Genomic DNA, 72089 nt, shown 5'->3' on the forward strand with positions numbered 1-72089 from the left:
ACAGGAACAAAAGGGAGGCAGCAAGGAATGTCTGAAAACAAAAGAAAGGGCAATTTAGTATGACCTGGAAAACTTCAGTTGGGCAGTCTGAAGATTAGAGCATCATCCTGCTCTCTGAATGTTATGATGTGTTATGATGCCATGCTTTCATTTGTGGGCAGATATCATGGGATGATGATGGCACTGCCTTAAAACAGGATGGTGATTCACTTTCACACCTTATGTATTACCATCTTTCCTTTCCTTGCGTGCATTCGTCTGCCCAGTCCAACCTAGCCTTTCCTTTAGCTCACATCCCTGCTCTCACAGGGAGCTGCAGCTGTTCTCTAATGCACCCATGCTTTTTTCACTCTCTCAATGCTAACATATTTACTTGGTTGGAAGTCTAATTGACTTCATTGGAACAAGGTTCCAAGCAAATGCGCATTAATCAAGGTGTTATTCTGTAAATGACTACAGCAGGTTGCTGAGGACCAAGAGTTAGTAATTGAGATGCAGGCACTCCATAGGGAAAGCATTAATGAAGCTACACAAGCAAGAAGATACTGGTTAGATTCTCTCTTTGTTCTGGGGCTAGTTGTTTTTCCCATATACAAGAGAGAAAAACAGGGGAAATCCTGCTTTATTTCCTAAAATCTGGATGTAATACAAAAGCAATTTTGTTCCTGGGGAACAGAGACATAACAAAAACGATGAAGAACTTCTTTGATTCAGTGGCTACAATCATTGTAGCTTCTGTCTTTGTCATCTTCACCACTACAGGGGAGGAAATTGACAACTCCTTTACAGGTGAGTAGCAATACACTTCACTGAAAGTGGCTTCACATAGAATTTTAACTTGGATGGGATACTGAACTTTGAAAAGAAAAGAAAAAACTATTGCCACACCATCTCATGCCACTGGCAATTATAGATTAAAAATACTCAGTGGTTTTGGTGGTCTTTTTGAAGTAGGATTTTAGGTGACAACTGAAGGAGCTTTGTAATATAGCCCCGTGAAGCTCTCTGAGCTGTGAAGCTCTGCTATAGAGAAGGTTATTGCATTAGGGCAGCCTCTGTGCCATAATTATCTGAGAAAGTGTTGGTGTGGAAATGGCGCCTTTTAGCTCTGTAGTTATATAAAACATCTTGTAAAGAGACAGAGAGACAGTGTTTGTATCCTCAGTTGGCGGAATTAGCTAACACAACAAGCAAAATTGGTTCTAGAGAGGATTTCAGAGTGTGGAGATGGTAGAAGGGAGTAAAGGAAACTGTGTGTCCCTTCCTTTGTGTGTTAAAACAGGTGGTTCATATGTCAAGATCATGCAAGCCCCCAAAATATGGTCTCTCCCGGGGTCACCATGCCATGTAGCCTAGTCCTAGACAGGAACAATGAGACTATATGTTCTCCATTATTGCTGCTCTCAAATCTTCCTTGATTTCATTTCTAACTGCCCTTTACCTACATTTTAGGTTGGACTGTTATTTTTAAATATATAGAAAAATCATTGTATGCACACTATGTAGAGCATTTTAAAATGTCAAAGTTCATTGGATGAAATTGCTTGTTGTAATTCTCAACATTACTATAAGGGTAAAGTTGGTAACATTCCCATATTACAGCTGGGGAGTTGAAGCTGAGAGGGACCAGTTTGCCTAAGGCCACTTAGTGAGTTAGTGACAGAGAAGAGTTTTGAACCAGGGAATTTCTGATTTGTGACTGGCAGCCCAATTCTAACCCATGCTGGAACCGGCGGACCAGCTGGCCTGCCCCGAAAACAGCGTGGAGTTGGGGCTGGCTGCAGCTCAACCCAGGGAAAGGGGAATCGATTTCCCCTGATTTTGAGAAACAAAAGCAGCACCTTTTCAGTGTCCTGAGATTTCATGGTTACTGGCTTGTCCCAAGTATAAAGCTAAAGTTTGCTTTGGCATGTTAGCTAATATGCAGAAGTCATTTCCAATTTTTTTTTTGCAAGCATCTTCTAAATATTGAATTTTGTAACAGAAGAAAAGTAAAAGAAGAAACATTCACAATAAAGAAGAGAAGAAACAACTTTCATTCAAAGTGCTCAAAGAGCCCTGCTGTCTATAGTGTTAATAGACAGGAAATAGACAGGAAATGAATAGAAAAAAAGAAGAAAGGGTGAATGTGTCATCAGAAGACTGATGAGCTGGTCCATTGTGGGATGATGAGACTGGAAAAAGAAATGACTCTTTTTTGCAAAAGCTAACTTAAAATAGTCGCAGGCTGGGGGGAGGGGTTCACCCACATACATTGATCTATGATTCCTTTAATTATTACTATTTTGAAGTTCTTCACAAAAATAGTTTTGCTTTTCATGAGCACTGCATGGAAGAAATTATAGCTAGCTGGGTGTGTGTGTGTGTGTGGGGGGGGGGAGAAATGTAGGGGAGAAAGTGTAGATACATTCCAATTTAGAGGAGGAGATGATACAACTTATACCAGAGGTCTGAGCTGAGGGGATCTCACCATTCATGACACTGTTGGCAGGCTTCCAAGCTTTGCACAAAATTTACTTTAAAAAAAATATTGTCAGCATTTGTCTATCCTGACAGATCCATCAGTGATTGCTTGCCTGTCTCAGATTTTTCTTAGTTGTACCTTGGGTGTGTGGGTGGTGGAGGGGATTGATCCTTACTATGTACTGTGAAACAGAAAGGATTTTTTAAAAAAATGCTAATAACAAAAGAACCCTCCAATAGTATTCCTCTCAGGACTGGTTCACACATTACACTTTCATTTGTGGCTCATTGCCAGGGTGTCTCACATATATTAATTAACAGCTTGTGTTTGCACATTTTTTGTGTGTGTTCTGCTGAATGGAATCATGAACAATCTTGCAGGACTGCAAGACAAGAACCATGAACAATACCGCAATCTATGAGCAATGTAATTGAACTCTTTCTTAGAAATCTTCCTGTTTGCTAAAAATAATCATGGTTAACTCTGTTACAAATATACTGGTAATAGTAACTGACACTGGTAGGATGGCATAAGCCCAGTGCCATAGCTAGTGGCATTCAAAATGCCAAGTCTTTCACAGCACCTGACCATCCTGTGTAGTCGACAGAGTAGTAGTTTTTATTTTTCTGAAATATATTTGATTGCATAGGTGAAGAGTGGTGATCCAGAAAGGCAACAATTAACCCATCATTTAAAAAATATAACCGCAATCACCACTGTTTGGTCTTACTGAATGTTTCGGTTAGTAGTGGATAAAAAGACATCCAATGAAACACATTTTAATTAGTTTAATGGCAGTCTGAGCCTTGTGACTGGGAGCAAGACGTAGAGGATGCCAATTTGTAAACATCATCTGAACAGTGCTTAGCAACTCTGCACAGGGGGATAACAGTTCTCTGAGAAAAGGGCTCAGAGCTCCAAGCTTCAGGCTACAGCTTAGCTCTCATGGAAATCCTAAAACTGGGTTTTAGGATTGGGCTTTATTGTGGTGTCCTCTCAGCTGATATTCAGAGAGATGCCAACAAGGTTACTTAAGCTACAGTACAAAAGTACAGATTAAGATCATGCTAAATGACACCAATGACACCTAAAACCCCAAATACTGTATACAGAACAGCCCCAGCCAACAGCAGTTCCCATCAAAGGTTTGGGAGAACAGGTTAGGATATGTCAGTATGCCTCTGTGAGTCCCATTTGCTGGGAAATGTACTATGGGAACCAACTATTAGATAGCAGGATTGCTTTCCAAGCTGGCAAAATTTCAAATGGGCACAGTCAGGGCTGTGCCACCTATGAGGCCAACAGCCATGTAGCTGACCGGTGTGCCACCCTGGGGCATACCAGTCAGCCTGCTGCCCCCTCTAACCTGGAAGTAATTGTGGCGACATGATGAGGTCTGAAAAGCAGCTGGCTTCATTCCAACTGACCACACGGAGAGAGGCTGTGGGGCAGGTAGGTTTTCCTGCCCACCCTCATGGCCTTAGTTGGTCAGTTGGAGAGAAACTGGTGAATTTTTTGGAAGTGGCCGGTTTTGCTTCAAACGACCATGACTCAGCTGCAAGCAAAGGGAAGGGCAGGACTGTGGTGACTGATAGCCATAGTGAGGCGGCCCCCAGAATAGTGCTGCCTGGCCTCCTGTGACTCTGTGATACCCCCCTCAGCTACGCAACTGGAGGCCAACTGAAGTGGTTGCATCAGGCAGAAGATTGGTGGGGGGCATCCACCTCTGTCTTCCCACTAAGCTGCACTGCTTCTCCTCCTCTCCCTGCTCTTGTAAGTGGAAGAGAAAGTATGAAGAAGAAGAGAATGGTGGGCTAGAGCATCTCCTCTCTCCCATTCTGTCCCTCCCTTCCTTTTATAATCTGGGGATTGGGAGGAGCTGAGGCTGGCACAGGTAAGGGGGCAGGATTTGGAATGGTGTGTCAGATGCCAGGAGGTCTTGGGCTGGTGGTGGGACAGAGAGTGGAGGCTATTCGTTCCAATTCATGCAGGGCATTGATTGAGGAAGAAGGCATCAAATGAAAATTTCATTCAGATACTGTATTGCAGACATTTTGCATATTGTCTGAATCATACTTGCAAACTTTATTATGAACAGTAGTGTCATGGTTAATGTGGAAGTGCAAGAGCTGTTCATGACACCTCCCATTGCCAAACCACACCCCTGATTGCAAGAATCCAAGTAAGATTAATATTTGTTTATAGACACTTTTTATCCCACCTTCCCCCCAAAAGGGGCCCCCTAGGCAACTTATAAATAAAGAAAAAAACCCCCAATAATAATACAATAAAATAAACAATACAATGCAAATACAATGAAACATAAAAACATCTAATCAGTTGTGCAAAACAGTGGAGAAGTATTTTGTGCAGTAAAAGCACAACAAAAAAGAGTGATCAGACCAGTAAAATAGCAGTCAAGCAGCAATAAAAAATAGCACAGAACAATTTTTTTAAGGATTGTGCAGGATTCCGGGGAAGGGGGGTGGCGGCTTTTATTTGTAAATATATTGGGTCATAACAAAATGAAAACTAAATATTTTTGCACAATATAGTGGCAGGTTAGCAACATCAACTATAGAATAGAAAAATTGCCTTTGTGACCAGTGATTCCCATAATGAGCAAACTGTTGCAATGAAGTGGCAATAATTCTATCAAACTAAAGACCAGTTCGCAGAGTATTTTTCCCCAAACGTGTTCATTTTCAGACGCACCTTTGTATGAAAAATACAATGTGCAGTCTGGTGCATCCAAAAAATAGCTGGTAGCAATTAAATGATTGAGACGGTCTTTTTTCAAACTGCTGTGACTGCAGAAATTACTCCCGGCTCTGTTTGTAATCTGTTAGTGTACGAGATTACATCTCGTAGATTACATCTCTCCATGTGAGAACATGCCCAGGGATGGTCAGGAATGTTCGGGGAGGGGAAAAGTATATATGATTCTGACCATGAAGTCAACGGATATGTGCAAAAGCATACCTCCACTTTTTAAAAAAAGTTAAAGTTAAAAATGAACATTTATTTACTTGTATTCTGTACTGGCTCCCAAGTGTTCAGAGAGACATACATGTAAATCCAAGGAGGTCCTGTCCAGATACAGTACAGGTCAAGCAAAGTCCTGTATAGAAAGCACTTGGAGATCATTCTGAAAGAGAAAGATGGTAAGCATAAAATCTAGTGTTGCTTGAAAAAGTTGTAATAAAAAAAAAGCAACTGAAAAAACAAAAATAGAAAAAAAAACTTAAAATGTGTTAGGTCACTTTTAATGATGATGATAACAATAATAGTAATAATAAAATCTTTGAAGCAACTTTGAAGGTAAGCTTATGCATGCCTACTTGGAAGTAGGTCCCATGGTGTTCAATGGGGCTTCTCCCAGGAAACTGTGCATAGGATTGCAGCCTCTGAATATTTTCCTCTTGCTTTTGTTGTTGATTGGTGGAGCCTCTTGCTTCTGGATTTTTAGACCATATTCCCAAACCATTTACAATGTCATTAGTTAGAAACACACATAAACACTTTTTGGTCACCTGTTGCTATTCCCAGGTATGTAGGTAGATATTTAAAACAATCTATTTCTGTATTACCGGTTCATATGTAATGGATATCCTTCCTTCATTTTTAGAGAATGGTCTTTCGTTGCTGGGCTATCATTTATGCAATTACAGTGTGGTCAAGCATGTGAATAGACTGGTGGCCTACCAAAAGTCCTTTGAGAAGCAAGTACCATGCGGAGGATGGATTCCAGGAAGGCTTTGTCCCAAAACCTATTACAAAGAGGACTACCATGAAATCATGATCCCAGAGACTGTGAATCTGACAGATTGCTGCGATGGATATGAGCAAGTTGGCCTCTATTGTTCTCTACGTAAGTATCAATATTGAAAATGGCACACGCCATGAATTGTCAACTATAGTACTAGAATACCTGCACTTACAACTAGAGATGGAAGAAGAAGGTGATAATGAAATAAAAACATGCAACACCGCTTTCTATACTTCTCAGTAAAAAAACAAGTAAAAAATCAAAATCTGCAAAAATCAAAACTATTTTATTTAGTTTTTATTTATTATTTAATGTGGGAGGGGTGCATGAGTAATGATTGTGGCTGCAGCTGCTGTCACTATACCACCTATTTTACCTACCTAGTACACTTTTAAAACTATTATAATTTATAATTATAATGTCAATTTTGAATAAAAATGCATAACATCACTTTTTGCATTTCTACCTTTGGAAAACACCAAAATCCATGAAAAAAATAAAACTGTTTTCTTCCACCTCTGCGTATAGCTTAGTTTACACATAGGCTGAGTGTGCAGGTTATCAGTGTGGTGAAACAGAAAGGAGCTTCAGCCTTGTACATCAACCCCTTTAATGAGAACTGCAGCCTTGCACATAGGCTCCCTTTCATGTTATTTGGGGTTGGCACCACAATGCCTTTCAGCCCCATATGTGTACCCACAGTATCTCTTTTCCCTCTCCACTGTGCATCTTCTGGTTTCCCTCCCCTTTCCCTACCCCCAATCTGATCCCTCTCTCTCCCTTCCTGCCCATTCGCATTCTGGGGTCAGTGACTGTGATCACAATCATAGATGGGTGGACTTGTCCTTTACCATCATTTGAGTGGAAGAGGAGCCCTTGCTGTTGGCAACTGGGTTGCTCCCAGATTTCCACTGTGTGCTGAAGGAACAACCCTATTCACTGAGAGAGGGGAATGAAGATGTGCCTGCATGGGAGTTGAAGTCACTTTCTCTTCTCCCATCTCCCCAGCCAATCACGCTTGCTTCCAGGTACCATTTGCATGCTAACGGCCTCTGGGAACAAGCTCAGTGTTGCACAACTTTGCACATAGGGTGACTGTAGGTCATCTATAGGTTGCTGTAATTTACATGGCAGCTCCATCCATGGGACAAGCTACATGGGTCCTTGTGAGGTTATGTGTGCTCAGCATAAGGACCCCTATTTTGCCCCAATTCTCATTACAGTTTATAAGTGTGGTGGGAGAGGGTGTGTGGGTCCAGGCATACTTTGACATGGATGACATTCAAATCGATAACCTCCTTGTTCAGACCATTGTGAACCAGTCTCAGTGAAATATGTGAGTTTAAACCCACTTAAGAGGTGTTAAAAGGTCAAAAGAATTGCTAAATTGTTGCAATTATTAAAAACACCTTGTATCTTTCTCATGCATCTCGAAGCTATTCCACAAGACATGCACAAGAAAGTGCACTTCTATCTCTTGAAATTCGTTTGGGGATAGGCTTAGTAAAGATGACTTGCGTCCAGATCAGGTTGTGACCACTGTGTTAACATCTACCAGTCATCATTTAATACGCTTTTCATCAAATCTCAAAGATGTATTGCGCTCTTTTGGGAGAAACCGCACACCACTCACTTGCCTTATAATTTATTCCATAGTAACGGGCAGTTCTGTAGAACGAGATTTCCAGTAGCCTGAATGTGAAAGTTCTGTCTTTAACCCTTTGGTCAACATAATTCATTTAGGGGGGAAGAAGGTGTAGCTGGTGGCAGACATAAATTTTGTTGCATTACATTTTGCACAATTTCATTAGTTTTTCTAAGCCTGAACTTTGCCATTGACTTGCAGTTGCCAAAAGCTCTTGTTTTATTGTATACAACTTTTAGTCAGGGGTTTCTAGTTTGTTTAGTAAGCTACTCTAAGGGGATCATCCTCCACATACTGTATTGCGGTTGTGCATTCCATGTTTTTTCACACCATCATTGAGGATGGTGTGAGATATCTGGCAGGCAAAGAAACTTGTCTGGCTTGTTTAAACTGAACCATTCCTATGTCCCTCACACACCATCCGTGCTAGCTTCTGCTTCCATCTGGCCAACCATTTCTCCCTTCTCCTCCCCTTTCTGACCTTCTTGCCTTGGTGAGAGCAGACACTTTGCCTCTTAGCTTTGTCATTTGATATTCCATCACTTTGGTCTCTTCTGTAATTTCTTCAATAATTCTTCATTTCTTCCTCTCCATCTCTCTCAGCCAGGGTGGTGGTGGTGGTGGTGGTTTAGGCCCAGGACGGCGGTGGGGACAGCAGCCTTAGTTGCTGCTATATCCTATCCTTCCTCGCAGGCTTCAGAGCCCAACATAGGTTAGCTAAATAGTTGGCACAGATCCGAGTAGACCCATAGGGACTGCTGGGACTTGATACAGGGTAAGAGAACTAAAGTAATAGAACTAAAGAGCTGTAGGGTGGCCAGCAGGACTTCTGGGTTCTCACTTGACTTGTAGAAGGGGTAGAATGAGTGCAGTAGAAGAGGGAATGGGGCATACACCCACTCTTGGAAAAGGAATCCTGTATTGGTTTGATGAAAGGGGTTTGATAAAATTAGTTTGACTAAAGTTCCCTTACCCCTGAGGAGACTCTGGCTGCTTCCCTGACCCCGAAGGATACAGTAGTGGCTGATCTGGTGCTGCTGCACTGCAGGGCAGTGGCCTCCATAGGACCGGGCTCTCTGTTAATTACAAATTTCAGGGACGTCTCTATTCTAAAGTTGGGCTGGACAGAGTAGTGGCATAGAAGAAACTCTCTCTGTGATAAGCTCAGAGCACCTTTTCAAACTGTCCACCCTGTCCAGGCAGAGTTCAGGGCAATCCAACTCACAGTCAAATTACATGTTATTTTAAAAATGTGACTGGCATCTTTGTGCGTGCACACTAAATAGAAGCCATGGGAGGCCCCAATTCGCAAATCTGGATGAAAACCACAATTCATGAGTGGGCTTTAACCTTTACCCTCATCACAGTCCCAGTCCAGATTATGCTGCCTGTAGCTGCTACTTGCTCTGGCCAGGAAGCTCCCATTGGTGCTAATGGGAGCTTCCCTTCCAGGGGAAATAGCAGCTATAGAGGGGGCAAACCAAACTGGGACCATTGTAGTGGCAAAGAGTTAAAGCCCCCCTGCCTCCCACACTATGGTCTTTTTTCAGATTGGTTCCCATGAGATTGCTATTCATCAGAAAGAAAACAAAACACAACAACAACACCAAACACAGAGAGAGGGGAGACAACTGCATACTTAAAGTAACATCTAGTTTTTTGTTGGCTTCAGCAGCAGAAGTACTTCATTTGCCTTCAGACGACGCTGTGGCCCTCAGAGCTTTAGTCATAGCATCTGAGAATGGTAACGGACTGTCTAGACATTGTCTTAAATAAATGATGAAAAGAGGTAGTTAGGCAATTAGTGGAATGAAATCACAGTACATTGCTGGGCTGTTGTGAATTTGTCCCTAAGCCCCCTGTTATTTAAACAAGCCTTTTCTTGGGTCTAAGTGAGCAGAATGGATTGATCTACAAGATTATTCAGAACAACCTTTCCTTTAATATTTTTCTCCAGCCCTTATGCTTTGGAAGTCATGATTGTTTTCTGCCTTGGTAGCAGACTTAGGGCCACCTTTGTATGTGTCCTGCTTTTCCACTATGTGCCTTCTTACACTACATAATGTCTGAAGAGGAAACATGTGACAGTCTGCAGGCAGGGCTTAGTTGTGCTTGGTAACTGCTTTGATCCCCATTGTTACCACTATATTTGCTAACAGATAGGGATGTGGAATAGGCACTCCTTGGTTGTGGCTTTCCAATGCAGGATGTCATCTGCTTCGATTATAGTCTTCTCTTCAAACAGTATATAGGTAATCATCCAGAGAGTAGCAGCAGACAAGCACCAAAGTCGTCAGACATGTAAATGGACACCAGTCCTTATTGGTTCGTTCACTGAATGGCCAGTATAATCATCCAAGAAAATTAAAATTAGGCACTGTACAAAGATAAAAGGATAATGAGTTTTAATTCTCTCTCCCCACCTGTGAGTTATTTATATATTTACCCTGCCTCCAATAGACTAGAATGGAAACACAGTGAATTGTTAAATTCCCCCTAACTCTTTGTCCATTCTTATTATATTCATTTTGACAGGGCTGCCACGCACATAAACTGGGTGCAGGTTTGCCATCTATGTGAGCATCTTGGGAGGAATCCTGTTAATTGAAATGACTTCAAAGCCTGGTTTGCATTGTTTAAGGGGGAGGGGTGCTAGACAGATGGTTTCGTTCTGGGAGTTGCTTCTATCATAATTACAGCTTGATAGGCTTTGACAGGGACGTGTTGTAGATCTGTCTCTGTGTTTTGGCTTTTGCAAAAATGATGACCCTGACATTTCAGACTGATGGTTACAATGGCTTTGAGCCAGCATTGTTAGTCTTCCCAGTCACTTGCACTGGTTTTCCAGCACACATCTGTGACTCGTTTGACTGTGTCATCGTTTGGGGAAGAAATAACTGTTTTGAACATGAATAGCTCTTAAGCAGCAGCTTGGATTCCTGATGTGACAGGTTCCTCAGCAAGAGACCAGAATTCTAAGGTTCAAAGAACATAACCAACTCCAACTAACTCTGGTCCTTGGGGATGGGATCACCCAGCTTGAAAAGGTGCTAGAGGGTTCCTCAGCTTGGTTTCTGTTCTGGTGGTGGCTGCAGTAGGGCAGCATGGGTCTCAGTATAAATGACAATGGTTCAAACTACGTGTTTCTTGGAAGATAAATGTTTAACCCCATGTATTTTTTTTTCTTCAAACTAAATAGCAGCTGTTGGGACCTAATCATGCTCAGGACCACAATGCACAAGACAGCTGCATTTAAGCCTTTGCCCACTGCCACAGTCCTGATTAAAATCGTGCTTCAGGTTTTGTGTGGGAAGCTTTCCTTGGCACCAGCAAAAGCTTCCCACTTAGGGATGATTTATGTTGGAACCATGGCATGGCAGGAAAGGATTGCATTCCCTGTTGTGTTCGTGATTCATCTAAGCCAGTATTTACTAGATCCTGGTTTAGTCACAGACCAGGAGTCTATTCCGGGATTTATATTTGGGCCATAAGGCAGGGATGATTCTAACAAGGATTGGTCAGCAGTCTGCAAAGGAAGAATCTCAGCAATAAACTCTGCATTTGTTTAGGACCATTCTGCATATTTGGTTTCCATTTCAAGGGTTTACTGCCACTTTACTAATCCTCCCTGCATGCTGTAGTCTAGGGGTGTCAAACATAAGGCCCGGGAAGCTTTTTATCCAGCCCTCAGGCTCTCAGCTGCTGAGCAGTACTGAGGTGTTACTACTAAAAAGGCAGCCCCCACGAAAATTGGGCTCTTCCATATCTTGAAATACGATCAAGATTTGCGTGTTTTCTCTTCTCTCATTTGAAGTTAATGAATTCCTAAGAAAGGAAAAAGTGCTAATTTTTGGTTATGAGTTGTTTAATGATATCACTTCCTGCCTAACGACATCACTTCTGGCCCTTAGCAAGCATCATGAATGCCATTCGGCCCTCAGTATGAAATGAGTTTGACACCCCTGCTGTAGTCTATTCTTCACATGCATAAGGCTGGCCCAGCCATGAAGTGATGCGGCTTGCATTGGGAAAGTGGCAGATCCAGGGTGCCCTTTCCTCAAGTCTGCCACTGCTTCCCACCCTTTGTCCACAGACAGAGCAGTGTTGACAGATTCACTTGAAGCAAACAGGAAGTGGCTCATCCCCATTTGTACCTTCCCCTTGCTGAGGTTAAAGTTTAAAGGAACTGTGTCCTCTTAAACTGCAACAGAGGAAAGATCCCTTTCCTTGGAGTGAACTTCCTAGCAAAGTGCACCTTCCTCATGTAGTGATTAAAGTTTAAACAGAGCACAACTCCCTCACCTCTATACTTCCTTGCATGTGACTTTTAAATAAAGAAGAAAGTTCCATACTTCCTGTTTTTGAGAGAGACCCACAGAAGGAGGGTTGAGGAGGTAAGGGGCTGTTTTTAGATGGTGTTCCTTCCTCATGTAGTGATTGAAGTTTAGATGGAGCTCTTTGTGACTTCCCTCACCTTGATCCTTCCTTGCGTGGTCTCTTTAAATAAAGCAGAAAGTCCCACACTTCCTGTTTTAGAGGAAAATCCACACAGGGAGGAGTGAGAGAGTGAGAATTAAGGGGCTGTTTTTAGATGGGGATGCACATGTGTAAGTGTGCATACTCTGGTGAAAGCAGCAGTGGTGAGTCAGGGGTGGCTATGGACAGCAGACTGGTTAGGCTGTCCTTTCATGCACCCACACAGCCACAGACACACACACACCCCATGGTTGCTATTAAACTTAAAAATGGCACATCAGCAGAGCCAAACTTGCCATTTAACATTTAATTGTTTCTTCCTGCTTCTTGTTTTTTCATGCCGCCACTGCTGTTCACTAATGTTCTCAAAAGAATCATAGCGTGACTGGGCCACAGTTTGCATATTCTTGTTCAGTGCCTCTTCTTTTCCCCTGTTCTTTGGCTTCTTATTTATTTCTACATTGTAAATCATTTTTGTTCATTGTCGCTTTAGCAAGCAAAACCTTTTGTTAACTTATAACTATACAAGTTCAGCAATAAATAGTCATCCTAAAATGAAAATTAATGTTACCACTTGATTTTACTATGGCATGACAAGCCGGAACAATCACTTGCTGAAATGGAGGCAAATCCTTGGCTGCTTAGTCACTGACCTCCTTGAGTAAGCTGAATGGGTGAGGCTGGCATTCACACCTCCCGGAACAGTACATGGTCTTGTCTTGTTCAGAGGTGAGCAAGCTGGTTTTGTCTCCATCTACTTACCTGGCTTCTGAAGATTGTTTGCTTTTGTCAAAGAGGATGTAGCTTCTTGTGTTGCCAGAAGCCTTACTGACTTATTTTTTGTGGTGTTGCTTTTGCATGGAACACTATTGATCAGGGAGGTTTCTGATAAAGCTCTGCATTTCAGTTAGTTGCTTGAACTCTATATTTTACCTTGTTGCTGATGGCAACTCCTAAGTACCAATGTCGGTGTTTCTACCTTGAATACCTGAGAATTGTCATAAATTGAGCAGGGGCCAGCAGTGAAATAGCATGTGGGAGGAATGGTGCAAATCATTCTCTGCTGCGCAGTTAGCCTTTGATGTGAACAGGGCCTCCACGTATGCATCCAATTGTACTATCTTTCCATGGTTCTTTCAAGGGGGGGGGGAATTTATGCAAACCAGACTTGTATGCAATGGGATGGTTGCATGTAGAGCACATTTCATAGTCAAGACTGTCTGCAGTTCTGCATGGTGAAGGGCTCACCCTGTTCGTTCAGTACCTGATTTCTGTATTGCTTACCAAAGCCATGTGTGAACCAGATGTGAAATCAAGTTAAAGGTACATCTCCTTGGTTCACTGAGGAGCTGCGAATGATGAAGCGGCAGGGCAGGCGTCTAGAGCGATGGTGGCAGAAAACTCATGATGAATCCGATCGGACACGGAGTAGAGCTCATTATAGAGCCTACTCCGTGGCGGTGGTAGCAGTGAAGAAATCATTCTTCTCTACTACCATTGCGTCTGCTGATAGCCGTCCGGCAGAGCTGTTCCGTGTGGTGCGGGGCCTCCTCCATCAGGCCCTGCCATTGGACCAGGAGGAATACACGGTCAGCCGCTGTGATGTGTTTGCGCAACATTTTGCAGATAAAATCGATCGTATTCGTTGCGACTTGGATGCCACATTGACAATGTCTGATGATGTCCCCTTGGCAACTGCTTGTCCAGTGTTGTGGGATTCTTTTCAGCTTGTGCAGCCTGAGGATGTGGACAGACTCCTTTGGAGTGTGAGGCCGTCTGCCTGCCTGTTTGACCCTTGCCCAGCTTGGCTGATAAGAGCTGCCCGGGGTGGACTGGCTGAGTGGACGGGGAGGGTGGTCAACTCCTCCTTGATGGAGGGGACGTTGCCACTTGCTTTGAAACGGGCAGTGGTTCGCCCCCTCCTGAAGAAGCCCTCCCTGGTTTCCACTGTGTTGAACAACTACCGGCCAGTCTCCAACATCCCGTTTCTGGGCAAGGTAATTGAGCAGGTGGTGGCGACCCAACTCCAGAGGGTCTTGGATGAAGCGGATTATCTGGATCCTTTTCAATCTGGTTTCAGGCCGGGCTTTGGGATGGAAACTGCCTTGGTCGCCTTGGTGGATGACCGGGGACTGGACAGGGGGAGTGCGTCCCTGTTGGTCCTGCTGGACCTCTCGGCGGCTTTCGATACCATCGACCATGGTATCCTTCTGGGCCGATTGGCCGAGTTGGGAGCTGGAGGCACTGTTTTGCGGTGGTTCCGCTCCTACTTGGAAGGTCGGTCCCAGATGGTGGTACTGGGGGATGCCTGTTTGACACCCTGGCCCTTGAGGTGCGGGGTGCCGCAGAGTTCAATTCTGTCCCCCATGCTATTTAATATCTACATGAAACTGCTGGGAGAGGTCATCCGGGGTTTGGAGTGGGGTGTCATCAATATGCTGATGACACTCAGCTTTATCTCTCCTTTCCTCCAGACTCCAGGGTGGTGGTTGAGGGCCTGGAGCGCTGTCTGGAGGCAGTGAGGATCTGGATGGGGGCTAACAAGCTGAAATTAAATCCAGATAAGACAGAGACTCTCCTGGTTCGGAAATCCTCGATGCAGGTGCTGGATTATCGACTTGCTCTGAATGGGGTTGCACTCCCTCTGAAGGAGCAGGTCCGCAGCTTGGGGGTCCACCTGGACTCGCAGCTGCTCCTGGATTCCCAGGTGGCGGCTGTGGCTAGGGGGCCTTCGCTCAGCTTCGGCTGGTGCGCCAGCTGCGGCCGTACTTGGATCGTGCAGACCTGGCCATGGTGATCCATGCTACGGTGACATTGAGGTTAGATTATTGTAACGCACTTTATGTGGGGCTGCCCCTGAAGATGGTTCGGAAATTGCAATTAGTGCAGAATGCGGTGGCCCGTGTGGTCACTGGAGCTAGGCGGTTTGACTCTGTCAGCCCGCTTCTCCAGGGGCTACATTGGCTGCCCATTCGTTTCCGGGCCCAATTCAAGGTGCTGGTTTTGACCTTTAAAGCCCTATACTGCTCTGGGCCAGGGTATCTTAGAGATCGCCTATTCCCGTACAATCCGGCTCGTCCTCTCAGGTCATCAGAGAAGGCCTTTTTACAAGTGCCGCCGCCTAAGGAGGTATGTGCGGCGGCGGCAAGAAACAGGGCCTTCTCAGTAGTGGCACCAACGTTATGGAACTCCCTTCCCCTTGACTTGAGAATGGCTCCCTCTCTTGAGACTTTTCGGCGAGGCCTGAAAACCTTGCTGTTTAAACAAGCCTTCTGACCTTATGGCCTTTTTAACATCTTTTATACATCTTTTAGTTGCTTTTTTATAGTCCTGATTCCTCTAAGAACTGCTGTTTTATGCTCTTTTTTATTCTGACTTTTATCTGACTACTTTTTTTTATGGTTTCCATTAATGTGTTTTTAATATGTTTCTATCTGTTGTGAAATTATGTTTTAATCTGTTTTTATATGTTGTAAGCCACCCTGGGTCCCTTTGGGGAGAAGGGCGGGATAGAAATAAAGTTGTTTACTATCATCATCATCATCATCATCATCATCATCATCATCATCATCATCATCATCATCTTGGTTGATCCTGCTGCAGATTTCACAAATGAATGGAACGGTTGTATATGCAAATATTAAGTATCCATGAGAAAGGATATGCAATTCTTTGCAGTAGTGGGCAGTGGGCAGAAAGCTGGATCTGCAGCCACTGTGAATCACATTCATGCACACCCTAACATATGTACATCTACTCCCACTTACATATGCATGTGCCACACACATACACAGTACATGCATCTACACCATGTATTACACACAACACATGCACATGGTGTGTTGGGGAAGGGCAGAGGGAGACTGACACTATTCCCCCCTGTTTCCCCCACACATAGAGACATGCATATGTATACATAGATATTCACCCCCAAAGATGATGAATAGAATAGAACAGAGGTAAGGAAATCTACTCTTGCCCTTCACCCACGTATAGGAACACACATAAAGGAACATCAGTTCTCCCTGCCTGCCTGTTCTTTCACCTCCACCTCTCCTGTTCCTCCTTTTCTTATTCTGCTATCCAGTTTCCCCTCTGTCTTACCTTTCCAGTCACTGACAGTGTGGAAAAAAATGGAGAGGGAAGGCTAGCAGGTATCCAAGACTTGCTCAAGCCCCTCCAACTTTTAGACCTTGATTGTCAACATGCAAACCAGCCAAATTCGAAAACAGAACGTAGGTTATGCTAAATTTCAATGTGATCGCTGTACAGTATCATTCAGAACAGAGATGACTGAATGGGTAGATAAGTGGGCAAGACTCATAATGAAATTTTTCCAAATTTTTCTATGTAGCTTCCATGCTTCCATGTAGCTTGAAATTTATGGTTTCACCCAGGAAACATGGTAAAGGACTTTAGCACATGGAGCACATGCTTTATATATAGAAGGTCCCAGGTTCAATCCCTGGCCTCTCAAAATTTGTCTGGAAAAGATCTTTGTCTGAAACCCTGAAGAGCTGCCGATCAAAATGGCTGCCAAAATATTGACCTAGGTGGACCAACTTGATATAAGGTAGCTTCCAATGTATATACACACATGCACACATATATATAGTCAACCCACATCCAGCCTTGGTAGGAGGCTTGTGCTGTATATATAAAAACACCGTGGCTGGGATCCAAAGAGCCCCACTGCTAGTTAAATGCCCCAGAGCAGTGGTTCTCGCACATTTAGCACTGGGACCCACTTTTTAGAATGAGAATCTGTAAGGACCCACCAGAAGTGATGTCATAACAGGAAGTGACACCATCAAGCAGGAAAATTTTTAACAGTCCTAGGCTGCAATTCTACCCACACTTACCCAGGAGTAAGTCGCATGTACTATCATTGTTAAAAGAATATACATAGTAGCTTGTTAAAAGTACAGGTCTGTAACATATCCCCAAATGCAGTCACATACCATGACAGCGTCAAGTCTAATATATTAAAAATAAAATATTGAAATGAATGGGGACTCACCTGAAATTGACTCGCAACCCACCTAGTGGGTTCCGACCCACAGCTTGAGAAACACTGCCCCAGAAGGCAGAGGGTTTGTGTTTCTTGAATTTTGAGTCTTCATGCTACTTGGAAATGCAGTTTTGAGTTTGAGAAGAATTTCAAAGGCATTTTGAGGAATGGCATCAGGTTTGTTCAAATGAAAAAAAATCAAAAATCACACTGGGCACACTCGAGGCCTTGGATGTGAGTAAAGCAGTTCTTGGGATCTTGGCTAACAGATGCAATTCTGTTGCTAACTATTTTGTTCTGCAGCCCTAAACAGATCCAGTGAATTTGCTTCAAGACCTGGTATTTGTCCAACAATGGAAGTGGAAGCATTAAACAGTGTTCCATGCACATTGGATGTGGATTGTCCAGACCATAAAAAATGCTGTGAAACATCTAAACGAACTGTGTGTTCAGATCCTGTACCAGAAGGTATTACCTTGGCCAATTTTGTATTTTCTGCCAGCAGGCCTGTAGCCAGAACTGCTACAGTGAGGGAGCTGTAAGGTGTCCTATCCTGACCACTAATGGGAGCCCATGGAATAAAAGAGGTTCGGGGGAGGACAGGCCCAAGAAATCATGATAATAGGTGAAATTGTAATGGAGCAACAAGATCTTGGACAGCTTTAAGCTCACAACTTGTTCTGACAAGGTCTGGAGCCCAATTGAATCCTTCTGTCTCCTCTGGACCTGACCATCCTTCCCAGACTTCTGAGGAAGAGAGAGCCTCTGTCTTGACCCTTACACCCTGCTGCATTTCTGTCAGTATCCACTTTGTGCATTACCTTTATTTGTGAGCAGACACAAGGGAGCCTGAGGCCCCTAGTGCAGAGGGGACTGAACCCTCAGGAGTGCTGTCTCTGAGGGTCTCCAGCACTAATTTTTAAAGGAAGCTAAAAATTCAGGGAGGGGAACCAAAATACTCTGTGACTATGGCCCTGTTCTCCTGGGGGGCATTCTTTTTTTACCTATGAAAAATAGAGGAAAATAGCTGTTATTGTTAACAACAGAAACATAAATCTCCACTTATGAAGATTTGACATGCACAGACAGACTAAAATATGTTTCTTGGATGGTCTGTCTTCTATCTTTTGCCTTTGTTGAAACTATCCAATTATTGAAAGGTTAAATAACTTTGAAAGGCTGACTTTGGAAAGCCAGTTGCAGAAAGGGGAACAGTTTTAAGGAACATAAAACAAATATAGGGCATTCCTCAAAGTGAGTAATACACAAGAGAGGAAGCCGCTGTATTGCTGAGATTGCTAATGCTTGGGGAGATATCTTGACCAGTACTTTAGAGAGGAAGAACTCTGAAAGTCTAGAAAAATGAGTAAGGATGATAAATTTCAGTGCAGAATTTCTAAGCTCTATGATTCATTCTGTTGAACAGATTAAACATGAGCAGTGGAAACGGGAAGCTCACTGTGATCAGTGGGCTTTTCCCCATTAATTTAATGTTCAGGTTCCAAATGAATCATTTACTTTGTTCAATTCTAGATCAAACGGAGAAGAAATACTGGTATGAAGTGTCAGTGCTAGTGAAAATGGATTTGAGTGAGTTGAACAGAGTGGATCCAAGACTTCTGAATCATTCACGCCTGTTGCACTCTATGGTATGAAAAAAATACAGCGACTCTCAATCCACCACATATTTCTGCTGCTGTTGCTGTTTGCTGATGAAAACAGAGTATAAGTAGCTCTATGGCTGCCACCTACTGGGCAAGGAACTAAATACAGGACACACATATACAGTATATTCAACAATCCTAAAATAGTCGCAAGACTCCTGTAACTTTGTCCTATTTCTCCTGCTTTCACAAAATTCCCTTGAAGCGGTGGCATAGCCAAGGGGGTTCAGGGGGTAGCAGTTGAACTGGGCAACAAGTCGGGGCAACAAGCTGAGCTTGACACTAGTGGCCAAAATTGTGAAAATCTTTGTATGTATGAATAATACCATCATGTTATACATCATTGGAAAGGTAATTTAATGCAGAATGTAATGAAACAAACCACATTAGAATATCTATATTCTATCAAACAGTGTGGTCAGTTAACCAGAAAATGAAAACACAACTGCCTTAAGGAACAAAAAGTCGATTTCTTTAACTCAAAACTGACCTATGAGACTGATTGTTCTGAGTGTCAATGAGATGTTGTTATGATACAGCATGGAACCAATAAGATGTTAATATGAGTCAACACTTATTTCCATGTATCGTAATACAGCTACTCCTGCTAACTGGTAAAGAGACACTTTTTCAAGTGGTGCTCTGTTTACATTTAGCAGGAAGAGAATAACAGTCCCTCTTCACCCTAGCACAGTGTCTCTAACCAGTAAGGGGCATACTTTTTTTTATTTACTTAATTAAATTTGACTTTATTGTGGAAGGGGGGCTACAAAATCTTCTTTGATCCCAAGTAGCAGATAGATGCCTTAGCTATGCCACTGGCTGGGGGGAGGTGGCAGACTGAGTGGGAGGTGAACTGCTGAGGGGAGGAGGCAGGTTTCCCCCCAATTTGCACTTCTTAAAAAGCTTGGGCATGATGTCACTTCTGGTTGTGACATCACTACCAGGGCATCATTTTGAGCTCCGCACTGAGCTATATGTTCATTAACTACACCACTGCCTTAAAGGAAGAATATTGCACAATATCTCACCAAACTCATCAAAAGTATTGCACAATATCTCACCATGAAACTGTATACTAACTTCCCCCCTCTCTATGCTATACTTAGGACAACCCCACAGTGCATAATCATATTCATATCCATGGAGCATGCACTACTAAACCTGCACTTACGACTTCCTATACAATAAGGATTGTGGCACAAAGTATAGTGCCCTGTCAGCACCATCAAGACTTCACTGGTTTTCTCCAGATAGTGGGGACTCTGAACAGTTGTCCCATTTGGCAACACTTCTGTAATCCTTCCCTAATCTTGCTTTCAATAGCATCCTTTATTTCAGAAAACAAATTCAGGTCTAAAAAATGGTACTCTAAAGGCCCAATCTTAAGGGCCTCTGCACCACTGGAACTCATGTTCTGATGGCATAGCATGCCTTACAGCAGTTGCAAGCATGGCTCACAATTCTGTGCAACCAGTCCACCACCTCAAGTGGTCGTTGCCGCATGCCAGAAGCCTCCTGTGAATAGTCTGGGTGCCAGTAAATTATTGTAGGGGTAGGTGAGGGTTAGAGGCAGGGGGTGGGCAGAATGGGGAGGGGTGAGGGAGGAACGAGCAGGAGAATTGGATGGGGAGGAGTGCGTGTTGAGGCCAGGAATGGGGCGGTAGCAGCAGCAGCAGAGCCCTCCCATATCTATCTCCCTTTCTGGCTTCGATCCACTTTGATTTGTGCTAGCAAAATCATTGGTGCTGGTCTGAGTAGACCCATAATGGCAGCAGAAACTTAACTTTAGGCAAGGGAACAAATGTTCCCTTACCTGGAGGAGATCTCTGGGACTACCCCTACCCCTCAGGATGCTGCACTTGCTCCAGTGGCATGGCTGCATCAGCAGGAGGAGGTTTAGATAGGACTGGGCTGTGACAGTGGGATGTATACCACTAATGGAAAAGTTTTGTGGTGTTGCAGGGACCTTCTTTTCATATTTGAACAAGTGTTGAATATCAAAAGATGGGTTGTATAGCTTTTCTGATACACTATAGTGTTGGAGGTCATTAAAAAGAATGTCCCCTCTCTCTTACAGATTACTGGAGCTCTATGGCCCTTGAAGGCCTCTGTGTACCATATCCAGACTACTCAGGGAGAACGCCATACAGAGACATTGGCTTCTCAGATCTTGATTGGACTGCAGCAGCTGGTCCCACTGGGAAATTTCTCTTCTTTATTGAATGATATTGTGAAGCGAGTGTCTGAAGTTATCGACATTGTTGTGCAAGGTTGTATCAAAACAACTAAGAAAAAATAATGGTGGTGCAAAGCAATTAAAGAGAAGAGCTAAAAAAATATAAACAGCAGGTTAAACATTAAAAAATCATCAAAGCTGTGTAAGCAAGATGCTGAATAAAAGAGATTTGGTGCAAAATTGCTGTAATATAATTGGACTGCTTCAAAACAAGATGATTAAAAATTACCATTCTGAAGTGTAGCTTTATTAAAGAGTTCTTTTAAAATTTTAGGAATATGAGGTACTTTATAAACATGAGGAACTGTGTTCTGGAGAGGCATTTCCAAAGCCACCGGGGGCTGCTTCGCACAAGAATAACTTTATGTATGTAGGAAATGGTGTTATCCCCACATATAATTTGTCACATGCATGGAATGTACATGTGTTGCTCACGACATGAGGCACTGAAGAAGCTACCATCTGTTGCTGCTTCCTGCCGTATGAATTATCAGTCAATCATATTTTTATACTGCTCTTCCTCCAAGGAGCTCAAGACGGTGTACATAGTTTCTTCCTTTCTTCTTCACAGCAAAACTGTGAAGTAGGTGAGATAGTGATTGGCCCAAGATCACCCCAGAAGCTTTGCGGCTGAATTGGGATCTTCCATATCTCAATCTCCAGAACCACTGCACCAAATAAATGAGATTCATATCATGACTTTGGGTTGGATACTGAGAACCTTTGGTAGAAAATAGTCTGTGCTAGCAAATTTGCTTGTTTTTTTCTTCTCTACAGTAGCCAGCCCCCTCCGTCAAGTTGCTCAGGGACAGGGTGGGATGGAACATGGAGAGGCAAGAGGAGAGTTCTTGGTATGTGTAACAAGTCTGTCTCCTTTCCTTCATGAAAGACTCTGATCCAGGTTCACTAGATGTTCTGCTTCAAACCAGAAATTCTTCTGCTTCAATGGCAAACTCAACGGTCACACCACAAAAAACTGGCAGAACAGATTCCGAATGCTGTAAGTTATCTTTTCTTCTTTAAACTTCATTGAGTTTTAAAGCTACTTTGTCTAGGGCAGTGGTTCCCAACCTGTAGAAGTCCGTGGACCACTGAGGCAAAAATTGGAATCTCCTACATACCCTACATACAAAAAATATGATTAAATTTGGTAGTCTGTTGAGAAATGCTCAGCGAGTCACTGGAAGTGCCAGCTGTGGGCAGTCCATTTTCCACCCTTCCTGATGGTGCTTGGGGAAGCATCTTGTAGAACGAGCACTTCCCCACAGACTACCAGAGAGGGCAGAAAATGGAGTGCCCACAGTTGTAGCTGACACTTCAGTGCTGACTGCTGGCAGTCCATTCTCTGCCCTTTTTGGTTGTCCATGGGGGAGCACTCACTTGGTAAAAAGCTGGAAGTGCCAACTGTGGCTGCAGGTGTCTGTTCTCCATGCTCTCTGGTGGTCCGTGGGGGAGCACTCCCTCAGCAAGATGTTGGAAGTGACAGACGACAATCATCTTTTTTTCTGAGACCTCACAGACCACTTCTCAGGGTCTTATGGACCACCTGGTTCATTGGAGACTGGGGGGCTTTCTGAGGGCCGCATTGAGAGGCCTTGAGGGCCGCATGTGGCCCCAGGGCCGGGGTTTGGGCACCCCTGCAGTACACAATAGTTTCTCTTGGGGATGTCCTTTGCCCTGCAAATGTCGTCTTACAACAAAACATCTGAGAAATATTAGGTCTCTAGTAATGAAGTACTGAAGCAGAAGCCTTTTATATGTTGTTTGGTTGCTGCACAGTGAATTTTAATGGCTTGTATAATTGCTCATTCTGCCGTAGGTGTAGCCGTTCTCTTTCTCTAATTGAATCAAGAGATTTACATGTGCATGGATGAATAAACACAAAGCTGCTGAATATTTAATTCTTGCCATCGAGAATGGCAGCATTATTATTATTATTATTATCATCATCGTCATGTCAGTATTTATATACCGCTTTTCAACAAAGAGTTCACAAAGCGGTTTACAGAGAAAATCAAATAACTAATGGCTCCCTGTCCCAAAAGGGCTCACAATCTAAAAAGATAGAAAAGAACAACAGCAGACAGTCTCTAGAAAAGACACTGCTGGGGTGGGTGCATATGGTTTCCAGAGTTGTGTGTACCACAGTATATACATGTGTAAAGTGTATGTATATAAACTATAATCCAATGATGCTATCACTGATACAGTTGTGAATAATATTTAAATCACAGATCCCAGAAAGCTATTGTATTTCCACGTTTCTTTTCTGTAGCATACTCCTTTAAATATGTATATATTTAATCCATAGAAATGTAGGCATATTCATCTTATGAAATATACTTCATCTTTATTATTTAAAATATTTGTATCCTACTCCTTGTAAGGGAAGACATAGGGCAAGAAGGGCACAGTGCCAAGTGGTTAGCCACTGGCTTCCACTTCCCTTTTAACTGGGAAAACTGGGAATGAAGGGTAAAGGTATTCTGCTGCTGGCTTTTGTCAAAGCTAGAGAGTCTAGACAGAAAGAGCTTGCACTGGAAAAACTGCTTTCTCAGGTTAATACGGAGTTCCAAAATCCAGGCAGGCCGCTTAGCATAATCAGACCGTAGCAGAATGAGAATGGTCTGGGAGACGTGACAACCTGCTTTCTCCTGAATGAACTGAGAACCAACAGGTAAAACAATAAAATTACATTTAAAGGCTTTAAATATCAAAATATAGCAGAGGACAAGATACAAGGACAAAAAAACGATATACTGAGAAACTACAGAAGGGAGAAAAAAGGGGATAGCGAAGATTGGCTAGGATGTTAAAATGCAAGCAGAAAATAAAACGAAAACATTAGGTGACATCTCTCAGTACTTTCCCTGTCCTACTTGCTCATGCTATCCCAGGCTGTTGGTCAGTGGTGTTGCTAGGGGGATGTGGGGGGTGCAGACTGCACCGGATTATGCGCATGGGGGAGTGACACCACTAGTGACCAAAATTGCTAAAATCGTGGTTTGTAGGAATAATACTATCATGTTATATACCATCTGATGCATGAGTTATAGCAGAATGCAATGAAAAGAACCAGGGTGAAATAAAAGGTATAGCCAGGGTTTTTTTTTCTAATGGAATGCAGGGGTATGGAGTTCCAGCACCTTTTTGCAGGGGCCCCTCCCCTTCGGAGGCATTCCAGGAGGGGGGGAGCAAAACAGAGGCATTCGCTGGGTGGGTGCTGGGGGGTGCAGGGTGGACGGACAGCCAGCCAGGGAGATGGGCTGTGGCACTCACGGAACGCCCAGGTACTGGCTTGGCGGAGGAGGAGGGGAATCACCTATCTTATCTTACAAGGATTCAGTAAAAAGCTGTTTCATATTCTTTTCCTTCTTGAGCAATGCAAAACTCCAGGGAAGCATATAGGCTCGGTTTCCTTTAGTGGACAACAGTCCAGAAACTTGTGGATGGGGTAGTAGCGGTTTGTTTTCAGATATATAGGTGGGACAGATAGCCATCAAGCAGTCACATAGAAAGGATCTACTGCTCACCAAATAATGTTAATCACAGAGCAAAAGCCCCACTTCTCAGCACTGTGCCCCTAACAATCTGAAGGGTCAGTTGTAACCCTGGCCATTCAACCCTTGGGGCCAATAGTAAAAAACCTCACAAGTCCCTCCCAATATGGAAGCCATCTTGGGGAGCAAGGGACATGGGGTACATTGTTGCTACATTGTTGGCATGGGTCAGAGGAGACTCATATGTTCTGGTTGGCTTTCTGGTGCCCTCCATAATAACATATGAGTGTCCTTGAGTGTCCTTCAGTGGATAGAAAGGTGGGATATAACTCTCTAAAATAAATAATAAATAAATATAGTGTGTCAGCACAGTTCCATGCTCTAGAGTGGTGGAGGGTAGGATTAGGGTGTTAGTGGCGTAAGGAAACTTTACACAAATGCAAAATTATGTACTTTATATGCCTGTTAGTCTTTCAAACAAGTGTACTTTTCAGTTGCATTAAGTATCTCACACCTGCTACTGCAGATCCTCCTGCTATTATAAACCACAGGATCGTCAATGTCACCGGCAGCAGTTTTGAGACATCTTGGAGCGTAACATGCCTCCTAAACCACTCATTCCAAATTGAAGTCTACAAAGGCAAGGAACTGGTTCAAAGAATGGAAACCACTGACACAAAACAAGAAGTGTTTGGGCTGGAAGCAGGTGCAATGTACGCTGTGAAGATCAGCTGTGATGTCTGCATCAAAAACGCCTCACATAGAGTGAAGACTGGTATCTATCATCCTGGAAATAATATTTTAATTCCCACTGTATGATGTGTCTTCTAACTTGTGACAGGCACCCATGTTCTCCCAACAGATTTTACTCTAGGTGTAATACACACCTTCATTGATGTGAGACACAATAAGCAGGTGGATACAAATGAACAAGTTCTAGTTGAACTTTTCATGGAAAGGGTGATGCTTAAATCCTTTTCACTAAAAGCTCTCTACTGTGTGAGTTTAATGTTCTTGTGATAGATTTGGACAGTCCCAAATATTGTGATCTGTAGATCATATTCCAAATCAGGTCTTCCACTATATTGTATTAGCTCTTCTCAGCCTCTTTTAAGGAAGCAGAAGACCTTTATACCAAACCTGAAGTCTGATCTTAATGATTGGAGTTTCCTCAATTTAGTAATCATGTAGGTTAATTTATAACTGAACTGAGATCTATGGTTTGATTAATCTGTCTTTTCACTATTGAAATGTCCCTGCCCCTCCAACATATCGCTCTCTCAATATTGTGTCTTTTAGATGCATTGATATTTGGTGTTACAATAAGGATCTTGAACTATGACTTCACGGATCATTTGCTCAATACCAGCAGTATAGAATATCAGGCATTTTCCAGCGCTTTGATAAAGGAGGTACTACTGATTAAGTTTTACATAAGACAATAGTTCTTTCTCATTCATATTTACTAACCAACTGGCATAGGAAGTTTTGAAAAATAACTTTCACTTTACTGGCACCAAAATTAGGGTTGCCAGCTGTGACAGAAGCTATTCCTGGAAATTTTTTTCCCCACATTGATGTAACATCATTTAGACTGTAATGCTACGCATATTTATCCTGAAGCACTGGCAACACTAACCAAAATAGATGAGAGTTCAACCATTAAAGCAGTAGTGGTTCTCAAACATTTTAGCACTGGGACCCATTTTTTATAATGACAGTCTGTTGGGACACACCGAAAGTGATGTCATTAACCTAGATGTGATGTTGTTGCTGGAAGTGACATCATCAAGCAGGAATATTTTTACAATTCTAACAGGAGTAAGCCACATTGACTATCATTGTTAAAAACACATACATAGTAGCCTGTTAAAAGTACAGATCTGTAACATTTCTCCAAATGCAATCACATATCATGGTAGCATCAACTCTAATATATTAAAAATAAAATACTGAAATGAATGGGAACCCACCTGAAATTGGCTCACAACCCACCTAGTGGATCCTGACCCACAGTTTGAAAAAGACTGGTGTAGACACATAGCTCCTGTGGGTGCAATTTCCCCCATTCGCATCCACAAAAGGAGCTTTGCTGATCTGCAGATCCCTTCATGAAAGTGGATGAAGAAATCTTTGTGGGCTGTAGGGTTCCCAACCTACTAGGAAAAACTGTCCTGGCTTGGCCTTGTGTCTTTGAACCCAGTCCTGTGCTCTGCCCCCAGCTGATGCAGCTGTACCAAAAAGGCTTGCTCTGCAACTTGTGGTGTTCCCTCTGGGTCCCCAGGATTGGGAGGCACCTCTTGGTAAGCCTTCTGGTCACTGATGAGTCTCCTTGGTCCTGTACTGAGCTGGCGCAAGTCCAAGGAAAGAAAGGGGTCATGCTGGGAAGTGAGGAAGGGGATAAAATACTGGGGCAGATTGTGTGCACCAGAACACACCCCTCCCATCTCTGTCATGCCTCTTGCCCTCCCCCACCACCTGATCTAATCTGGCAGATGTGTTGGGGTCCATCAGAGGAGTTATGGTGCTGCTGCCTGTTGGAGGAGCTCTTGCAAAATGGTCAACAATGGAGTGCTGGGTACTCTGGGCAGCCATTTTACAACAGCAGAAGTGTTGTGAACGCCTCTGAGCAACAGCTGATCCTGTATATGATTGGGCTGTTAGAGTCACTTGTTAAGCAAACATCAGTAAATGAAACTTTTCTTCACAAGATCAGGATACAAATTATCACTTGCAAATAGTTGTTCAAAGGGACGGGCTACAATGGCCAGGTGAAATATTTGTCAGTCTTAGCAGGCAGAAGAGCAGTGTGCCCATATTGTAGATTTCACATACCACCAAGAAACTGCTGGATAAGCTCATATGATCCACATAAAACTCAAAGTAAAAATGCACAATTATGAAGGAAGGTGAATAAAATTTAAGTGTGGGTGGGGCATGTGGCATTTCTGTAAACCTGAAAAGAAGACAAAGCAATTAAATGTACTGAATTTGATGACAAATTGATCTCATTTACAGATTGAAAGGTCATTTCCTTCAAATATGTCTGAATTATATGAAATGGGAAAGCTGAAAGTGCAAATAGAGTCCCTTAAAGCTGGTAGTGTTGTAGTGAGGCTGAAAATCCTTATAGAAGACGCTGAGTTTCCTAAAGACTTGTCTGCATTTGATCCAATGATTTCAAATCTGCACAAAAGTGCTGTGTTTAATGTTGACCCACAGAGCTCCAATGTGCAAGGTAGGCCATTTAACTGAATGTCTAATTTGTGTCTGATATACAAGTACAGTACAAAAGAAAATAGTGTTAAGGTCACGTTACAGCATGTAAGATTGCCCTGTGAAAGGGAGGTTGTGAAAGTGGAATGTTGGTGGGGGTGAATCATTTGACTTCATTCTTGCTGCATTTTTCCTCCCAAGTTTGCCCCTACTGAAGGTTTTTTCTCTTTAAAAAAAGACTTATATAACATATAATGCTTCTTCCTAAATTATATGTACAATGAAAGTTGAGGGATCCTCTTAGTCATAGGGATGTGCAAAGCAGGCAACATACCCAGGGTCCACAGATTTTGGCTGGCCTTTGTACCTGGGAGTTCCTCTGCTCCTTTCCAGGCTCAGGAGAAAGACTGGGACTCTAATGGAGTAAAAATATATTTGCCACAGCGGTGGGTCAGAGAGTTCATTTCTGAACCCCTGAGCCCACCAAGAGGTGCAATATTTAAACTTCACATAGACACTGAGAATCATAGACTACTATATTATTTCTAATTAAAATCCAAGTTAATAAAGCTAAGGCTGAAGTCCAATAAACACTTACCTGTGAGTAACAGCCCAATCCTATCCTGGGCCAGCCCACAGTGTGCCACGGTGGTGGCACAGCCTCCATTGCATTTCATGGACTGGCTGGAGACCAGGTTGTGACAGAGAGGTAAGTAAAAATGTTTTTTCTTGCTACTCCACCATACCATGGTCCCCAATGGGCCCACTTGGATCTGCATTAGCTCTTTAGCTAGCATAAATTTGAGTGGGTTCAGGGGGGCATGTTGAGGCCATGCCAGGGGCCTCAGATTTCAGCAGTGCCACTGCCACCAATATCCACCCCCAACCCTCCCTCAATGCCAGCCCCAATCCCCTCCCTGATCCTCCCCCAGAACACCCTGGAACGCCCCTGCCTACTTACCTACTCTGGCAGTGTGCTCTGTTGAAATGCCCCCAGAGCTGCCAGCCATTCACGCTGACAGCTCCGGTCCACTGCTATTGTTGTGCCAGCAGCTTGGGCCTTGCACTGACGGAATGTGAGTTCATCAGAGAAAGGCCTGGATAGGATAGGATCATTAGTCCCATTGAATTTCATGAGACTGCACTATAAATTTGTCCCTGATTTTTGCTTTCTGAATTACAGATTGGGATGAATGTACAGCCAAAGAAGACAATGACTGCTGTGGCTATGCAGAGTGTATTAACACAGTCGGCTCATATATGTGCAGATGCAAGACAACCATGGATGCCAATCCAGCCCGACCTGGGAGAAACTGTGAGGGTAAGATCTATAGTTCAGTGGAAGGGATGGGGAGGGGTAGTGGCCATACATAGTAAGGACTCTGTTTTATATTTATTAATGATTTATTTGAGCAGGTGCTGTAGTTGGATACCTAGTGGTTTACCAAGGATTTAGCAACCTGTTGTAGTGTAAATTTATTTTGTGTGACGTGCAAACGTTTTCCATTCCAGGTGAAATAGTGGATCCTGTTACAAAGTTGGCACCTACAGCTGAATCAGTGACAACAGTAAAGACAGTGACTTCATTTGTTTATAATGCCAGTGAGCCTTCGGATGTACCTTCCGTATTACCTTCAAGTGGTACCAAAGAGTCAAGCACTCCTCTGGCAGATAAAGTGCTGCCAACATCTCTTCACAGACTGAGCATCTGGGAGTCAGTCAAGGATAACAACACCCTGAGTACCTCAGAAACACCTACTCTGGTGACAGAACCATGGGGCAATGTAACTCATTTCCCAGAAGGAAATATAACTGAAGAGGGATTAGCCGTGCATGAACAGCACAGGTCTTCATTACCAGGACTTTCAAATGCCACTGTTTATGCTTCTCTAAGAAATGGGTCCTTAGGAGAGTCAAGCACCCAAGGTCTTTTACTTGATGAAAGTTCTCAGAGAGATCCATCTTCTGTTCTAACTGTTACAGAACACCCTGAACTTCATGCTCAGAACCATTCCCTTGATATGGAAACAGGAACAGTTAACAGCTCTTGGTCTGAGAAAAAACCATCAGAGTTTTTGCTCACTTCTTCCCAAGTGCAATCACTATCTTCCACCACAGACTGTGGCAGTGAGTATACCTTTACTTTAGGACTTGCTAAAAATAATTGGTTTGTGTGCAAAGGAAGATCACTGGTATCATGAAAACTGCAAATAGAAGAGAATGACTTAGGCTGCAATCCTAACCACACTTTCCTGAGAGTAAGCCCCATTGAACAAAATAGGACTTACTTCTGAGTAGACCTGGTAAGGATTGTGCACTAAAAGTCTGCAAATATCCCAGTGAAATTAATATGATCTAAGCGTACACTTAAGTACATAGGTTTTATTGTAATAGTAGGTAGCTAGAGAAAGTACGCTGAGGAGACAACTGCCTAGTGGTTAGTGCTCACACACTCCTTCCTGCTCTCTGCCTTCCTTTTTTGCTGGGTCAGTAGCTGAATGGGGGGGGGATGACTGGTAGTTCTATCTGTTGCCACCGTCCCAGGCAGGGGGGGGCACCTGGGTAAAATCTTTCTTCTAAGAACCCCAGGTGTTCTTATTTAAAATCAAACTATGTTAGCACCTGTGAGCGATCAGATGTTACAATCTACTGAATTACTTATGTACATGGACTGTGTAGGCAAGAAGTAAAAATGAAACTAGTTTAGTGAAAAACCCCAAAAGGAAAGGAACTAAACAAAATGGAGGAAAGGGTATATTAATTTTCCCAGTAGTTATTGGTTCTCACATTGCTGAGCTTTTGGAACACAACCTAGTTTGCTGAACAGAAACTGTACAGTTTAATCGTAAAGGCATCTTTGGACATTCAGATTTGCTAAAAATGCAGTGAATGTGACAGGAAATTCTAAGGACAGTCTCTTTGTTTTTCTCTTTTTATATATTTGTTTTTTTTCTCCTAGTGCCTCCTCCAGTGGAAAGAATAGTTTTTTCCAATGTGACCAGTACCAGCTTTCATGTTGTCTGGACCACAAATTCTGCCCTGAAGCCAACTTTCCAGTTTCTACTGCTGGAGGGGAAGCAGCTTGCACAGACAATCAGGACCCAGAACAGCAATGTGACTGTTTCCAAACTAGAACCAGGAATTTTGTACACTGTTGAAATTAAGGCAGAAGTTTGTGGAAAACAAAGCAAACCAGTTCAGTGGAAAGTGAAGACAGGTAATATTTCATAGAAGTTCCTTTCATGCATCTTGTGTTCCAGAAGTCCATGAGGAAAAGGACAGCTGTTTATAAGAGGCCATGAAGAAGCTGGGGATACCTAGGACGCTGGTGAAGTAGTTGCTTTTACCAGCAGTTGGGGGGGGGGAGGCAGTGATCTAGTGGAGGTTGCCCCACACCATATGCTTGCCTTCCCTGTCCCGTGTTCAGGTGCATGCCACCTTCTTCTTGCTTTCTTGCTAGCTCTCCTTATAGATTGTGACAGGAGAAGCACGCGCATGTGTGTGTGTGTGTGTGTGTGTGTGTGTGTGTGTGTGTGTGTGTGTGTGGCTTATCTCCTCCTTACAACTGCAGATAATTGTGGCAGTGGAGCTGAAAGAGGAGGCAGCAGCTGCTGTGATCCTATTCTCAACAGCTGCTCTTTCAGAAGGGGGCTTGGAAAGCAAGTGGTCACTACCTCCTCCTTTTCTATCTTCCTCCACTGCTCCTGCAAATCAGGCCATGCAGGGAAGATCCTGGGAGTGGAAGAGGTTCTGCTGTGGCTCTCAGGAGGCTCCTCCCTGCCTGGCCTGTGGATGAGAGTGGGAGGTGGAGGAAGAGGTGGTGGCAGTGGTAATGATGGATGAAGGAAAAAAAGATAAAAGCAGAGGCAGAATTTTGGCACCACTTTGGGTGCTGCTTTGTTTCAGTCTAATTGTGATGCATGGGAGTAAAAATATAGTGATATTAGCACAATTTGACATTTAAAATGTTAGAAACGTTCCCAAGTTTCTTGGCCACGGAGGCAGTGAGATATTTCACTTGAATGAAAATGATGAAGCTAGGCAGATCCCTTCCTCCTTCCCCCTTGTGCAGAACATCCTAATAACACAACATAGCAATTTGTGTCTAAATGTTTTTCCAGTCCTCTTCCTTCAGTTACTTTCAATTTTTGTTTTTATTTTGTCACTGCAGGTTTGAATGAGAACCACAACTAGGTATTTATCTGAAGGTTCTTAGAGAGCCAAAGATTGAAATTCTGGATATAACTCTTCTAACCAATCATGTTCTTGTCTTTCAAACTCACAGCTGCCCAGAAATTGAGTGGGACAGTCAGGATAACAAATCTGGACTACAGTTCTGGCTTCTGCAACTCAAGTAGTGAAGAGTACCAAAATTTTACACAGTTGTTTCTCACAGATGTAAGTTGACACTAAGAAGTCTGAAAGCTCAATATTGCATCAAACATTATATTTTGAAAGGGCATGGACACTTCTGATGCCAGGTTGTTGAGTTTTCCCAGTGTCACTCCCTGTCTGCCCTGTGATGGCTCATTGGGTGCTACCTCTGCCACAAGTACTAAGGATTCATGGATCAGCAGTTATGGACCTGCCCTATTGCATCCTGGGGGGCAGGTCTGTGACATGCTGCCCTCCATCATGCCCCCCTTATACCTACTAAAGCTTATGGAGCCTTGCGCAACATTCAGCATGACTCGAAAAACCTTCTGAGCCTTCTCATGCAGTTTTAAACAATACTTCTGGTTTCCTGACAAAACCAGAAGTATTGCTTAAGTTCGCACGAGCAGCCTCATAAGGCTTTTCATGCACTGCTGAGCACCATGCGGGGCTTTACCTGCCTGAGGAACTGCTCTGATGGGCAAGCAGAGGTGGCAGTGGAGGGGGTGTGGCAAACGCAGCACCAGGGACTTTTGCCCCTGCCTACCAAATGAGCTTCTGATGGGCCTGGCTAGTGCCCAACCTGGTCAATTGCTGATGCCCCTTTGGATGTGATTATAATTTGACTTGTCTGGGAGATGTTAAATTTAGAACTTAAATCATTGATAGTTTATAGGCTGCACAGTAGGGAGGGGAATAAGAGCCCTGTAAGAGCCTGAGCACAACTTTACACAGTGCAGTCCTATGAGTGTTTACACCGTATCAAATTGTGTTCAGTGGAACTTACTCCCAGATAAGTGTGCATAGGATTGCAGCTGCAAAGAATGTAATATCTAGTTGTGTCCTCAAAGTGTGAAACAGACATCAGAAATAAAACTCTTAATAAAAGAAATAAAAGAAAATAAAATAATTAATAAAAGAAAATAAAAGAAACTCTTTTCAGTAATCTCCCATCCCTGTACACATCTTTATAAGTGCCTGAATTCTGTTTTGATGTCAGGTTCGGACCTCTCTGACCCTTAACGTTCGTCAGGAAATGGATGATGGTGTGATTAAAATGTTGATTACAAGTGTTACTAATGGAAGCGTAATAGTAAGCTTTGATCTCCTGATTGCTGAAGGCGTAGATGCAGGCAACGTTTCTAGGGCTTTTCTTGATGCCTTTCAATATAGCAACCATTTCAAGGTTGACAACAGAACTCTTTCCATACATGGTAAGTTGCAGCTTATACTGCTGTAATTTCTCAAATTTTGAAAAAGAATAGAGCTGGATTTCAGATTTTAGTAGACGTTTCAGTTGCAAAGGTGATGGAGCTATTGTGGGACATTAACAACTCAATCTTATGAGGGCCTTGTCTTGCTGGAATGCTAGTCATGTCAGCACAAGGTCCTTTAAGGCTGTCACAAAATGTGACATGCCATTCAGTGCAGCTGGGCCGCTGCCACAAGTGGCAAGCAGCTACGGCTGCATGCCAGCAGCCTGGAAAAAGTCCTGGTGCTGGTAAGTCAGCATGGTGGTGAGAGGGAGGTGGGGGATGAGTGGAATGGAGCAGGGGGGGAAATGGGAAGGGGACAGGACAGGAAAGAGGGCAGATCAAGGCTGAGAAGGGGATGGTATCAGCAACAGTGCCGCCACCAATATCCTTATCTACCTTCCTGGCCTTGATCCACCTTCCCAGGTTCACTTGGACTTGGGAAAATGTTTCTCTTTTACCTTCCTGGTCATCTGGGAAGGTAGAGGACTAGGTCTCTCACTGCTCTTTTCTTAGCACTCCTTTTATGCTGAGAAAGAAATGACTAAAACACCCTCTTTTTTAATCTTCCCTACTGTCTTGGTTAGTAAAAAGGGGGCAGTCTGAAGCATTGCTTTCAAAGTCCCAGTGATGCTAAGAAAGAAGCAGCCTTATTGCCCCCTTTGTGTCTTCCCAGGATGGCCAGGTAAGGTAAAAAGATAGCAGTTCACATGCTACTTTCTCAGGACCTGGTGATGCTGAGAAAAGGGTATTCAGACTACTCCAGGGGAGAGATGTGTGTAGAATTGAAGCACAGTGCTTTGCTCAGGGGCCCCAGGAAAGCTGGTTCCAGTGCTGCACCACATCCTCACTCTCTGGTCAACAATCCTCAGTCAAGTCAGTGCAGGGGAGAACAAGCATCACCAAGATGGCACCAAATATGTATATAGAAGTCTTAGACTGGTTGCTACTGGATAGCACCCTGTCTTGGACAAGATGGCACCATTCTAGAGCAATAGTTCTAGAAAAGCTGCATGTAGTGTGCATGCTTGGTATCATCTGAGAGGTGCCTAAACCTTCTTGCCTCTTGAAATGGCTGGAACTGATGATTCTACGGTCTAGGGCTGACATATTTTGGCGAAAACTGGGGTGGTGGTAGCATGAAGTCCTGGGGCACTATCACTCAAGGTCCCTTCCAGGGCAGCCTACTGGTTAGGATTGGTAATATAAGCTAACTAACTGTAAGCCAGGTGGGGAAACATGTTGGTAGCAAACCTAGAATACTTGCAGTAAAAATGAGTAGCCTGTCAGTGTAGCTAACAATCATTGACACTAATGGATTTTTGCTATCTCTTTTTAATTAAAAAAACAAAACAGATTATGATGAATGCAAGAGAAATGAAACAGATTGCTCTCCTGATGCATCTTGCAATAACACTTATGGATTCTATGAATGCAAATGCTCCGAAGGATTTGCCAGTGTAAATGATGAAAGACCGGGGAGAGACTGTGAAGGCAATGTTTCAATATTTATTTTCAGTTCATTCTAACTGATCCACTTATATTAAAGAAATCGTTAGTTAATATTCACAGGCCAGCTTTAACCCATTGGACCAATTGTTCCCATGATGTGGGTTGGACCACAATCTTGACCCAATCATAAGACTGAGATGAAGAACATGAGCCTTAGCACAATCCTAAGCATGTTTAGTCAGGAGTAAGCATCATTGTGTTCAGTAGGGCTTACTCCCCAAAAAATGTGTGCAGGATTGCAGACCTAGTGGTAGAAAGAAGAGCAGCTATATAAACCCAATCCTGAGCTCTGTGCGCCAGCTTACTGCTGGTGTGCACTGTTGCAAATGTGCCATCAATGTTTGCAAGCCCTAAAGTCAGGCAAGCACCGGTGCTATCCCAGCGCTGTCTGGCACTGGGCTAATGCCAGGCAGGCGCCTGGTCTCCGCCACTTGGCTTTCACATGGACCGCCGAGCAGCAGAGAGGTAAGTGGGGGCATGGGGGAGGTGGGGAGGAGGTGTTCTGGGGAGGGGGGGAGAGGATGGGAGGAGGCGTGCCGGGGAAGGGAGTGGGGAGGGAGGGAGCTTTGCTCCACCGTATTCAAAGCCTCTGCGTTGGGCTTGCCGCCCATTGCGGGGCTACTGTGCTTACCCAGAGGAAGGGGACAAAAGTCCCCTTCTCCTGAGGTGCTGCCGGTGGCTGCCTTGGGTGTACAGGATGCAGTGGCAGCCATTTTCAGTGCCACTGCAGGTGTGTGCCCTGGGCAGCTCAGGATTGGGCTCTAAGTCCACTATTACAGCCCAATCCTATCAAACCACTCCCCCCCCCATGATGTAGGTGCACCAATGGTCCTCAGTTCAACCCTGAATATATTTTCTGAATAGATCATAATTCAATTTGATTAGGTTTTTTAACAAATGTATTTCTTATTTGATACTAACTTGAGATGAGCTCTTCTGAAAACTTCACCAAATAAAATGTATTAATTTTGTGAATGTGTTCTGAATTGGCAAAAAAAGAAGCTGGATTTTGAGGAAAATTTACTTAGGAATGAATTGAAAGTAGTGCTGAGCTGAAATGGAGGGCTACTTTTACAAACATTTTTTGACAACATTGTCAAAAATATATTTGTAAAACATTTTTATTTTTGGTATTAATAATAGCTTTTGGTATTATTTTGAAGATTGCTTCAAAAGAGGTCAGAGGTATATGCTTATTCCGTAAATATTGACTCACTTGACTTGGCTTCATTTGTCTTCAGTGACATCAGCATGCAGCCAAAACCGATTGGCTATCCAGCATCCAGTCATCATCCCATTTATTACATAATTCCCAACTGGCAGGGATAATTCATTATATATACCTGTAGTAAGCTTTTGCACCCTGTTGGCTTTGTTGGCCCTCATTGATTGCATTAAGTACTGGCTATATAGCATCATGACATCATCCTATCTGCTATATGATTCTCAACTGGCAGGAATTGCTGATGTGATTAATCAAGGGAAAAGATGCAGTAATGACAAGAAACAAATAGTGCTGAAGCAGCAAGCAGGGGAATAATGATAGTAAACAGGGACTGAGAGGAGGTGAATGTTCTAACAAATTAGGGTTATTTTCAGGACATATTTCAGTTCTCCTGAAAATATTGGTTTTGACATGAAATTAGAAATGGAGGCTACCTGGGGCATTGCCCCTTAAAACCCATATTCTTTAGTAGTTCATGGTGCTTTAGCTCTAGCCAGTATGCAAGCTCCAGCCTGCAGTGCAGCATGATAATAATCTTGGGCATGGCGGTGGCGAAGCCTTACTATTCCGCATCACAGTCTCCTTTTTTCTCACCTTATCTCTGCAGTAACTTGCACTAGGCAGCCACTTCCACTTGGAAATTGGGGCACAGTGCCTTCTGCGGTGAAGGAGCAGAAGCAGCTGCCTGGCATGAGTTGCTGCAGAGATTGGGCCCAAAAAACAGGCTGCGGCGAGGAACAGTAAGTTTTGCCACTGCCACTGCCACTCTCGAGATTATTGTCATGACACACCGGATTCAATCTGCAGGCTGGAATTTGGAGACCCATGCTCTATCTCAGGGGTGTCCAAACTTTTTGGCAGGAGGGCCACATCATCACTCTGACACTGTCTAGGGGGCCGGGGGAAAAAAGGATTAATGTACATTTCAAATTTGAATAAATTTACATAAATGAGTGTATTAGAGATGGAACTTATATGAATTAATGAAGGTCTTGCAATAGACCTATAAAAGATCTTGCACAAAGCAAGGCCAGTCTTTCCTTCACTGCTGCTGCTGCATCATGTACATGAAGCAGCAAGCAGTGGAGGAAGCCCTCATCCCACAGCTCACGCAAGAGGTTGAACAGTCGCCCTCATGTTGCGTCAGGCCAACACGGGCTGCAGCAAGTCTCTGGAGGGCCGGAGGCTCATTGGAGACTGAGGGCTCCCTGTGGGCTGAATTGGGAGTCCTCGAAGACCGCAAGTGGCCCCTGGGCCGCGGTTTGGGCACCCCTGCTCTACCTGAAAGCTTTTCTTTTGTAAGAAAATGAATTTCAAAATGCTGTTTGTAATACTTTTATTTATTTGTTTTTCTTCATTCTACAGAACTTCCTCCCAGCCATCAGGCTAGAAGTATCAAAACAAAAGACTGGAACAGCACTGTTCTACCTTTGGCAGATTCAGTTGCTTCAACCCAAATACCTTCACCTGCTAGAGAAGACTCTTCTGCTTCAATAGCCAGAATGCCTGCAAATACAACCCAAGTTACTGAAGTATCATCAGAACCAATACTGAAGGTCCACAGTACACCCCAAAAAGCTTCCCCTAAGCCTGCCCCACGGCTTTCCATTAAGAGTGCAGTTCACGTGCTTTGTGAGATTGAAAAAATTGTCATCACCATTCAGAAAGTCTTTTTGCGGCAGGAGTCTATCCCAGTACGTTCCCTCTACCTGGGAAGACCTCACTGCAATGTGAGCACCAGCAATTCCAGTCACGTTGTACTTAAAACTGGGTGGAATGAATGCGGAACCAACGTGCAAAGTGTAAGTCATGCAATTTGTGAAGGGAAGGAAATGAGAATTATTGCAGATGTTAGTGGGTGTCTTAATGTGTAACAAGTAAGGATTTAGCTTACTAAAACAATGCTTGCACAAAAAGTGGGAATCTTACTTTGGGGTGGAGTGAAACCTTATAATCAAAGAACCATGAAATGACATGCCTGGTCTCCCTGACGAAACCTGTTCATATATAGGTCTAGCATACAGAATGAGATGTAGGGCTTTAACTATTTTAATTTGCAGGTTAGGGAACAGTTTTGAAATAAGCTGTTCCTGTAATGTAATTTTGATCAAATTTCCTTGAGCTTATGCAAAAGGATTCTATTACTGAGATGTGACAGCAACACGACTCTTCTTCAATTTGATGGAAGTGGACTTACAAGTATGGTTCTGTGCAGCACACAGGCTGCAATCCTAACCACACTTTCCTGTGAGTAAGTCCCATTGAACAAAATAGGACTTGCTTCTGAGTAGACCTGGGTAGGATTGTGCCCTTGGTGTAGCACGATATTATCCAGCAATGTCCCCCCTAAGACCAAGATGCTTTTATGATGTTTCCTCACATATAAAGTTACATTTTTTTAAAAAGCCCCCTTTTTTTCCTTTTGTGCATTTATTTTCCAGAATACAACACATACCATAGTACAAACAGTTCTCCGGAACGATAAGTCTTCCCGGGGGATCATCCATCACTTAAAGATCATTAGTCCAATTCATTGTGTGTTTCAAAATGATGTCTTGACTTCATCTGGATACACTCCAGAAGGGTAAATGAAGTCTTACTAATCTATTGCTTCTAGAACCTACCTAGAACTTATTGCTTCTGTGTTCTTTGTTTCTACACTGTACAGTAGAAAAATGTAATAAAGGGCCAACAATAAGTCACAAAGACAAAAGGGAGGAGTGAGTTTGGAGAAAGGGAGGAGTGAGTTTTCATCAGGTATAGACACATGAATACAAAATAGACACCACTCTCAAGCATGTAACATTTACTAGGTGTCCATTTAAATTACTCGGTAGCAGCAACTGAAAAAGAATCACACTGGGATTTCAAAAATTTTTAAAGGACATATGACACATTATACACATGTGCACCCTTTACATATACGACTTGCTTGATTGTAGTATAGGAATACCTCCATTGGTGCCAGGGGTATGTTCTTCAAAAGCTGAGCACTGCATGAAACAGTGCAGTAGGAGTTTGGTGATGTCTGTGAGGCAGGAAACCGATGCTGATTGGCACTATTTAAATGCATACTCAGAATGCATTGCTCCCATTGGCTAGATTTGCTTCAGTCACAGCCAGAACAACAGCATGGTAGCAAAACCGAGCTAAGGGCTGCAGCATTATGGGAGGTATTCATGCATTTCTCTGGTGGAAAGCAGAAAAGAATGCTAAGGAGCAAAGGAGTCTAATGTAGTGAGCAGTGATCAGTCACGTTAAAGAAAGCAGAGAGGTCAAAGTGAAGAAACCTTGGGATGTGTTTATTTTTTCAGATGGTGAAGAAATCATAAATGATCTCTTTGTATAGCTAAGAAATTACTCCCTTCGAGATACTGTCATGCAATTTCCCTCGTATCTTGGCAGAGAATGGAACTAGATATTGCCCTTTTTTGTGACGTTTAGTGATAATGTTGGGGATCGAGCTTCCTTTCAGTATATTGTGCTAATGGGACAGAAGAACATAGCTTGAAAAACAATCCATACGTTTTAATAACGACTGGTTCTATTGCAGAATTTATACTACTTTTGACGATTTACATGGATCAGGACGCTTCTCAACAGCAATGGAATTGTTTATCGGAAATTCCCCAATTCCTAAAAATTTCACCATCTCTGCTAGTGATGAAATAATGATTGAGGTGGGAATTAAGAAAGAAGATAGCAGGCTCAAAGTGGTAGTCAGTGAATGCTGGGCAACTCCAACCAATAACTCAATGGACCCTCTGTCATTTCCTTTCATACATGGCAGGTATTGTATGCACATACGTATATTTTCTGTTCAAAGAGTACCCAAATAGTACAATACTTTATACTGTAATTGCATGTTGATGCCTGTGATTTAACATTCATATTAGTTTCTTTACACACATAATCAATGACAGTGATTAATGTATTTCAAAATACAGTCTTTCACAAGGGTGTAATGCTTTCTTAATTGATAACTTCTGGTCCTGTTTATAAGTTCATCTTATTAATAGGCTTATGCAAGCCATTATTGCTCAGCCTGAGCCCTCTCTTTGCATGCTGCAGATAATTGGTCTACCTTAAAGGGTTGTTGTCAGTGTTCCCTGTAAGATGCACAGCAAAGTGGCTGTGCACTTCTCAGCTGAACTCTGCATAGTGTGAAGCTCAGAAGTTCAGCAAAGATGTGTCCAGAGGCAGCATCATGATAAGTCGCAATGCTATCCAGGTGCAGAAGGGGTCTGCACACCAGAGCAGGGCACAGTGGTGGTTGTAAAGATTATTGAAGCAATGTATTTGAAATGGCTGAAACATTATGTGCTATATAAATATAAAACTGTTTTAGGTTAATGCGTATAGTGTAGAATTCTATGCCTTTTCCAACTGTTTACTGATTTTTCTCTTTTCAGTTGCCCAGTTCCACACACACATACTGCTATTGTTGCGAACGGAGACTCCAGCAAAGCCCAGTTTAAGCTGAAAATTTTTTCCTTTGTCAACGACTCTGTGGTTTACTTACACTGCAGAATCCATATTTGTGTGGAAATTCTTGCAAGCACTTGCAAGACGGTAAGCCATCTTCCCCACAACTTTCCTTATTTTCTCCATGATGTAAACAATATTGAAAAACTGAGCTGGAAAACAAGATAATAATACACCACTGAACAGGGATTATATATATATTCCCAGTTTTGCAATTGGCATCAAGTAAATATATCCACAGTATTAATAGACTACCACATTAGGGGGCTTCCACACCTTTTTCTGGCAAATGTAGTACAAAAACAGTAAATGCAACAGTTAGTACCTCATTAAAGAGGTGTGCGTGCATGTGGGTGTGTGTCTCTTATGAGATTAGAATGACCATTATGATTTTACTACACTTTAGCCTCTTATGTCACTTTGGCTCCTATGCTGATTCTGCTAACTTACACAGACTAGCAGTAATTGGATCATGCTCGCATATGAACTTGGGCCTTGCATGTGACCATCTCAATGACCTGAAAGAGCTGATCACCCAGAAACTTGTTCATGTGGAAGTATATTAAAAAATGCTAAGGACCCTTTGAACTCTGGGTTGACCAAATGAAGCAGAAGCAATTTAGGGACTGTATTAGTTGCTCTTCCAGGGGTAACATCTTAAAAGCAATTTGTAAAAGACTTCACAGTGGATTTAGCACATCTTTGGTAGATCACAAAGACTAGGTGCAGCAAGAATTAACAAATGACAGAAGGCTCATTAGACACAATAGCTTCTGTGGGCTTTGATTTTGGATTCTATTTATTCAATATTTAAATTATTTATATGCAGTTCTGGTTTTATAGTTTATTAAGCCTTAATTTATGGCGCTGTTTATAACATGCCATTTTATATTGTCTCTTTCAGTTACAGGTATGTCAAATGTACTGTTCCATTCACTGTTTGCCCATGGAAATGAGATAAACAAGGGCTGTATATTGGCTTTATCATAACACTATATGCAGATGGATTGTTTTTGTCTTCCAAAGATCTGTGTAACAGGATACTTTCTTTAAACATTCATATATTTTGCCAGTTATTTAACAGTCTCCTCTAGCTCTACGTTACTCATTGCAGCCCAGTGAGAAGGATTCCTCTTTGAGGAATCTAAAAACTGGTATGAACCAGAAGAATGCTATCTCCTCCATCAGAGAAAAAGAACATAAGAAACATGGAGATTTGATTGAGAGATGAAATGAGAGATCTAGGCTTGGTTGTTGGTCAGCTTCATAATTTTGGAAGTTTTCAAGACCTGCCCTTGTTCATACTGGACTTGAATTTGGGCCTACAATGGTGAAACGCCTGTTGGGTAATGGAATATTCCACCATTAAGTAATAAAGTTGGATAACAATAATTTGATGCTAGCAAAATGTTTCAAGGTCAGTGAGAATCATTATCCTTATTCTACAGGGGGAATAGCAGTGAGCAGTGATAAGCCATGTCCAAGACCACAGAGCATGTCACTGAAAGTTGTTTTGTTTCTTTGTTGATGGGCTTATATGACGTGGAATGCTCTCTGAGTGGTTTGCTTCTTCATGGTTAGAGAAGCATTGGCCAGACGCAGAAGGTGTATCTCTTCATTCTGAGATGTTTGCATAAAATCTGATTTGCACAGAAAGACATGCCAGAAGAATAATTTGAACTTGGTGATTCCTGCTTATTTTTCATATGTGGTAAAGAAGTTGCTTGATTGCTTCAGTACATGCCCTGAGGCCTTTTTATATTATGCACCCAGTTCCAGACTTTACCCCTAAAGCTTTTGATTTTTGTGCTCAGTCATAATCATCCAGATCTTGAGAACACTAACAAAGAAGTTAGTCCCACTGACATTGATGGGATTTGCCCTTGGGTGTTCTTACTTTGTTACACTTTGTATACACCATGTGTTGAGCCAAATTTTTGGATTTTAATATTTTTTTCTCAGACAGTTGGGCAGCCCGACCCCATCTCTTATTTCACTGCTATTAGCATCACAGGAGACCTTCCTTTCCCAGCTCTCCACAACAATACTGATAACTGCTGTTCTTGCTCAGTCCAGGCATGGTGCTGTCTTGGAGCACATAGAAAAGGTGTACCCTTGACCTAGCATTGGAAACCTAGCACCCATTTCAGTGATCCATAGGGCTGGGCTCCAAAGTTGTAAAGGCCACATTACATTAAAAACACACTCAATCCTGAGAGACATAATTTTTCTGTGCTAAACAGTAGCTTGTAGGGGGGTGTGAGAGATTCTGGACTGAGACTGCAGTGGACCCAAGGATTAAAGTCATCCCCGATGTGGTTACAATCTGGATTATCCCCCTCCCATGGCTGCTTAACAGAAAAAATAAGATCTTAACACAGAAAAAAATAAGTCACCAGGGCCAAGCACACTATTAATGTAGTATGTAGTTTGGCCCTACTTTGGAAGAAGGAGGGGCTATGGAATTCTGCATGGCTCATGATACAAGAGGTATTGTGAACATATCGTGGACATTTGCCAATAGAGTTGGATTATGGACTATATGGTAAGTAGAAAAATTTCATATGGTTAGAAAACCAAACCCATGTTTCTTTGTTTAAAAAAAAAATTCTTACAGACTTGCAAAGGTGTCCGTTCTGTGAGGTCTGGGCAAACTGTTCCATTGCCTAAAACCACTTGGGGACCTCTGCGCAGATCCAATGGTGAGTAAATTAGTAATAGCTGCAGAGTAGGTTGTTCACAGGCAATAATGATGGAACGGCTAGGAAGCAAGATCATAGAACTGATCACAGACAGGCAGTAGCCTAGGTTTGAAGCAACAAGCTATACCAGGTTGTCCCACAAGATGGCGCTGTGCACTAGGAATATTCACACAATGACAAAATTGCCTAATGACATGTTCTTGGACAGTATCCTTGTCATTAAGCAATGCATACCTGCGTTGGTGCAATACTGTGTTATCTAGCACCCACATATTAAGAAAAAGAAGTACATTTTTTTGTTGCCATCTGAAACACCCCATCAGCCTCATGAGAAGGGAAAGCATGGTCCAAAAAGTAGTCTCCCACTTTCTCTTTCACCCCTTGTCTAGCTCACAAGCTCCAGTCATCCCTGTTGCCTGCTTGTCTCCTCCTTGTTGCTGTCACCGCCCAGAATGGCTTCAGAGGCGAGAGAGAGGGGCCGCTTATATGGCGAGATGCCTGCAAAATTTACCATTTTACACCCCCCTCTCCAGGAATGCCACAGCCCCTAAGATTCTTGTTCTCTGCCACTGGATTCTGGAAGCCTGTTGGCCCAATGGGAAACAGCTCATGGTAATGGCTAAACCAAATTAAACCTTCCTGCCCCCCCCCCATTCTGGTTCTCCACCACTTGGGAAATGCAGAACCATTGACCATGATAGTGAGAAGATAGGATTTTCCATGCAAACAAACGGGTGGTTTAAAGTCTGCTTGCAGTGTCCGTATCCAAACAAATTTTACATGAATTGCATTGATGTTTTGTGCGGTCTTAACTGTCACCTTTTGATTTATTTCAGATGAAGAGGAAAAAACGCCTGGTTTAGGAACAGGCTATATAGTCCTCATCGTTGTTTGCATAATTGTCTTTGTACTGGGAATATCAGGTCTCATATATCACCATCGCCAGCGAAAGGCTGGGGCATATGACTTCCAAGTCAAGTCTGACAATTTTAACTACCAAGCGTTCTGCGACTGAGCATTTCTGTTTCAGCTACATGTAAGTTCTCTCATAGTGTAATGGGTTTCCTATCTTACTGTAAATAGTCCTATCAATGGGTTACATGGTTCTATCACATGCCTTTAAACTATACCTGATCAAGACCTGAGATGTGACAAATACGGTGCCATTGTCCCATTACTTGTCAGTAATGGTTTCTTTGTGAGATCATCTCTCAGGGTAAAGAGTGGTTGGCTAGAAGGGGGAAAGTGATCAGAGCTTGGGAAGGTGATACTCTCTTCCAAGGAGAGGTTGGAAGGAGGTTGATGTAAGGTGTATGAGGGTGAAAGAGTTAAAGAAACAGCTTAGATTCAGCCAGCAGTTTCCATACTTTTAGCACTGGAACCCACCTTAAAAAATGTGTCACTTTACCATCCGCTCAAGCCTCTGTGGCTATAACGATGATTGGGCAGCAGTGCTTCCCCCCCCCCAGTCAATTTCGCAAACCACCTAAAATTGGGTCATGATCCACTGGTGGGCTGTAGACACACAGTTTGGGAACCACTGGATTAAGCTGTTTTGGAACAGAGAGAGAGACAGGAAAAGCTGGGGGTACCTTGGGGTGCAGACGTATTTTTCGGGGGCTCTGAGGTAGTGGGTCTCTATCTGGTACATAAGAACATAAGAACAGCCCCACTGGATCAGGCCATAGGCCCATCTAGTCCAGCTTCCTGTATCTCACAGCGGCCCACCAAATGCCCCAAGGAGCACACCAGATAACAAGAGACCTGCATCCTGGTGCCCTTCCTTGCATCTGGCATTCTGACATAGCCCATTTCTAAAATCAGGAGGTTGCGCATACACATCATGGCTTGTACCCCGTAATGGAGTTTTCCTCCAGAAACTTGTCCAATCCCCTTTTAAAGGCATCCAGGCCAGTCGCCATCACCACATCCTGTGGCAAAGAGTTCCACAGACCAACCACACGCTGAGTAAAGAAATTTTCTTTTGTCTGTTCTAACTCTCCCAACACTCAATTTTAGTGGATGTCCCCTGGTTCTGGTGTTATGCGAGAGTGTAAAGAGCATCTCCCTATCCACTCTGTCCATCCCTGCATAATTTTGTATGTCTCAATCATGTCCCCCCTCAGGTGTCTCTTTTCTAGGCTGAAGAGGCCCAAACACCGCAGCCTTTCCTCATAAGGAAGGTGCCCCAGTCCCGTAATCATCTTAGTCGCTCTCTTTTGCACCTTTTCCATTTCCGCTATATCTTTTTTGAGATGCGGCGACCAGAACTGGACACAATACTCCAGGTGTGGCCTTACCATCGATTTGTACAACGGCATTATAATATTAGCCGTTTTGTTCTCAATACCTTTTCTAATGACCCCAAGCATAGAATTGGCCTTCTTCACTGCTGCCGCACATTAGGTCGACACTTTCATCGACCTGTCCACCACCACCCCAAGATCTCTCTCCTGATCTGTCACAGACAGCTCAGAACCCATCAGCCTATATCTAAAGTTTTGATTTTTTGCCCCGATGTGCACCTCTCTCCATTGTGAAAATTGCCCATTGACACCCACTCTCTGTTTCCTGGCCTTCAACCAGTTCTCAATTCAGGAGAGCACCTGTCCTCTAATTCCCTGACGGTGGAGTTTTTTCAGTAGCCTTTGGTGAGGGACCGTATCGAACGCCTTCTGAAAGGCTTATGGTGGGAATGCATAAGCTAATTGCCCCTACCTATGCTCTATTTGTATTTTTGTAAATAACCAACAGCACAATCCTATATTGTACATGGCTACTCCGAAGTAAATCCCTCTGTTTTCAATGGATCTGATTTCTAGAAAAGTATTTATAAGACTGCAGCCTAAGGGCCCAATTCTATCCAACTTTCCAGTATTGATGTAGCTGTACCAACGGGGCATGCGCTGCATCCTATGTTGAGGTGGAAGTCATGGAGGCCTCCTCCAGTTAATGTTAAGGGAATGTTTGTTCCCTTTCCTCAGGGCTGCACTTTGGCTGCATAGGTGCTGGAAAGTTGGATAGGACTGGGGCCTAAATGTTACAATTGCCACAAGTCCCCAAGGATTTCTTCCTTTAAGGAAGCTAAACCCATGTAGCACTGTATATATCAAAGGCATCTACATAATAAAAAAGGGGTTTTGTCTTCATGTTTGGCCTTTATATGTCCAGTGTCATGTAGCTCATTGGGTGACTTTAGGCAACTCACTCTTTGATAGAGTGATACAGTTATGTGATAAGTGTGGTAGAGTTGTCACTAATTAAATAAGTTTTTATTTTTTATTTTGCTCTTCTAGTTGGAAACATTCTACAAATATCACTTTGTTCCATAAGATATTGGACATGATGCACCCAGCCAAATTTAATTACAAGCAGATGATGCTCAGATGTATTCCCTGGTCTTATCATCAGTCCTCTAGGAACATATGAAATTCAGTTCCTATTTCAAAGTGCTTTGAAGTTGTTGCATCTTTTCAGGAAGGAAAAATAAATGCCACTAATTTTGTAATTGGGTTTCCTCTTTCTCTTCTCAATCCATGTTGATATCACATGCTCTTGAAAGACAGAACACTTTCTTTAGTGCAATAAGGGGATAAAGCAGAGAGTAGTAGCAAAACAAGCCCTACATTAAGATTCTCCATTTGGGCACTTAATTAAGGGACTGTAGAATTGCCAGCTTGATGCAAATCTGCTAAGTGTGCAATTTGAGTGCTGGATGATTGCCAAGAGCAGCAGTTTGAAGCTGTTATTTGAAATTAATTCCAAGTGTAATTGAAAATCCCATTTAAGATTTTAAACATGTAGCTCAAAGGAGTGAAGAGAGGGAACCACTTCTGCACTTGGCCTAGCCATGCCAGGAGAAAATTTTTTTTTTCTGAGGTAAAAGTCAGGCATTTTACACATTGAGTAGCTTCCCAATATGATACATTGTTCCAGTGCAATACAACTCAGTGAAAAGCTTCTTTAAAGGTAACATTGGTGGCAATTTCTTAAAATTCCCACCTGATGGCAATGACTCATAGCATAAGAACATAAGAAGAGCCCTGCTGGATCAGGCCAAAGGTCCTTCTAGTTCAGCTTCCTGTCCATCTCACAGTTGCACACCAAATGCTTCAGAGATTTCTTCAGGGATTAGAATTTCTAGCTCTAAGTCAATGTGCAGCCATATGCACACAGACACATTAGGGAGCAAATTGTACCCTAACTGGCAGCAACTGCATGTGGATTGACTGAAGAACAAGAGATTGGTTCTTCCAATATTCTGGTATCTGTCACTGTCTAGCCGGGTACACTCTGACTATAAGCCTCTGCTTAATTTATTTCCACAGTAGTAAACTACAGTTATTAAAAAAATCTTGGCTAATCTCTAATCTTTATATATATATATAGACTAAGCTTCCCAGTCGTTTCTTCCTGGTAGATCTCCAATGCTTATAACAGCTGCAGGTCGAGCAGCATTTCAGCAGGCTAAGGGTCAAACTACACATTTTCATTGAACAAATAGCTTGGTCCTACTTCTTCTTTTTTTTAAATGTTAAATGGCAACCACAGGGGCACCAAAGAGAATTGGATCCATCCCACTGTGCTGCAGCCCCAGTGAAAATCATGCTTCCAAAACTGCTGTTAACTGGTATTGGCACCTTCAAAAGCTAATCTCAGCTCAGGAGGTACCATTTTTATCAGGACCATGGCCCAGTGGGACGGTCCTGATCCCATCTAGACCCTCCGCCCCAAGGCCATCATTTAACATCAAAACAAGAAACCCACCGTACAAAATTACAAATGTACTGTAGCATGCAATTGGCTACTTGCTTTACCGACACTGAAAACAACCTCAAAGAGGAGCACATTTTTTTCAGGATATATTTCTGTGAACTACTGTCTACTTTGTGAATCAGATGCATGATTTCCCATCAGTACACCTGCTTGTTGGAGAATCTCTGCTTTTCATTCACCTGTTAAGGGAAAAAGCTAATACTGACAACCTTGGTACAGACTCATGGACATACCATCACATTCTGATTGTGCTTCACTGTATTTAAAAGCTGATTTGTACAAGATATTGGACATCCCTCAGGCCATACAAGGGTTACCATGTCCCTAACAGGACAGCAGTTCTTTCTTTGTATGCTTGCCTCGCACTGCAGTGCTAGCTGATCTTAACACAAAGGCAATAAGTTTTAGTTTAATGAATGACTGCTATAAAAATAAAACCGTTTTCGGACAGCCTGACACCTCAGAGAAGAATCTGAACCTTTGCTTTGCATTTTAGGAATGAATTACTATATATTTGGTATGTTCGGTGTATATTTTTACTTTAAACAGCACAATTTAATTTTCTTATGTGCACATCACACAAGGAAAAGAGAAGCTATTTTTTATAGTTTGTCAGGTCTGCATTTCTATACTGTAATTACATTAAGGTTGGGCATTGCTGTCCATAAATCACTTAAGATGAGTGTACTTCTGAAAACAATGAGACTTAGTTGCAGTGCAAATGAGATGTCATCCACCTGATACCTGCCAGAACCAGCTTCCAAGAAACTGTACTCTTAGCAGGAGTTAAAACACAAGAAATGGTCCTGGCTGAGCTATCTTAAGTGCTTGTGGATCAGGCCTGAGTTTTGCTGGGCTTGCTAAAAACCAGTTTACAATTGTAAAATAAATGAATGAGGCAACATGCATATGATATACACTGAATAAAGCCGTATGCCATAGTAGCTATAGTTTCATGTTATTCTCTTCATCTTTGCTGCCTTAATAAATGCATTTTGTAAGCTTATTTGCAGTTTTTGATTTATTTTTGCTTTAATGATCAGCCTTTGAAGATCAAAGGCTTATTTTCCTGTGCTTTTTCTTCTCCCAAATGTGTCCATTGGGCAATGCACAAAGGCATCTTCTGATCAAGAGTAGAGTGCAAGACTTTCTTGTTGCCTCCCACTTCAGATCTTGGGTGTTTTGAATGGTGAGTCTCAGTTTTGTAGCCATAGAAGTATGGAGATCCATGTGCCTGCTGCTCAGGAGGATGTTCTGTTTGCAGGTCAGGAAATTCAGTTCATGCATCAGATAGTTCATTCACAAGAGTGGGATGTACATTGCTTATTGGCAAGAAAATTTGTCAGATTTGCTCATGGTGATCAACACTTGCCTCTTAAAATAGCCAGGTTGATAAGTGGATGTCTTTGTACTTACGTTACTCTTTAGCAATGGATCATTTGCTTAATTGGGGAAAGACTTCTGCAGTAGTAAGAGTCTAAGGGCCCAATTCTATGGTTGCCCTGTGCTGCTACAACTTGTATTCCAGGGCACTTCAGGTGCACTTTGAGAGCACTTTCTGCTGACTCAAGGGCACTTTCTGATGGTGCAAAGCCTGGCTGCTATCATGTGCTGCTGGGCTGTGCTGCAACGTATGCTACATGAAGCATTGTCTCTCGCAGCCTCCATTGGCACTGAAAAATTGGCAGTGGAGGTATGTCATGGACAGAGGTAGTTTTAGGAAGGGGAGGGCATGGGGAAGGGGCGTTTTGGGACAGGAAGGGGGATGGAGGGGATGGACCTCATTGTGGTCAGATCCTATCCCTCTTTTCCAGTACAACTTGCCCCTTTTCCCTCCTCAGACCTACACCAGCAAAATGGCTGGCATAGGTCCAAGAAGACCCATAGGTAGAGGTATTTGTTTCCAGTGAGTAAGATAAGTTTACAGCTGGGCATTCCAATCCTGAACTGCTAAGTGCCCAGAGGAACAACATCGCCAGAATGGCAACCGCTGCATCCTGAGTGTGCCAGGTAGTTGCCAGCAGCTCCTTGGGGGAAGGGGACATTCTTTCCCTTTTCCCAGGTAAGGGAGCAGGCCCTGCAATGGGGCTACTCAAGGCTGCATGGTTTTTTAGCTGGCACAAAATTGAAAGGTCCCGTGTTGGACCAGGAGGCCTGATGTCGGGTTCTGGATCTGATGGAGCACAGTTCCACTAGTCTTGCCTTACTTCCGCCCGAATCCCTCCCCCCCGCCTTCCCCCCATGCTCCCCACCCGGAACACTTCCCAGTCACCTCTCAGCCTCCTGGAACTCGTCCTTTGCTCTGGGTGGTGTGCAGCAGACCTCTAGTGCTGAGCTGAGCTGGAACTGGGTGTTGTGGGCATTCCTTACGACATGTTTGAAACACTCAGCACCAGTGGAAGGCTGGCGCTGGGCCTTTAGGATCAGGCCCCAAGTCTTACTGAACACAGTGGGCTTACTTCTGAATAAATCAATAACACCGTTTTCAAATACCTCTACCCATTAGTGATCAGGCAGCCTGGGGGGGGGGAGTAAATTAAAAAAATATTTTTACTTACCTTCTTCTGGTTATTTGATTGAAACCCCCCACTGGATGCAGTGTGGGCGCCATCATTTCCACTGCATCAGTTCCAATGGTGGGGGACAGGACTGAGCAGTAAGACTTGCTGGGTGATATATCAGAGTTTGGATGGAATGTACGAACAGCTGAACTAGAGCAATATCACAATGTTATATCAGTGTTGTTGCAGGCATACAGCGGTAGATCTTTAAGAAGCAGGGACGTACGGTGTAGGGGTGGCAGGTAGGGCAGAACTGCCCCACTGGAGTCCTCCAAAAGGTTCTGCCTGTTAGAGTTGATGCAACTCCATCTGCTGTCCAGAGGGGGCAGGATGCTGTCCAGAAGGGGTCAAGCTATGGCCCAGTGACTCTGATCTTTCTACCTGTGCTCTCTGTGATCCTTGTGGGGTGTGGCCCTAACCCTTTGTCCTTCCCTTCTCCTCTGAGCACTTCCTCTTGTCCTCTGACCACTGACCTGTTAAGATGTGCACACCAGGGCTCTAATGCCCAGATGATCTTTAGCACAAGGCATGCAGGGCGAGGCAGCTCCAGGGCCTTGCTATCTCTAAGTGTTAGCTGAACCTCTGATCCTAATCAGATGCTGTAAATAAACACACAATGGAACTGTAAGTAAATAACTTCTTTTTTGCAACTTTAACAAGCCATTGCCTCTTTGTCTTTTTTATTGATTAGCAGTCAGCTGGGTGAGGGAGGTTCCCTGGGGAGATACCCAAAGGGGGGTCTGCTGCTTAAGCTACTCTGCTTCCCCCCAAAGAGGAAACTATTTTTAATTTCCTCCAGCAGGTTATGGGCCCAGGGACTGTGTACTAAGAAACCCAGAGGACTGTGTACTAAGAAGCCCAGAAAACTTTGAAGAATTTTTATTTTTTGCTTTTTGATTTTTGGGATCTCTCCCCACTCACTTACGTAAGGCTGAACTTGCTTGCTAAGTAAAAGATGGCAGAAGGATCAGATGTGGAAGCCTTAGCCATCCAACCAATGGTCAGGCTGAACCCCAAAACTTTCCACAACTGGTATTGTAGAATAAAGGCAGAAATGCAAATGTATGGAGGCTTGTCTGCTCTAAACAAAGAGCGCCCAACTAGTGGAGAGGCTGCAACTGAAAAATGGGATCGGGCAGATGGGAAGTGCCTCATTCTCAGATCACTAACTGAGCTTTAGTTGCCATGCGAGAGGCTAATACAGCAAAAGAAATTATAACAATCCTAACTGAAACCTATTCAAAAACAGGAATGAAAAACCAGTTCAGTTTGATTAATGATTTGTGTTGCCTCAGATTGGAAAGGAAAGAGGACTGTGATAAATACTGTAGCAAGATGATCCAGCTTTTCCATGATCTTGCACTCACTGGCATGGTTCTTTCAGAGGATCAGCGTGTGACATATCTTGTTGGATGCCTGCCTCAGCGAATCAGTTTTTGGGAGTTTTAAGTCAGTGATAAGTGGAAGAGAGAAAAAGGTGTATAAAGACATATTAGCAGAGGACAGAATGCACACCCGATAGCCAAGGAGACCTTGCTGAGAGTGGATCAAATTACAGGGCAGAGAGTAAGCTAAACAAAGAACCCGGGTGAGGAGGTTCCCTGGGGTGATATCCAAAGGGGAGTCCGCTGCTTAAGCTACTTTTCTTCCCCCCAAAGAGGAAACTATTTTTAATTTCCTCCAGCACTGCCACCAAAACTGTGAGTGGGCAAACCCAACACAAGAACCCCAGCCACTGGTCAGAGTGTGTGGGTTGTGAGTGTTCGCTCACTCACAGCTTCATCAGTGGCGGGGCAGCCTTTTGGACTGTTCTAGTGGGGTGGTCCTGTCTCTGCATGTCTCTTTTAAGAAGGAGATTCTGATTTTACAGTGCAGGCATCTGGCAGTGGATACAATAAGAAAAAATATTCTACTCATATAGTCACATACATTTCCGTAACCACACAAAAAGCATTTGGAATGTTACCATGCAAAGCTATGTGACCTAGGTCACTGACATGCTTACAACTGGGTCACTCCTATCTTCAGGATTTAACCTGATAGAATTTCCAGTTAGGTTAAAAAAAAATGCAACTGGTCATCACAAGCCTTTTCATCAAAATGAATAGTGGTTTCAAAATACAGACTACAATCTGAATGGCTGTATGACTAATGATTCTGGTAAAGGGCATGTAACAAAACAAAGGCTAAGCAAGTGGCATTAAGAAGTATCCTGAAGCATGAAAGAATTAGCTGGTGATTTGGGGCCAATAAATAATAATCAGGCCCATGCAAAATAACTATTGTCGCCCACAGGAAACCTTACTGGTAAGTCCTGAATGAGCTTGATTCATTTCTATGGGTGCTTGTGAAGGCTTGGCTCCATAGATACTAGCCAGTTTTGTTGTGGTTAAACAGGTTTTGAAGCATTAAAAAACTGGGAGGTTAAAAACTGAATATGCACAGCATGGACAAAGTGGCTAGGACATAAGCAAATAAGAAAAGCGCTGCTGGATCAGGCCAAAGGTCCATCTAGCCCAGCATCCTGCCCCACACAATTGCCTCTAAAAAGCCTACCAGAAGGAGAGAGAGAGGCATATTTAACTCCCACCAATGTGTTAGAGCAGGGGTGGGAAAACATTTTGGGAGGAGGGCCATATGATCTCTCTGACACTGTGTTGGGGGCCAGGAGAAAAAAGCATCAATTTACATTTCAAATTTGAACATATGTACATAAATTTACATAAACGAATACCTTAGAAACGGAACTTGTATAAATGAATGAATTTTACTGAGCTTTTTTATAATACACATGAGAACTATAATACAGGCATGTAGAACCACAGAACTATGAACTGTTTGCCACACCCCCTTGCATAGTGAAAACATACAGACCAAGCCAGAAACACATGGTGACATAAGTTATTCAGAGGCAATTGGGTGGGGGGTTAATAATGCCCAGAGAAAAGCAGAAAACACTTGGAGACTATAAAAGGCCTTGCTCCAACTCGACCCGCAGGCAGCTCAAGTCTGGCAGTCGCGACCAGCAGTTGTGGGCCAGTGCAGGCTCCAACAGGCTAGAGGCTCATTGGGGGGCCCTAAGGGCCACAAATGGCCCCCACAGGGGTTTACCCACCCCTGTGTTAGAGGCAAAATTGGGGAAGGTTCAAAAGGACTACATTTAGAATAGCAGTTGGTGCCAAAGAAGGGCTAGGGAGGGTGTGTGGCTTGTGGGCTGTTCAGACCCCCAGATCCCCCTGCTTAGCAGGATCTGATCTCTGTTGCTAAAAGGAGCCCACCTTCAGGCAGTGCGTCACTTTACACTTATTTACACTGACATGCATCTGCCATTTTGCTGCTCATTCCCCCAGTCTGATCCTTCTGGATCCCTTCACAATACATTCAAGACTTCACCTAGAAAAGTTTAGTGTCATCCACAAACTTGGCCACCTCACTGCTTATTCCTGTCTCCACAATTTATGAGCACGTTGAAAATCACTGATCCCAGAACAGATCCCTGGAGCACACCGCTTTTCACCTCTCTCCATTGTGAAAATTGCCCATTGACACCCACTCTCTGCTTCCTGGTCCTCAACCAGTTCCTAATCTATGGAGAATCCTCTTATTCCCTGACTTTATGGCTCCTGAGGGTGAGGGACTGTGTTACATGCCTTCTGAAAGTCCAGATATATACGGTAATATCAACAGTTTCACCCATATCCACATGCCTGTTGACCTTTTCAAGGAGTTCTACAAGGACTAAAAGATTTGTGAGGTAAGATTTATTCTTACAGAATGACTGAAGCCATTCTTCCTCAGTGGTGCTTACTCTTCTAAATGTTTCAAGATTTTATCCTTGATGAGGCTTTTCACCATCTTACCTGGAACAGATGTTAGGTTGACCAGCCAGTTGTTTCCCAGGTCCCCTCTTTCGCATTTTTTTTAAAAAGATTGGTGTGATATTAGTTATCCTCCAGTCCTCTGGCACAATGGCCATTTTAAGGAATGAGCTCCATATTTTACTGCCCAATCATACCAAATTCTCCCACTCCCACTGATGCAGGCTTGCCAATGGAGCACACACTGCATCCCAGGGTTGGGGGGCAGTTGGAGAGGTTTCCTCAGAGTAAGTGAACTGTTGTTCACTTCCGCCCTTGGGAAAGGTTCTGCTTTCTCAATGCACTTACTTGGTCCTGTTCTAGTTGTTTTGCAGGTGCAGGACTGAAAAATGGAAGGGTGGAAGAAAAGGAGAGGAATAGAATTTGGCTAAATGTGATTGCCACTGAACTTGCTCTCTCCTTCCTCCTTCCCTGCTCCTCCCCACACAGAAATTCTACCATTCCTCCTCTTCCCTGCCCCATTCCATTCAATACCCATGCCCACCGCCAACTCACTGATACTGACAGACACAGTTGGCTCTACAGTTCAGCATGCTGGGCTGCCAGCGATTGTGCTGGTGGCCTCTCAACACTCACCAGCGGAAATGGCATTCCACGGGTATTCTCCTCCTGCCAGCAGAATGTGAGTTCTGCCAGTAAGCAGCATGATAGGCTCAAGCTACCTTTCAGAACATCACTAATTTTATACTTGTGTTCTTCAAGAACACTTGGGTGGCTGTGTCTGGTGACTTGTAATCTTTGTCAATAAGTTCTGAAATACCCTCTCTCTTAACCTCTGTTTGACTTAATTCTTTGTTCAGGAGGGGCTGTTCAGACAGTGGTATCTGCCCAGCTGAGCAGCATCACATGAGAAGGGAGTCTACATATTGCAAACAGATAGAAAACAATACGATGGTTAGAAGGTCTCTGATTCCTTTCTCCTGTGCCATAGGGTTTCACCACTGCAGGCTGCTGACTCTGCATCTCCTTTCCTTTAGATTTACAAAAGGCATATACATATAAAAAAATGAACAAGCACAAAACTGATACAGCTGAATTGGTGGCCGAAAGAAATCCAGGACCTTGTTCTTGATGATCAACATCTATAAGTGAACAATATCATGTTAAGATGTGAGAAACAGTGTTATGTTTCAGGTAGATTCCGGGTGTCGGTGGGAAGAAGAAGTTTAATTTCTTGTTGGCTAAATCAGGTCTGAGTTTGAAATTAAAATGAGATTCCAGGTAGACAATGACTATTACGAGTCATTAATAAGTAATATAACTAGTCTAAACTTGTGACCTCCTGGATTACAAAGGCATTTGCTTACATACAGGGAAGGGAAGAACCAACAACAGAGAACAATCTTTTCATAGGCACAAAACAAACAGAAGGATTACAGTACTTTCTTTTTCTCTTTAAGTCCAAAGGTGCAGATTTTAAAGTCAGCAAGGGACCCATCACAAGGTGATGAAGACAGTTGGCCACTAGAGGTCTCACTTATTGTTTCAAGTGACAATACAGAGGGCCCTGGGGTTACTTTTTCTTATATTGGACACACACATTGTGTCATTTCACAGAACTTTCATTTCTAAACAAGCAGACACTTTTAAGGCAGCCTTCCTTGGTTCCCAAGGCAAGGGGAGACAGAATATATAAGCCTTTGACTCTGTCTTTCAGCTTCAATGAAGAAAAAAAAATATTTCCAAATTTCAAAACCTGCTCTGACAACACCTTCTCTCTTTTGACTTGCAGGTTCAGCTAAGAATTCTAAGCCTTCCTCAAGGAGGCTCAGAGAATTTTTCCTTTCCATTAGAGCTAGCATGATTGCCTCTTCATCACCCAGATGTGGCTCAGAACCATTTCTGGGAGTGTCCTGCCCTGTTGAACTGGAGACCATGAATTTTATAGCTGCCTTCATGCAACGTAATTCCCCTCACTTTTCCCAACTTCGCTAAAACTTTCTAGCACACATAACTAGGCTTTGCAACAAACAAAGGAGCGGTACCTGTAGGTCTCAGCCTTCCTTTGCTCCCCCCTTCTCTGTAGTGAGTCTATGCAGGTGGTTCATGTTGTAGCAAATGGGAGGGGTGGGCAGGAGAGACACATTTGCTTTGCCTGAATAGCGGGCTGCCTTTTTCATCACAGGGATCAGAAGTCAGCTTCCCCTGGAAACAAACCACCTGTAATTTAGTGGCTGCCATCTCCCTCCTGAGTTTGGCGATTGGCCCAGGTCAATTACACCCAAGCGATTTTGGTGGGGTTGCAGGGTCAATGCCTAACTTATTCCTGAGGACCAGAAATTTGGCTGGCTTGCTATTGTGCATTTGCAATGACAAAATCCTGCTAAAGCCATTCTGCTATTGTGAAGGCAGTTTGCTGGAGATGGCCAGCTGGCCTTTGATGTAGTATTTTCCCCATATTCCCTCTCTTTTTCCTTTCCCCCTTTTCCCCTTGTTTAAATACATATTGGAGATGCTGGGGTAGGAAGCCCCCCAGGACTGGGATTCTCTCCTTAGAGGAGGGCTTAAACTGAAGCACATATTGTTCATTTTCCATTTTAACCCCTCTCCAGTGCACAGTGATAGCTAGTATATTGGCAGCTACGCTACTCAGGAATATTACATTTCCTTGAGAATTCTTGCATTTGTCATTCTGAAAAAATTCAGGGAACTTGTTTTAGGGTCAATGCTAGATTTCCTGTGACTTTGGTGCAGGTTGGGCAGAAAACAAAATAATTATAAGCTGAAACCTTTGTTTTTTATGGATAACACCTTAACTCCTGCACTTATCTTTTTGACAGTCAGAGCTCTTACCTAAAGGCATTTTATATTACCTGTGAGTTGCCTGCAGATCAAGTCACCAAAACCATCAAGATGAACCTTCAAGTCCTCCTAAAATTAAAACCCCAGTGCTTATTTGGATGAAACTTAACTGGCTTAGCGGAGTCCTTTCTGGGCCCTATCCACCCTATTCCCTACCACAATCTCCTCCCTGCCCAATTCATTCCCTCTTCTTCTCCCTTACCTGCTCTGCCTTACCTGCTCTGATGGGTGTCTGGCATCTATCTTTGTGTGGACCTAGCCGGATTGTGTGCACTGGTGCTGTTGCACATGTTTCACCGGTGTAAAGAACCAATTGGATTTGGCCAGAAGTTAAGTAAATTGTTGAAACAAGTCAACAAAATAAATTGGGCTACCAACCAAAGCAGTGAAGCAATGAACTTTGAAATAAATTGGGGGGTTTTGTCTCTGTGTACACATTACTACTATTTCCATTGAGCCTGTTACATTTTTAAGGACAACCACCTGCTGCAGTCAGAAACCTGATTATTTTGGGTTTTTTTTGTAATTTTATGTTAGCACTTTGTGAGGTCTCAGCCTGAAAGGCAGTATCCAAGTCATCATATAAAGTACAAATAAATAAAACAAATGAAATTTAAAGAGTAAGACTGGGGACAAATATTTATAACAATAAAACCAACAACAGTCATGCCTGAACACATCAAAATTTAATTTTCAAAGACAGCAGTGCATGTGAAGTATATTTAATGTTTCAGCTTGCCAAGACATTCAGGACAAAGTATAATTGCCTAATTAAATTGTTTTTTTCTTGCTTCCTGGTATAGGAAACATTATTGGAATGTAGACTATACCAAGTCTAGTTATGCTGCTGATACACCTGCAACATCACACAAGCTATATTTCTTATCTCCATTTAATGGTCACACATGTGTTCACCTCAAATTTCCTTGCAAAAGGTCAGCTTTATAAGCTGCTGGTGATTTTTTGTCAATATTCTTGTGATGACGCTGACGCCTTCCTTACCTGACATCCCAGGGTCATGTGGTCACATGGATTATAAACATATCTAATTGTTCACACTTGAACTTCCACCATAAAAACCCACAAAAATCAACAGGTTTTGTTGATTTTTAAGAGTATTGGTTTAAAGAGTAACAAGGCTCCCATTTATTTAAGGGGGAAGACATGGAAGGGGGAAGACATGATATCAAGCAGCCAGCTGACTAACCATTTAACCTCCCAAAAGGCACTTTTGAGACACTTCACTATAAACTGGTTGAGAGTACTGGCAGTAATGTGGGGTGAAGTAAGATTAATTACACTTCTCCAGATCAAAGTTCCCTGGAGTTAACCAAGAAATGAGGAACACACTGAACATAGAATTACAGTCTATGTAATTCTACAAAATACAAAAAACAAGTGTTGAAAGCAAACGCCTCTCTTCCATCTTAGAAAGATATATCAGCTGGGAGTCCAGGAAGCATCAGTTTGGGTGCCATGAGACTGAAGACCCCTAAAAGACTTTGCTATTTCTTTTATGGGAAACATGGCAATGAAACTGATGCAGCGCACAACCTGATTTAGGAATTCTTCTTTGAATAGGGAATGTAAGAGAAAAACCCTGGATTTGTCAAGGTAGTCTGGGCTTGCCTTCATTTGAGACCCCCTGGCACTTAACAAGCCCCTTAGGCATTTGTTTCTTGGGGTCCAATTATGATGGATTGGGTGTTGCCAAGGAAGGCATGGAATAGACCTTTGAACCCTGTTTGAGATGGGGTTGGATTATTGCCTGATAAAGTGGCTTGGTTATCTGACTGCTGGATATTGCCTTTGGGAAACCCCAGGCAGAGGGGATCCACTTGACTGAGGAAGGTGGTGACATTTCTCTTAGTAACCTGGCAGTGAGCATCAAGGTTTTTGTAGAATGGCTTGTGGCAAAGAAAGCTAGGTCAAGTCCCTCTTTTCGCAGAAGGACCAGGATGGGCACAGAAAATGCAACTAATATGGTGAGGGTGAGACGTGCCTGCCTGAAAAGTGGGATAGAAGGACATACCCAAGACTGGTGTGGCTCAAGGATAGGTCCCCCTTTCAGGCACAGTACAACCATCAGAGTTTTAGGCAGCTCGCATCTCCCTCTCCTTCAAGGGAATCAGGTTAGAGTTCATCAGGTAGAGCTTAGAGTTCAGCTGAATGGCACCAGGGTGACATTGCAGGTGGCTAGTCATGTCCATCTCCTCAAGCATCTCCTCAGGGGGGTTAGAATACACCCCTCCCCAAACACACACACACTATTCTGAGCTGATGGTTGCCTGCCATGTTCCTTCAATAAGCTGGTGACCTGTTTAATCGCATGACAATGACCTATTTTTCCCCTCCTTTCTGCAACCTCTGCTGGCAAATTACCTAAGTGTTTTAATCAGATTTCCTTCATGTCATGTTATGTGGCATGTTACCCTGCAAATATCGCTTAATCTAAGAGCAAACAAATGTAGCCTCAGATAAGGCCTTTTCACCTCTCCTGCAACTACTTCTCGGGTTACAGTTTCATGGATACTCAGTCTGACATGCTTCGCTTGAAAAGCCCTTTTGACCCCTGAATGCTTCCGTCATCCCTTCGTTTCTTGAATTTCTTGAGGAAATGCTTTTGATAAAATGAAAGTCCTTTTGTTTGCAGCCAAGATTTGGAAGAAGAAATTGAAAACAGATGTTTCTAGGCCCCTTATTTGACCTGCGATATCATCATGGCAACGTTTGGGGAGCATCTCTGCTTTACACATTGTCCTGATAGTTCACAAAAGACAGCTGATCCAGATATTATTGCATGCATGTATCCAGCCTGAGACAATGGTTGGGGATGCACATCCACATCTGTGTTATTGTGTGTTGCAAATGGGTGTACGTATGCATTGGATGCACCCTGTCATGTGAGAAGATGGGCAGCCCAATCCTGAACACCAAAAATGGCTGCCGCTGCATCCTGCATGCTTCTCAGGCACCCTCTCCTAGGGAGAAGGGAACTTTTCTTCCCTTCCCCCAGGTAAGCCAAGTAGCCCTGCAATGGGGCTACTCAATTCCATGCCGAACCTTGGGTCGGCGTAGAATTTTGAGCCTACGAGTCAGGCCAGTGGCCCAAAATGGAGGTTCAGGAATTGGTGAAGCAAAGCTCCAGTTGTCCCGCCTCCCTCCTGCCCCGCTCCCTCCCCCAGCACACCTCCTCCCCGCCCTCTCCCCACCCTCCCTCTGCCTCCCCCCACCCCGAATGCCTCCTTCTTGCCTCCCTCCACACCTCCACCTACCTCTCCGCTGCTTGGTGGTCCACGCAACCGCCAAGCAGCGGAGCTCTGGTGCTCGCCCAGTGTTGGGCTACCACCGGTGGAGCACTGGCACTAGGGCCCGCAAACGTGCCTTATGGCATGTTTGTGACAGAGCGCGCCAGTGGTGAGCCAGTGCACTGAGCTCGGAATTAGGCTCTTTGTGAAAAGAGATGAAGTAACTGTAACACTGATAGTAGCAGATTACTGCTGAGGAGGGGCAAAGTGACATGGCAAAGGTGTGCACCTAATTTTGAAGATGGAGGGAGACTGGAATTCCTGGGAGTGCTTTTAAGACACGTGTAACATGTACACATAGGGGAAATCTATTGCATATGCAGGGACCAAATTCAATGGCCAAAGGTATAACTCAGAGGTCTTGGAAGCAAGAAGGAGGAAGATGAGGGTTAATGTACAGCAATAGAGCCCTTTTTATTGTGGGGGTAATAATACAATAATGGGGAGGAGGAATATATTTAAGTCCTCCTATGACTAGGCCCTAAATGTAAGTGTCCCTTTCCCTTCTTATAGAGAAAAGGAGGAAGAGGAAACACTTAGAAGGGAAAAGGGTGTTGTAACGGCACAACAAGGTTAGAAAGGAGGGAGAGCAGGATGTAGGGTAATCTGGGGGGGGTTAATCAGGGGGACTAGGGGCTGAGGAACTGTGGATTTTGTGGTAGCAGGAGGAATGGGAAACAGGAGCAGGATGGGCAAAGGAAGAAAGAAGGGAAAGAAATATGAGGTTCCTCGCTATGGCGCAAGACAATGGCTGAAACTTTGTTCTCTGAAACCAGGTCTACAGGCAACGAGTGCACCTCTCCGTGGGCTGTTGACTTCACCCACTTGCGGTGGGCATGCTAGTTTCTTCTATTAGTCAATCACTTCTGATGATGTCCCGAGCCTCCGAGAGGGGACCACTTGGCAACAGAGAGCTCCCTTGATCTCAGAGTTCTTGATGAACCCTTGATCTTCGTTCATTCTTGACGAACCAGTGCTTGATGAATTGGTTAGGGAAAAGCGTACGCTGGAGGTCTAGAGTTGAGGCCAGGCCCCTAAAACAATTAAAAATAAACCAGGGGTCCTGGACTCACAACTGCATACACATCACTCACACAAAGGCGGCAAGAGTACCAAGACAAAGCAATCTCCTGTTCCAAAAGTGGGGAGAAAGGCAGATAAAGATTTGAAAGAAAACCTGGGGCCTAGGCATGATCTGTTCCACACTAGTTCCAAAGATGGCAAGCAAGGCAAGGGGGTCTACTTTCCTGGAGGGAGGGGGTGCATTGCAAAGATGACTGCTCAGGAGAGAAGGGTTGGCAAGGAAGAGAGTGCTCTAATATCTGTCCTGGGTGCTAGCTGGCACAGCAGTGCAGCACCAGTGGGTTAAATGAATGAGAGAGTGACACACAGGGACCAATGGATGAGGGAAGAACTTGAGGTATCTGTGACTCAGCTTTTTATACCTAAATTACCATAGGGAAGCATGGGGCTTTTGGAATAAGAGCTTATCATAGTGCTTGATTGCCTATCTCTGGCTCACAATGAATGTTTCTATTGGTTTGCACCCTGAAGAGGGTGCTGGAGTGAACTCCTGACTTGTTCTGGCAGCCAGAGCTTCAATTAGCATGCAACTCCTGATTAGATTTTGCCATAGTAGTGACGGGAGAAGCTAGGGTTGAGGACTTCTGTACGGCTAGTGACTTTGTTTGCTCTGAGTCAGGAAACTCCCAAGATGTGGCTTTTGTTTACAGGGTCAAATCTGCTAACCAAAGCAAGGTGTGGCTGATCACGGAACTTTCCAAAAAGAAATGAGAAAAAAAGCAAAGCTTCTCTGAAGCCAGCCAGCTACAATGGGGGAGGGAGGGGAGAGGTGATTGCTCTGATGAACCATTCCATTGAACCTTCCGTTGATGAACCTTCCATTGAAGCCTGTGAGACCTGAAGACTCTTGCCAGCAGTCCAATTCAACTGCTATGAGACTGGCCTGGCTCATGCTGTTCCAGTATCATGTTAGCCTGCCCACAAAAATAAAATTCAGCAATAAAATTGAAAAGAAAAAAGCCACAGCAAGAAGAAGAAGGAAAGTTGGCAAGGCAGAGAACAGATGGAGTAGCGGAACAGTGTAGGTGAGTGGGAGACCAAGGGGGCTTGTTTAAGACTAGGGAGTTTGGCCAACTCCTCCATAGGCAAAATATCAGGATGGATAAACCTCACGTAGGATCCCTAGCCTTGGTTACTGTTAGACTCTGCAGGCTTGAGACTCAACAAAAAATGGCGCTGGCAGCATTGGTGCAACCCACCTGATGTCAGGTCACTATCCATCTCTAGACCCTGACCCACCTGCTGAAGACCTCAGTTTTACTGGCACCCAATCGCTGCTTTTCTGTTTCAAGCTGAAAGCGGAATTGCAGCAGCGTCACTTTCACGCACGCAGCTGGGTGGGCAGCCTCTCCTTCTCCAGCCTCAAATGAATGTGTATTGGGGGGGGGGGTGTTTTTTGTCGGTACCACTCATTTAAAGATTGAACACTCCACAACACATCTTTTCACCATGGTTGCCATCATGACAATCCCTGCTCCTGTTGTGATTGCTTTTTTGTGGGGTAAAATTTTCAATTTAAAGTTTTAAAAATAAAATGTAAATGCAATACATGTAGGCCTCTAGAACACCTTGGACAAAGAATGGAATGAAGTTCATTGCTCTGGTATTGTCCTGCTGACCTGGCGCCATCGCTTCACAGGCATTTTCACACATAAATCATACATGAGTCGTTTCTAAGGTGGAGAAGGAAGGACTTGCCTCTATCCCCAAATCAGGGCTTAATCTTCCCTTCCAAGTTCGCTCTTGATTGCAGTCTCCTAGGGTTACTCTTCATTTCCAAAAATTGGAGCACATATACAGCCCAATTCTATCCTGGGCTGGTCCACCTTGTGCAGTACATGCTATGGGCTGGCCATGGACCAGGCAGTGATGGAAAAATAAATAGAAAGACTTTTTTTACTTATCTACTCCGCTGCGACATTGTCTCCAATGGACCTCCTTGAATCTGCACCAGTTCTTTGGCTGGCATAAATCCTAGTGGGTGAAAGGGAGTGTGATGAGGCTGGACCAGCGGCATAGGATATCAGTGGACCTGCCACTGCCAAGATCCACTCCCAGCCTGCCCTTAATACTCTCCTGGCCAGCCCTGATCTCCATCCCATTTTTCTCCCAGATTGTCGGAACCCCTCCTCCACCAACTTACCTGCTCCAGTGGGGCTGGCTATTCCATTGGCATGTGTCCAGGTCTGCCACCCATTCATGCTGGTGACCCTGGTCCTCACGCCATTACTGTGATTGCCACCCCAGACCCAAGGTTTGTGCTGAGAGAACGCAAATTCTGTCAGCACAAGACCCAGGTAGGATCAGGCCATTTATTACAGAGACATGTGCAAATAGTTTGTATAGTTTGCCCCTTTGCAGAAAGTGCCAAAGCCAACCCTTTTCATCCCCATTTGCCACCAGGGCATGTGATTGTGCAAAATGCTCAGGCCTCTTTAAAAAGTGAAGATCGATTGCACAACAGAACCAGAAAGTTCTGCTTCTTGCAGCAGGGCAACATTTTCTGTGATGAAGTGCGAACAGGACATTCTGGTTCCTCAGTTCATCAGCAGTTTGAAAAACCAATGTGATGAATGGCCTTTTCCTTCCTTAGTTTCTCTTGTTTTGTGAAGACTCCTAGCCTCCCCAGAAAACTTTGGGATGCAATAACCTTCCAAAGCAGCTACTTGGCATCTTAGATGCAGAACCCATTTCTGAGATGCCTGAGATTCTTTATCTTCCATTCCCAGAAAGCTACTTGTCAGAATATGGATTTGCTGCCTTGACATCTGGAATTCCCCAGAGACAAAGGATGCCGGCTAAACATTCTGCTGAGCTTGGCACGTGCTCACTGATTGGGCAGCATATCGCACCTGGTTAGGAAAAGGAGTGGGGTGGAGTGCCCCAGGTGGTTTCCGCTTCTCCAGTTGGAGGACCCTACCACATTAGCAAACCTAAGCGGTTTAAGGGCATGCACAGAGATGACCTTGGTGATTGCATTTGGCTCATCACTGATGTGCCCTGTCTGTACATTGGCAAGGGGCCTCCCCCCATTCCTTGTTGGAGTGCAAGAACTGGATTCCCTTCCTTTAGGGAAAGCCCCCTCTAAGGGCCTCGCCAATGCTTGAGTTCATCTACTGGAGGAGGCTGCAGGCCTCCCAGACCCTCCCCAAGGCCAGCGGGATCCTCCAGGTAAGGGGGAAAACCCCTGGGTCCCTGTAGCACCCCTGTTGCTGCGATGCTGTCAGGTCACCCATTACTGGGCCACTCCCCTTAAGGAGGAATGGCCCACTTCCTGGATCCCACCACTTTGGGAACCACTACTCCAGACCACACCTGTGGGGGCAGAAGTGCTGTCAATAATTAGGCATTGTGTCTGCCTTGCCCTCTGCTCATGCCACCCACACATGCCTTTTTATCTCAACCTCACCTGAACAACAACAATAACCAAAGATTACACAAATAGCAAAAGGAAGCCTCAAAGCATCTTGAACCACAAATTACAAATTCAGAGAAACAGAATATTACAACAGTTAAGTGTTTCTCTTGGAAATTATTTATGCATATGTACCCCTATATGCTTCAGAAAAATTGAAATCACACAACTTTTTCTTTCCAGATTCAGTGATCACAATTAGTTAGTTGTGTCGTTAAGGTGTGAATAAAATGCTCATCTTTTCTAGGAAACTCAAAAGTCATTAAACTCTATGCATGAAGAAAAAAATGTTGGCTGGTTACTTAAGGGATTGATTGGCCCTCTAGCACCACCCTGGTTTAATCTTTTTGCTGTATAGAGATACAGTTCTGAAATTCACACATGTATGAATCTCTCTGAAAACAGAAACATTTCTGATGCAACAGGAAATTACAGTGAGCATTTATGTTGTACAGGTATTTATGGAAGGGTCCTAGCTTAGAACTTGTTTGACATGCTAAGCTCCCATATAAAAATCCCTGTTATCTCTAATTAAAAGGATCAGGTAGCAGCAGTGGTTTCCAAACCATGTGCCACAGTTCCTGAGGGCACCACAGCGAACTCACTGGGGTGCTACAGGATGTCCCCGGCGGCCTCTTCTTCTTAGCTGTCCAGGTGCTGCCCTCTTGGATTGCACGAGAACTCACGCAATCCAAGATGGTGGCACTCGGGAGAGCTGGGAAGAAGAGACTGCCGTGAAAGAAGTGCGCTGTGACCATAAGTTTGGGAACTGCTGGGTAGCAGGCAAGGTGAAAGTCCCATTCTTTAGACCCTGGAGAGGTGCTGCCAAGTACCACCTTTGGGAATGTCAATTTTACAAGTAACAGCAGAAAGAGAAGCTGGACATTGGAGTACATGGCTTGCCCCACAGTTGTGCTTTACTCTGTACCCTCCTTCCCAAACTGTGCCTCTTTCAAAGGGCCAGGCAGCTGCACAGCCACATCTTGTGCACTGGTGCGCCACGGCCATCATTATCCCCATTTGCACTTCTACAGGTTAGGCCAAGCAGTGCGACATGGTCATCATGGCAGTGGGGCCAAGTGCCACCTACCATACTTTGAAGTACCACCAGAAGTACTAGAATCACTGACCCAGGGCCCAATTCTACCCAACTTTACAGCACTGATGCAGCCACAATGTGGTGATGGCGTCTGGCCTGGATGCCTTTAAAAGGGGATTGGACACGTTTCTGGAGGAAAAATCCATTATGGGTTACAAGCCATGATGTGTATGTGCAACCTGCTGATTTTAGAAATGGGCTATGTCAGATGCAAGGGAGGGCACCAGGATGCAGGTCTCTTGTTATCTGGTGTGCTCCCTGGGGCATTTGGTGGGCCACTGTGAGATACAGGAAGCTGGACTAGATGGGCCTATGGCCTGATCCTGTGGGGCTGTTCTTATGTTCACAATGCAGCCCTGCAGTAAGGCAACAAATGTTCCCTTGCCTTGAGGAGGCCTCTGTAAACTCCCCTCCCACAGTAGGATGCAGCACACACCCCATTGGCACGGCTGCATCAGAACCAGAAAATTGGATAGGACTGAGCCCTCAGTTAGGCAGGTTAATAATTTGACTCAGTACAGGACCACTTCTTATGCTGATGTACTGTCCGTAAAATACCACCATTTCCAGGATGTAGGGTGATTCATTGTACTAGTTTTTCAGAACTAAAACTCTAAACAGTAGTGTAAGTGTCTTGCATATGATACAGACAGGTATAAAAAAATTATATTAACATTTCCTTGCTTGAAAGTCCCTTCCTAAATATTTGCTGAAGCTACATAAATGTTTGTGAAAAGTAAACTCACATGGCTGTGGTTGAATAGAATCACCAGTTACACACGTAATTTGTGTTCACTTTAGTTTCTAGTTTTTATTTCACAGTAACCAAATAGGGAATCACAGGGAGGAGGAGAAATGATTGGTACACACCTAGACTTGAATCACAGTGACTTACAGCCCAATCCTATGCCTGTCTACTCAGAAGCAAGTCCCATTAGAGTCAATGGGGCTTACTCCCAGGTAAGAGGGGATAGGAGTGGGCTGTTTCGTTCTGTAGTGCAATTTCCTTATAGTGCTGACTGTTGAAAGAGAGTAGGGCAGGAGGTCTGGCTCAGTTGGTAGAGCTGCCGCCTTGTATGCTTGAAGATCTGAGGCTGCCAGTTCGAAACAACCAGAAGTACCCGAGAACTGACGACACGCTAATATACTGATGAGCTGAGCCTCGGTGGCAGAGAGGAGTTGCCGTCAAGTGGAGCGTGGGAGGCGAAGGGCCAGAGAGAGGCCAGACCGGGAAGGAATCCAGCTGGAATGAGGAGTTCTATGAAAGACTAGAACTATTCAATTGTAAAAATCCCTATGGGGGTTTAGAACAGCCTGCCTATGTAAACCGCCTTGGATTAAAGTCTGAGGAGAAATCTGACGACCAAAGAAAGGCGGTATATAAATACCTGTATAAATAAATAAATAGTTTGCTCTCAACCTGAATTATAAGTGCAGGGAGGGGGGTATTCCTCCCCCCATACTGTATGGAAGAGTTTTGGGGAAACTATGGACAGGGGAAGCACATCATATGGCACCACTGCTGCTAGATTCTGAGGGGTCCTTGGGTAAAGCTCTGTGAGAGTCCCCCACTCTTTGTGAACACATGTATGCATGTGCACACATTACTTCTTTCAGAGCAATTCAACCAATCCCCTCAACAGCACTGGGGCTTGGAGAGAGACCAGTGATCACTCTGTTCTTCTTTCTCCAGCAGATTTCAGGGAATGAGAGTGGACAATCTCTAGATGCTTTTGTCTCAGCCTCTAGGCCAGCGATTTTCAGCTACCGTGCAGCAGCATGTTGGTGTGCTGTGAATGGTCCGTGAACGGTGTGAAGGTTTGGGGAAAGGTCATTTATTAGTAGGGCCATTGGGGGATGTGAAGCTCCCAGTAGCAGCACGCGTGCCTTGCCAGTGTGCCATGAGATGAAAAAAGATTGAAAATTGCTGCTCTTGGCAGTGCTGAAGGAGGAGCACCTTTGAGGAATTGTTCTTCCTGCTTTTCCTGTCAAGCTTGGCCTGGAAAGGAAATGTCATGATATCTGGCTGCTGCCCCTCCCTACTGGGGTGCTGTGAGAATCCAGACATTGCTCTACTTTCTTTTCCTGGCCTTCTGGGTCAGGAATGAAGGGGGGGGGGAAGCAATCTCTGAGTACTCCAGTGGCACTGGGTGAGGACCATTCAGCAGCCTCCTCTTCTGCCTATCATGAATGGGCTTCCTCATAGGCACTTGCATCACTGCAGGAGCCTCTGAAGTCCAGTGGTGAAAATGGAGTGCAGCAGAAAATAGCAAGTTGCTCAGTTGGGGGGGGGGATTGCATTGTGGGGTCCTCAGGGTCAGCAGGATGTACCCCAGGACCCTCCACCAAAACCCAACATGGAACTTAGAATTGTTAAGGAACACCATAGACTGCAGTCCAGCTATGGCTTATTCTAGAATAGCTTCGTTTGTAAGTGGTTGGAGAACTATTCTAGATGTGTGATTCTCAAACATTTTAGCATCAGGACCCACTTTTTCAAATGTCAATCTGTCAGGACCCACAGAAAGTGATGTCATGGCCCAAAGTGACATCAATCAGGAAAATGTTTAACAACCCCCATACGACAAAGTCAAATCTAATTAAGTAAATTAAAAGTTTACAATAACTTTACAAATTTGTTTAAAATAAAGAAGAACCCTTCTAACCATCCCAAGCACTTGCTGATCTGTTTAAAAAAAAAATTCCCCAAACACCCCATAGGCTGCAATCCTATCCACACTTACCTGAGAGTAAGCTCCATTAACTATCATATCCATAGTAGCCTGTTAAAAGTACAGATCAGTAACATTCCCCAAATGCAGACAGATACCGTGGTAGCATCAAGTCTCATATATTAAAAATACAATATACATTGAAATGAATGATGATCCACCTGAAATTGATTCATGACCCACCTAATGGGTCTAGACCCACAGTTTGAGAAACACTGAGAAACATTGTTCTAATTAGCACAATCAATCAATTGATTATGAACTATTTTCAGTGTTTGAGGTATCAGTATTGCTGTTTAACATCAGTACTTACGATTTCATTCTTTCGAATACTATGTTTAGCAATGCTAGCAACACTTAAATAGTTCAAACTTAGTGCTATTTGGGTATGGTATCAAATAGTAGGTCAGCACCATTAGTTCTTATTTGCCTTGCATATCATTAAATGCTAGTGTTGATTGTATCTTGCACAAGGATATTTGTTTTGTTCCCTTGGACATGCCTTTCAGTTTACTTCCAAACCTGAAGCACCAGTGAAAGCATTTGGTAGTTTTGCAAAGAGACCACAAAAAGTCTCTTTTCTTCCATTCCGTTCCATTTACAATGGTGTTTGATCATGATTGAATAATCAAGTTTCTGAATTTCTTCAGAAGTATTTTATGGCCTAGCATCACAGCAGTTGTTAGCAACAGTAATAGCTGTTACAATACCAGGAAGCAAGTGCAGTGCCTACCATGTATGTATCACATGCCCAACGGAATCCTAAAAACTCAAGACTATCTCACACCACAAATACCCCATATCAGATAGAACCTGTTCAGGTGGATGTGTAGTGACCAGGGAGGGAGCTGTGATACTGATGCATCCTCCCTTCTTCCCCCAGATCAGCCTCTATCCCTGGGCTAAACTGATCATTTTCTGCTGCCACTACAAATACAAAAGCCAAGCAGAGACCCTGGCTTCAAAAGCCTCCCACCCAGTTGCGCAGAGAATCCTTCAACACCTGTAAGGAAGCAAACAACCAGTGATCCAGGATGACCAGGAAAAGCTCTGACTGCATTAACCATGTCAGAAAACTGAAAATATAAAAAGAGTTTGATGGGGAAGTATAATCAAAGGGAGAAAAGGGGCAAGATTTAGCAAAAATGACTTGGTGATGGAAGGGCCCAAATGTGAAATTTTGCAAAAGTACAAGCCGGTGATGATTACAGGCAAACTTTAAAGCAAAACCAAATCCCTTACGAAGTGGCATACCTAACCAAGTTGCTGCCCGGTGCAAAAAAAATTATGTAGCCCCCCTCTGCAGCAATGACACCAAATTTAATTAATTTAATTAATCCCCTTCTCCAGGGGATGGGCCCGTATCCGAGCGCACTCGGGATACTCCTCGGCGGGAGGGGGGTCGGGGGCTTCTTGTAGTGGGGGATTCGATTATTAGAAACATAGAGAGGGGGGTTTGCGACGGATGTGAGGACCGCATGGTGACTTGCCTGCCTGGTGCGAAGGTTGCGGACATCACTTCTCGTCTAGACAGGCTAGTAGACATTGCTGGGGGAGAGGTAGCGGCTGTGGTGCATGTCGGCACCAACGATGTGGGCAAGTGTAGCTGGGAGGTCCTGGAGGCCAAATTTAGACTTTTAGGCAGGAAGCTGAAAGCCAGGACCTCAAAGGTAGCGTTCTCTGAAGTGCTACCTGTTCCACGCGCAGGGCCAGCTAGGCAGGCGGAGATCAGGGGTCTCAATGCGTGGATGAGACGGTGGTGTAGGGAGGAGGGGTTTAGATTCGTTAGGCACTGGGGAACGTTTTGGGACAAGCGGGGCCTGTACAAGAGGGACGGGCTCCATTTGAACCAGAATGGAACCAGACTGCTGGCGCATAACATTAAAAAGGTGGCAGAGCAGCTTTTAAACTGATCCCTGGGGGAAGGCCGACAGGAGCCGAGGGGCATCCGGTTCGGGACTCCTCATCCCTATGGGATGAGGATGGGGAGGTTAGAGAACAACAAGACAAAGGCAGGGTAGGAGAAGAAATTGGGAAAGGTAGGGTGATGGGATGTGATAGACGGTTTGGCACAATGAGAGGATGCGGGGACAAAGGAGCGAATAAGCAGCCCATCCTGGGGCATTCCGTGTATAAATGCTTTTATGCGAATGCCCGAAGTCTACGAGCAAAGGTGGGAGAACTGGAATGTCTGGTGACAAGGGAAAATATTGACATAGTGGGCATAACGGAAACCTGGTGGAATGCGGAGAATCAGTGGGATACTGCAATCCCGGGCTATAAACTCTACAGGAGGGACAGGCAGGGGCGTGTTGGAGGTGGGGTGGCCCTTTATGTTAAGGAAGGGATAGAATCCAGCAAAGTAGAGATTGAAGGTGGGTCCGACTCCACCGTAGAATCTCTGTGGGTTAAATTACCAGGCTTGTGCAGCAATGTAATACTGGGGGCGTGCTATCGTCCTCCAGACCAGAAATCTGATGGGGACATTGAAATGAGGAAACAGATCAGGGAGGTGACAAGGAAGGACAGGGTTGTAATCACGGGGGACTTCAATTATCCTCATATTGACTGGGTCAATTTGTGTTCTGGTCACGATAAGGAAACCGGATTTCTTGACGTGCTAAATGACTGTGGCTTGGATCAGCTAGTCACGGAGCCCACCAGAGGACAGGTGACTCTGGATTTAATTTTGTGCAGTACGCAGGACCTGGTTAGAGATGTAAACGTTACTGAGCCATTGGGGAACAGTGATCATGCTGCGATCCGTTTTGACGTGCACGTTGGGGGAAGAATACCAGGCAAATCTCTAACAAAAACCCTTGACTTCCGACGGGCAGACTTCCCTCAAATGAGGAGGCTGGTTAGAAGGAGGTTGAAAGGGAGGGTAAAAAGAGTCCAGT

The 72089-nt window shown here is 43.8% G+C and overlaps 1 protein-coding gene across 1 annotated transcript; it reads left to right on the forward strand.

Moving 5' to 3' along the window:
• Positions 1–692: 692 nt before the first annotated feature.
• Positions 693–44550, forward strand: UMODL1 (uromodulin like 1). The gene is made up of 20 exons (XM_066621299.1): positions 693–789; positions 6093–6335; positions 17669–17833; positions 18899–19014; positions 21110–21302; positions 26068–26180; positions 27787–28006; positions 29168–29305; positions 29497–30111; positions 30944–31201; positions 32270–32382; positions 33359–33572; positions 34968–35105; positions 37714–38150; positions 38790–38932; positions 39902–40138; positions 40761–40920; positions 41738–41743; positions 43451–43535; positions 44372–44550. Exons 1-20 carry the CDS (start codon positions 693–695, stop codon positions 44548–44550), a joined length of 3870 nt encoding a protein of 1289 aa, XP_066477396.1.
• Positions 44551–72089: the final 27539 nt, after the last annotated feature.

Source organism: Tiliqua scincoides, chromosome 3 (genome assembly GCF_035046505.1).
Source record: "Tiliqua scincoides isolate rTilSci1 chromosome 3, rTilSci1.hap2, whole genome shotgun sequence".
Classification (NCBI taxonomy): domain Eukaryota; kingdom Metazoa; phylum Chordata; class Lepidosauria; order Squamata; family Scincidae; genus Tiliqua; species Tiliqua scincoides.

What these genes read in the sequence shown, in the direction of transcription:
- UMODL1 (XM_066621299.1), top strand. Translation starts at nt 693, where the DNA reads ATGAAGAACTTCTTTGATTCAGTGGCTACAATCATTGTAGCTTCTGTC. An exon ending in TGGCCTCTATTGTTCTCTAC is followed by an intron (nt 6,336 to 17,668) that starts GTAAGTATCAAT and finishes TTTGTTCTGCAG; the next exon opens with CCCTAAACAGATCCAGTGAA. An exon ending in TTCAGATCCTGTACCAGAAG is followed by an intron (nt 17,834 to 18,898) that starts GTATTACCTTGG and finishes GTTCAATTCTAG; the next exon opens with ATCAAACGGAGAAGAAATAC.